This window comes from Calliphora vicina, chromosome 4 (genome assembly GCF_958450345.1).
Source record: "Calliphora vicina chromosome 4, idCalVici1.1, whole genome shotgun sequence".
Taxonomy (NCBI): domain Eukaryota; kingdom Metazoa; phylum Arthropoda; class Insecta; order Diptera; family Calliphoridae; genus Calliphora; species Calliphora vicina.
The window spans coordinates 31228252-31300340 of NC_088783.1; the positions used below are offsets into that span (position 1 = coordinate 31228252).

At 29.2% G+C, this 72089-nt stretch overlaps 1 protein-coding gene across 1 annotated transcript; it reads right to left on the reverse strand.

Annotated features, from left to right (window-relative positions):
• Positions 1–45898: 45898 nt before the first annotated feature.
• LOC135958326 (uncharacterized) lies at positions 45899–49010 on the reverse strand. The gene is made up of 2 exons (XM_065509230.1): positions 47144–49010; positions 45899–46020 (listed from the first exon to the last, which is right to left on the reverse strand). The coding sequence occupies exons 1-2, from the start codon at positions 49008–49010 to the stop codon at positions 45899–45901; spliced, it is 1989 nt and encodes a 662-aa protein (XP_065365302.1).
• Between the last annotated feature and the right edge of the window lie 23079 nt (positions 49011–72089).

The following is a 72089-nucleotide window of genomic DNA, read 5'->3' on the forward strand; positions in this document are numbered from 1 at the left end:
AACAGATAGATATACCGACAGACATACAGAGAGTAATTTGCTTAGAAAAGTCATAAAAACCAACAAATTTGTTGCCACATATTCATACTGTTATATGACATACATTTTTTTCTAGCAACATGTTATTATTATAACATTACAACAACAGAAAATGTCGCATACAATATACGATTTATACAAAATTACATTCATATATTATAAGCAGTATGTTAGTATGTACATACATATGTATGTATCTATGTATGTAGGTTGCATGTTCATATTGTAAATGTGTGACTGCAATGACAACAGGCTGTAACAATAGTTACATCCTTCTCATAATAGAGAATATAAAAGCAATAGTAAATGATTTATCACAAAAAAAACTAAAACGACAACTATAATAACAATAATAATAAAAGAACTACACACAATTGCAGCCAAAAAATATCTACATTAATTGTACCACAAGGTATAGAAATGTGTTGAATAAAAATACATATTTATGATGGAAAATTAAACACATATTAAGGCGTGGCAAGAAGATTGTAATATTTCAGCATTTATGCTTATTTAGTTACTTCATTAAAAATTATAAAATACGTGGAACAAAAGTTTTCTCTATGTTTTTGATTGAATGATTATTACCTCACCAAGCAACGTACGTGATAACCTTTATTTTTCTATGTTCACTCATTAAGAAAAATCAAAAAAGTACTATTTAATTGTGGGTTCCTACTGCACTCGAGAATATATTCCAGCTGATAAACAAGTGGTCAAAAGTCACTTGGCTCGCTTCAATTTATATATTTTGTGACATTTGTGGTACAGAGAGAAGTCAATTGGTTTCTTTATACATCCCATGTAATCTAGCGTGAAGACAATAGACACTTAAGTGTTTTCACGTAGTCTATAGTGTAGTCGCTTTAAACGTTTATTTGTACTTTGTTAGTGAAATGATATTGACAGTTTTATTTTATGAATTTTGCACGCATCTATTAAAAAATATTAAATTTGAACGACACTAAGTGGAATTTCGAAATCCTGGAGAACTTTCCATATTATAACCGATCAAGCAATTATTTATTTAAATCCCTATTTATAAGCATTTGTGCTAAGTACTTGACTCCAATGAGTTCAATTTCCAATATATAAGTAGAGAATATTAATTGTAAATAATGACTTAAATAAAACTTAAACCGTTCAATAAAAATTCTCAAAAATACTTGAATTTATTAAAATATTATACAAATTCATTAAACATTAAAATATTGGCAAATTATAAATTTATCCACTTTTTCAGAAATCCCTCCATTAAAGATTTTATAGTTGCTTACATTACCTCTTTGGACGAGGTTTTGCACTTAAAGTCGGCTATGTCCTGGGATACATGTGTTCTTTACTTTTTTCAACAGCCCAATACCTTTCCACAGGCCGAAGATCTGGGCAGTTGGGTTGATTTGCCTTCTGTGGTACTTAATTGATATTATTGTTCGAGTATCACTCAAGAGTCTTTTTCCATAGTAGCATGATGCCAAATTGGGCCAGAAATATGACGTACTCTGTGCCGTTTTAAAAAATTTAAAAGCCGTTTTTGTAGACACTCTGTAATATATACACAAGAAACTTCTTGGGAAATTTTGTTTGTTTTTTTTGTCAGATATTATTATTGAACAATACCTCATCCATCAGCCACATAAACATCTTAACCCGGAAGCTATGAAAAGTCAAGTGTGTTTTTTAATAAAATTTGACCTCAATTTTTTTCGCTCGTTCTTTTGCTTCTAAATTCTTTAATTCATGGCGATCTGTAATTTATACGACTTCAGCATTTAACTTTACGACGTGCTTTTCTCATAGAAGAATTCGATGTTCTTGGAGAGAGTTGTTTGACTTCTATTTCCTTACCATAATCTATTATTCCTTTTTTTCTTCCAGATCCAGGGGGGTTACTCTCTATTGCGATGCGAAGGAAAAATGGTACAATTGATACCCTTTATTGCGTTTTCGCATCGCACAAAAAATTAGTTTAAAATGTTTTTATTTACAAGTTTTGACATTTCATTTTGTCATTCTTCGCTATTGTTTATTTTGTGGTGCCAGTATTGCTTCTTTTTGCGAAAGCATTTGCGTAGGCGATACAGAGTACAAAATTGTATTCTTAATGCATTTACTTTTCGCATCGAAATTGCTTTCGCATCGCAATAGAGAGTAACCCCCCAGGTTTTCTTTCCTTGCTCAAATCTTCCTTATACTGTCTAATGGCTTTTGAAACAGTGCGACGATGAACCTACAAATCTTTTGCCATTTCTTTGAAAGTCCATATTGGATTTTTTTAAAAAACTGTGACCATTTTAACCGAAATAACACTCATGATTACGAAAATATAATATCTGAGATACTGGTACGTTTTTACCTTTTAAAAACGGTGGTTTATTTCCTTTAAATAAAACAAATTCTTTTGATTGCAAATAAAAGCAGTTTAAAATTGTAACAAATCTTTATTCATTCAAATTTACACAAACATTTAACTAGCCATTCTCTTTTACTCTTATGTTACGGACTATATAATGAGCAAGAATGCACTGATAATGTAGTTGATGTCAAGTCTAAAGATAGGGTCACACAGGGCAAATATTTACTCAAAAAATCGTAACCACTTTTTTTAGCACAAATTTGTTTGACGTGTTTACTCTTACAAGTGTTTTGTAAGATCAAACAGCATCAAATAAAATAAAGCCAAGTGTTTTGATTTGGATCATCTTAAGTAAAATACGTTTTTGAAATAAATAAATGAATTCAAATATATTTTACTTATTGGTTACGTCTTTTTCGTCAAATATTTACCATGTGTGACCCTACCTTATAATAAACTGACTGACTGCATTTTTCTGTTACTATGTATATACACAATGCCATCATCTAGAAGTATTTTTAGAGCATCAGCTTTAATGTTAAAGTTAGCTGCTTTAAAATTTAATGCTGTCATACTCACAAAAAATGTTAATAACAGCGTGTTATCAAAATTGTAGATCAGTAGAAGTATCGAGTACTGGAAATGTTGCAAGCAGCCGTTACTGACATTCAAATCGTTAATGAAGCAATATTTTTAAAAGCTAACGTGATTAAAAAAGTAATTACTTGTTGGACCAAGGATATGTTTTGGCTTTAATAGTGTATATAAGTATTATTTTACTAACTCTTTTTTGGCATTTGAACTCATTATATTTCAATGTAATTTTTTGCTCAAAAATAGAATTTTAGTAGCTGATAAGGGATTTATAGTCATTTCACTCCTGTAAATGCAGCAATTAACGATTAATAAAGCCATCAAAGTGAAAATATGTTTTATCACTTACGAGTCTTTGCTCGATACTGTGACCGTCAAACTTTCTTTATTTTTGAAATATTGTTCAACAATGAAATCTCATTATTCTATCATGGCAACACTTTAGTGCATAAATAGAGTCAAATTAAAATCATGCATAAATTTTGGTATTCCTGAATCCAGTGATTCAATGATATTAAAATACTTTGTAAAGAGATATATCAAGATCAAATCTATATTAAAAAATCAGATAAATCGCAATGAGCGATCTGCCTGCCAGCTAATTTTGTGATTAATATTGTAAAGTTTTATATTTTTGAAAGAAGTACCATGTACAAAAATCATAAATTTAAACCATTCAGAGTTTTATAAAATTAATTACTAGCACTGCTCGCACTAGCTCAGCTGTAGGACAGAGACTGAATTCCTTATACAAGCGTGTCTATGGCTTGAATAAATAAAACAAGAAGTATGTTAATTTTATTTATCAACAACAGAGATAATAATTATTTTCATTGTAATAATTGTTATTGATAACAAATGAAAAAAAAAAGAATGAAAACAAATTAAAATTGATGTTAAACATAGAGAACATATTCTGTAAATACAATTTAACCAAAACATATACAAACTCATATCAAAATATACAGAGACACACACAAAGACACATTTACACCAGCAGACACGTAATACCCAATAAACAATTTTTCCCGAATTCGGTCAGACCGTCTGCAAAAGTTGCCTATCACGTAGTCGATGTCGGTAATACTTATATTAGTGGTTTGTAACACGTGTCACGATCACCTTGTTTGGGGAAATTTGTAAATTTGTTCAGATTTGTCACACAGAAAATCGAACAGTTCTAGACATACCAAATTGATATCGAACAAAAGTCTTATCAGAAAATGGTCCGAATATTCAGTTTTTTAAATAAATAAAATAAATGTCTAACAAACCATTGGCCTGTGTCAAACATTGCATAGACAAGCAGGCTCATTTTCTGATACATTTTAATAATTAGTTCATAAAATTCTACCTCGATAAATAATGTTTACTGAGTACATTGACACAGGCCAGACTTTCAATCAATTCAATTGTATGTGTAATTTATATCAACGTTTTTTTTTGGCGAAATTGACAGAATAGTGTACAAAAAACTGTATGTGTAAGTATTTATAACAATATAATAATTTTAACATTTTATAAGTGTGTAGTACAACGACACACACACATGCTATTAAATTTATACTCAATTCCTATAATTTATTTTCATAAAATAAATAATATTGTTGGCGATGTCCATGCCATTGTCGATGACGACAACAGCAACAACTACAAAATCAACAAGAACGTTAATGATGACTACGTTGATAAAGATGATGATGATGCTGATGATGTTTATCATTTTAATTAAGTTATTGTATACGAATATAATAAACTATTTTATTTATTCACAGCTGTAAAATTCCTAACTAAATAATAAAATAAAATATTTTAAAAATGTTAACAACAAAAAAAGAATACAAGCAAATAGTTTTTGCGGCCATTCATAAAAGTTCAGTGATCTTTTTTTTTCGTTGGTTCCTGGCCTTTTGTTGTTTGACGGAAATAAACTGCACAAACATAAATATTTAACCGTACATCTGTGCTTTGAGGTTGAAAGAATGTAATCATTTTTTAAAAATTAAACAAAAAAAGAATTTCATAGGGCAATAGTAGTAAAAACCTTAAACAAAATTTGAAACAAATAAGAATGTACGGCTGTACCGAATCTCGAATACTACTATCAATATGTGAAAACAAAATATCGGTCAATTATGGACAGATCCTGACAAAAGGTGGTAGAAAGATTAAGATCCATATAAAACTTGTTTCATTACGATGTTAACAATTATAAGCTAACTAGCTTAACCCATTGTACTTCGCTACCGATATCGTAGTAAAATAGAAAAATGAGAAAGGATTTTTTTTGAAGAATCTTGCAATTATAGTTCTCAAGATATTTACAAATACATATATTCTTTGTATGGTAGGTGTTCCTCCAATTTTTGGTTAAATATCATTTCGTGATATGAAAGTGAAGACTTTCACATTTATAGCAACAACGAATATTTTTTTTATTATTTTTGTAATAGATAGCAGTGAAATTAAAAACATATTCGGAAAATTTTTCACTTTTGCTGCTACTTGAGCGCTACCTAAACGGTGTTAAGAACCATTCCTAGGAAGTTCATATGTTTCAGAAAGTTCTTTATTGAACTCTTAGGTTCATTTTTGTAGTTGATTGTTTCCTTGAATTTTTAACGGTTTGCTACTTATGTACCTGAATAGGGAAAAAAGGTAACAAAAAATCGAATTTTTATAAGTTTTTTGCGATTTTGATCTTGAAAATTAAGTTTCTTTGATTTTATATGTTCACAATTATTGTTCCTTATGGCAAGACCTACAGCTTTACCACAGAGAGTACTTGAAAATTTTTAACGGTTTGCAAGTTATGAGCCTGAGAAAACGATCACTTTTTTGCAAAAATTACACAGCGGCCCCCAATTTTTGGGGGATTCGGGTCTTCTTTTTGGTCTTTTATCACGTAGTGGTTCGTATATGGTTATATTTCCATGACATAAACAATTGTACACAGTGTAGGTGTCCAGATATTCGAAAATAAGTATTTACTTTGTATGGGAGGTAATCCAGTACCTCCCATTTTCATCCAAACTCCAAAAGTGATATGAATTTGATTTATACAAAGTTTAGATACGTCTCCAGATATTTATTTACTTTGTATGGGAGGTGCCACACCCACTGTTCCGATCCCCTATTTTGGTTGGCACTGATAATGATTCGTAGTAAGTTTGAACACAGTCACAATTATAGCTCTCAAGATATTCTAAAATAATTGTTTACTTTGTATGGGTGCTGCCACGCCCCTTTATGCAATTCCACCCATTTTCAGTCAGCTTACAATGGCACCGAAGTAAATTCTGCGAAATTTTGAAGGGGGACCATTAATTTCAAATAAAAGAATGCTTTATTTAACAACTCTGCTTTTACCAATATGTGTAACATGTGTCAGTGAGTATTTATTTATAAATGTGTGAGTAAGTGTACATGTATGTATGTTGGTCTGTCTGAGCCTGCCTGGCTGCCTGTCACTAACATTTTGTGTATAATTCAGTATCATTCTCTATGTTGTATTATATAGTGGTTTTAATCTTCCTATTGGTCTTTTTAAAGTTCACTGACTTCTTTGGCTCAACAAAAAAAAAAATAACAAAAAACTATATAAAAAAAACATCAGACCAAAAATATTTAAAAAAAAATTAAAAACTTTTAATGCCATAAATAGTGTATTGTGTATGTGTGACGGACGATGTTGATACTCATACGTATTAATGTCAACAAATTAACAAATTATGCTTTGACAAAAGTTTTTTTCTTTGCAGCTTTTGTATGTATTTTACATTTCAGTTCATATGTGTAGAGGAACAGAACAGGACAGGACAAAACTGAACATTCTACTTAATAAGTCCTTTTGTTGTAAAATATTTTTCTTTTTTTAGAAATACAAAACCACCAGCCAAGCCAGTCAACCAACTTTGTCACACAAATTTCACAAACTATTAAACTTTTCAGGGTGGTAGTTATATGTGTGTGTAAAAACATTCAGGAGTGGCTGGCATGTTACATACAATGTAAACTACATATTCCTTTGAAAAATCAAAAAATAGAATAATAAAATTCAAACATAAAAGACCAACATAATAGCCCCCAACAATACGACTTAATACTTGCCCAGACTCTACTACCATATCGTGTGTAGAATTTAGTTAATATTATTTAAAAGTTTTTAAATGTTTTTAAAAACTTATTTGTACTTAAAAATGTCTAGAATATTTGTTGGTTACACTAAAGAGGGACAAAAAAACCAAAGTTAAAGCTTCTTAAATACATTAAGTAATAACTTAAGAGCATTAAATGTCACATTTAAGATAGTTTTGATAGCTTGTTTTGTGAGTCTGTTGTTTTTTTTTAGAAACTTTTTAGGTGTGGAGTTGTTAAAACTACAGGACATAAGCAATAAATAATGGTTACTTAAGTTGGCTTTTAAAGGTACACATATGGGTTTTTATTTTAAAGTGAAGGTTGTTCCTTATAATAGTAACTTGTAGCAAATAAACCTATTCACATAGGTCCCAATAATTTTTTTTTTGTCAAAATCTCGATGTTCGAATTCTAATTTTCATTGATGCAGTAAAATAGAATATACTACTTCAGACTAACAGAATTTTCAATTTGTTTTTGTATAAATAAACACTCTCTGTTTTTTATTGAATGCGTGAAAGTCTCTTGAAAAAACTGATTTTTATAATAGAAAAGGTGGTTAGTAAAGTGACCACTAAACCGTAAAGAGTTAACAGATGTGAAACACGGTATTGACTCTTGTAATCATAAAATTACAGATTTAAATTTTTTGTATAAACATTACAAGAGAATATAAAAAAAATTCCAATTCCGCCACACAGAGGGATGGCTTCATACATTTTTTGGCAAAAATTATAAGGAGTGGTCGTAGAGCTCTGAAAAACTAAGACAAAAATAAAATTTTATCAAAATCGACCCACTGCCCATACAGTCCAAATCGATTTTTTCGCATAAAATTTTTCCTATCCAAATAGAAATTTGCTACATATATTTTCTGAAACAAAAGAAGAGTTTCAATAAAATCGGCCATGCCCACTGCAACCGGCCATGCAATCGAAATGCAATACATTTTTGTGTAAAAATTATAATGAATGGTCGTAGAGCATTGAAATTTGGCACCGAGAATTATATGGACTAAATTAATATATTTTCATAATCAAAAGAAGAACGCATGCCGAGTTTAAATAAAATCGGTCACGCCCCACCCCCCACGAAAACCATACATAGATAAGAATTTTTTTGAATTTTCGTTTATTATTCGAAAAAAAATTTTAAGTTTTCATCCTGTTCTGAAAACTTCCGAAAACTACTTTTTTTTAATCGAAACAAGACACTCCATACTTTAATTTTATTAAAAAAAACAGCTTGGGGAAAGTGGGGCTACATTTTCTTTTATCCATGGAAAATCAAAAATAAAATAATTTTTACAGACTTAGAGATTTGGGCATATCTTCTTACGGTTTATGATATCCCCATCATTTTTTTTTATTTATGGAGAAATGTTATATTTTTCAAATACGTTAAAGGTAAATGGTATTATTAGGAAAATTATACATATATAAACCACTGAATTGCGTGAAAATATAAGTAAATTTTTGCTTAACACCCTTGCATTGACTTTACTTCTATTTTTTAAAAATAAAATTAAATTTTTCTTAAAACTATAAGTGTACATTTCATCTTTAAACATTTCTCTACAAAACTGCATCATTTGATTTTTGAAATTGAGTGTTTGAAAAATTGACTTTTTGACACTAAAATCCCTCTGTGTGCCATTGAGACCTAGCGTTACCGCTAAGTTGCCGTTGCCGAAATAAATGCAATTACTGTTAACGCTAAAATACCGTTACCGTTATTCTATAAATACAGTGCACTCCCGATAATATGAACTAATTAAAACCAGGTCATTTTTGCAAGATTGTTAACATATGCCAATGGCATCTAATTCCCATCAATAGTTGAATTAGAATTTAGCCACTACCCTGTTGATTTTGATTTCCACTCTATGCAGATAGATAAAATACGTTAAAAAAAACAAAAATAAACTGTTCATATTTTAAAAAGTTTTAAAATATGAAAAAAATTTTTTTGTTTCAAAGTGCGGCTGACGCACATCTATTGCTCACCAACGCTTACGGTGAATGAGTTTCATCGGTTTTAACGTGCAGGAGATCGTGTGTGCGATTCAGAAGTGGTGATATTGACACGTAAGGCATAGATCACCCAGACCAGCCAAAAAAGTTTTAATGCCAACAATTGGAGGCACTACTCCATGAAGATTGTTGCAAATCTCAACAAGACCTTGCAAAGTCAGTGAGTTCTACTCAAGCAGCAATTTCAAGATGTTTGCGAGCAACAGGATTCATCCAAAAGCAGGGAAATTGAATATCATATGAATTGAAGCCGAGAGACCTTGAAAGACGATTTTGCATATCCAAAATGATGCCTGAACGCTATAAAAGATAATAATTTTTGCACCGAATCCTAACTTGCGATGAAAAATGGATATATCCCAAAGCTTAAGCGAACATGTGTGAAGTCCGGCCAACCAGCCGAATTGACACCACAGACAAATATCCTTGGGACTAAGGTAATTCTCTATATTTAGTATGCTATGAAGTTTGCAATACATACTAAACTTTTTCTTATGACATCGTTAAACATGTTCTTAATCATGCAATGGCTCATACTTAAATAAAATATTTGTAAAATGGAAGATACCTTTATTGAGATATCCTTTGTTCAAGGACGAGTTTCTATTTATTGGCTTCTACATGATTATAATTATCAGACTAACACGAAGTCTGATTAGGCCTTAACTAATAGTTATACAGTCGGTTAAAATTATTTTTGTATGAAAACTGTCAGTATAACTATTAGTTAAAACATAACCATACTTCGTAACATACTGGGGGTAACAGTTCTAAAGTTGTTAACAGTTTTATTTTAGGTATTTTGCACGCATCTATGAAATATATGAACTTTGAACCTATATAGAAACCAAACGAAAAAGTATATTCTTTTTCCAAATAATATCAGAAGAGTAAAGATTTAAAAATTAATTTTTTGGATCAACATTTTTCGTTTCGTCCCATTTTACCATATTTCTTTATTAAACAATGTAGAATTATTTCATTCATACATTCTTTTATTGTTATCATGAACAAAATAACACACAAATTCTTTGGTAAAATACTTAATTTAGATTAGTTATTGACATTTTAGCTTAATATTTAATAAAAAAAGAAATCAAATCAAAAAAAAAGTAATGAAAGTTATTTTTAATATTGACCATAAATTCCGTTAAAACCATGAAAAAAATCTACAAAAAAAAGCATGACATTTGTAAACACTTGAAACCACAAGTAGTTCGTTAAATAAAATTATAAAAAAGAGCAAAAACTAGATTTTATTCACACCAAAAAAAACAATATACAAACCAAAAAAAAATATTAATTTATTTTTAGCTATAACTATTTTAAAATAAATAAAATTGTTTTTATACAAATTTTAAAAGCATTTTTGTGTCTAAATGTCCAACATCATCTACTGCGACATCATCGAGCTTCTAACGAACTGACTGACTAACTGGCAGACTGAATGTATGGATGCAAATAACAACAACAACTTCAACAAGTGCAACAGCAACAATTTAATGCAGCTGCATTTACTATAGTTCAATTTGATACACGGATGAAAAGTGTGACAAGCACATAAATATACAAAAATACATAGAAGGTATATTTGTAAATATATTAGGTCGACTCTTGAATATACACACAGCCTCAAAAGTGAGTAAACACCTGCGAATTTTTTGATTTTTTTAGGATCACGAAAATCGTTTTTTTTTCACAACCGAATCTATTATTCAACTCAATCTCCAACAAACCGAAACATTAAAATTTTAATCGTTGAATAAATTTAAGGATTTTCATTATCTTAAAAAATCAAATATTTTTTGGTGTATACTCACTTTTGAGTATCACTGTATATACTTACTTTCTTAACTCACTGAGAATAAAGCTCGGTTTATGACAGTACACATTTTGAAAGTCTAAAACATAGACAACAACTAGATAGGTAACTGAGAACCAAAAACCTAAGTCTGTTGTCAAAAACCTAATTCATGATAATGTATTGCATGTATTTTGTTATTGCATCACCCGTATGTGTGAAAAGAGAGTAATTTTTCCATATATATTACTCTCTCCTTCCGCTCTATGTGTTTATTCTATGGTCTAAAAGTTGATAAGCTACAGTGAATCGATTTAGTACGAATCGAATATAGATTAAATCGTGTAAGTTTGTGTTCAAGATTTCAAGCATTTGTAACCTCTGATCTTCACAATACAACAAATTTTCTAAATAAACCAAACTACAATTCGAGGTGTGACTGAAATCGGAATTTTATTTTTCTATTTATACCCTACACCACCATAGTGGGGAGGGTATTATGCGTTTGTGCAAATATTTGTAACGCCCAAAAATATTAGTCTAACACCCACCTTAAAGTATACCGATCGACTTAGAATCACTTTCTGAGTCGAGTTGGCTGGCTGGCTGGCTGGCTGGCTGGCTCTCCAAAATAAAATTCCATGTAAACCTTGTGCGCAGAGTACAGGTCGCATTTTTGAAGATATTTCGATCAAATTTGGTACATATCACTTTTTCCGCCCAAGGACCAAGCCTATTGAAACTGGCTGAAATCGGTCCATTATTTCACCTAGCCCCCATACAAAGTCCCCTCGAAATTGGACTTTATCGGTCATAAATGTTTAATTTATATATATATCTACACAAATTTCGCTCCAAATAAGTTTCATATATACAAAATTCATGTCACCAAATTTTGTTACGATCGGTCCATAATTAGTCATAGCTCCCATATAGACCCGCTTCCGAAAATCACTTTAACGTGCATAAATCGCTTAAAAATGTTGGTATACACACAAAATTCAACATAGTTAAATTTAATATAGACATAAATCACACGACCTAATTTCAAGGTGATCGGTGTATAAATGGTCATAACTCCCATATAAGGCCCACTTCCGAAAATCACTCATGAATATAAATTATTGATATTTTAAAAGAAAAATATTTTTACTCATTTACTTGGTGTAGGGCATTATATGGTCGGGCTTGACCGACCATACTTTCTTACTTGTTTTTTATAAAATTTCTTAATTTTTATTACCAAATATTCCTTTTTTGTCATTTTATGTAACTAATAAATCACCAGCATAGTATGTAAACGTGCTAAGTCCACTTTTTATTAAAATTTGTATTTTCTACAAATTTGTGTGCAGATATTCTAGTATTTAAATATGCCCTGTTTATGTCAATATATAAGCGAAGCGTATAATTATCAAATGCTAAAATATTTATCATACATACAGTGGAAAATTTTGGTCATTTTCGAATCAAAAATTTGTAACTTTTGAATGGATGAATATTTTTGTAAGATTTTTCTTTTGTTGCATAATAAAAATCGAAGCATTCTACAAAATTTTATGAATGTTTAAAAATACATGTTTGAATTTTTTTGGAGTTTTTGTATAAATGTGTTAAGAAAATGGCAACCTTTACAAGGACCAAAGGCTGCATTTTTTTAAAAAAAAACATGTTCATCTGCAGTAGAGTTAAAATAAAATTTCATTGATTTCAAAGATTTTGAAACACCCTAATAATGTTTGATTACTTTCGAAAAAATTGTTTTAGGGTATGTCGTAGTACTTTATTAACTCTAACTCACACATTTTTAAACCGATTTAAAAATTTTAAATAATAATGGAGAGGCAACGAATTAATTTTTCATAAAATTCCAAAAAAAATTCTGTAAGTTTTTCTAAACATTTTACTAAAAATTGAATATATGTATATTACAATTTTCATTCGATTTGAGTAACTAAAACAATGTTTTGTTAAGAACTAAATTTCTTTTATACGTTGGAATAAATGTATATAAGCTTTCATATCAAAATATGCATTGAAAAGCGAATTAAACAAAAAATTTAGTTTTTCTTTTAGATCTTCTTAACAAAAAACAATACTCATACCCTACAAATGTATAAAATGTTTTCTTTCCAAACCCGGTTACAAATTTTAAGCCGGATAAAAACTGACTGAGTTACAGGTCGATAAGTTGACGAACATAACTGAAAACGGTTTTTTAGAATATGTTCTGAATATGGTATTTATGAAATTTTAGGACAAAACTTGTAATGAACTCAGCAAGACCTATATCCACTCCAGCTCGTTTTCAAGTTTTTTCAATTGTAGCACTGTGATATTATAATTGTATCAGACGCTGATCCAGCTCAGGAGGTGGAAGAAACTAAAATTTATATTTCCCTTTTTATATTAAACGTTTTCGGTTTTTTGGAGGGAAGGTGAATTTACTTTTTTCACGCCCATTGATCTTGACCTGTTAAGAATTTAAAGCTGCAGGAATAATAAGCCAAACAAATATAAACAAATTCGTTAAATTGTTTATTCTGGTTATGCCTTAACTAATAGTTATACTGTCGGTTAAAATTATTTTTGTATGAAAACTGTCAGTATAACTATTAGTAAAAACATAACCTGAATTCGTGTTACTGGGGGTCAGTGTATCATGATTTTTTTATAAATATCATAATAAAATCCTAAATTTTTAAACAAAAATATTTTTCAGATTTAGTACATTTTTTTTGTGAAAGTTTTTTTGTTAATTATAATGAAAGTTTTCAATTTGTAAATTTCATATGATTATCAAATTCTAAATTAATCACACGCCTATTTATACCCTACACCACCATAGTGTGGACGGTATTATGCGTTTGTGCAGATGTTTGTAACGCCCAAAAATATTAGTCTAACCTTAAAGTATACCGATCGACTTAGAATCACTTTCTGAGTCGATTAAACGATGTCCGTCCGTCCGTCTGGTCGGCTGGCTGTCCATGTAAACCTTGTGCGCAGAGTACAGGTCGCAATTTTGAAGAAATTTCGATCAAATTTGATACATATTGAAACTGGCTGAAATCGGTCCATTATTTCACCTAGCCCCCACACAAATGTCCTTCCGAAATTGGACTTTATCGGTCATAAATGTTTAATTTATAAATGTATCTCCACAAATTGCACTCCAAATAAGTTTTGTATATACAAAATTCATGTCACCAAATTTTGTTACGATCGGTCCATAATTAGTCCTAGCTCCCATATAGACCCGCTTCCGAAAATCACTTTAACGTGCATAAATCGCTTAAAAATGTTGGTAAACACACAAAAGTTAACATAGTTAACTTTAATATACACATAAATCACACGACCTAATTTCATGGTGATCGGTCCATAATTGGTCATAGCCCCCATATAAGGCCCACTTCAGAAAATCACTCAAAAATATAAATTATTGAAGTTTGAAAAGAAAAATGTGTTTACTCTTTTACTTAGTGTAGGGTATTATATGGTCGGGCTTGACCGACCATACTTTCTTACTTGTTTTTTTTAAGAAATGCGATTTTGTTTAAATAGATTGTTAAAATTTCGAAACATCAAGGTAGTAAATATCCTTTTTATAGGTGTTTAGAATAATTTGATTTGGTTCGTGTGCAAATTAAGCTCTCTAAAATTGTTATATATAAAGAAATGACGCATATGAAGAGTGGGTTGTACTAGTGATCGAACAAGGGCTTAACTTGAGCCAGGAACACTCGGACTTTTATGAGTTTGTGCCCAGTGAGTTTTTTCCCATTGAATTTGAATAGGAAAAATGAGAAAATCGAAAAAACTCCCGGGGAATTTTTATTCATAATTGGTCTGTATATAAAAACCAAAAAGAGAAAACTTTTTCAATAAAACCGGCATGGCCCATCTTTGGTTTAGAAAACTAACTACACATTCACAAAAAGTGCTCTGTGTTCTTTGTGACCACCACTGATTTAAACAATTTCACAAATGCATTTTATGTGTGAGTGTCACTCGGAGTGTAATAACTTTTTTTCCCCCCATTTTATAAACTAGTTGTTGTCAGTACTGGCTACCATTATTGCCGATGTTTGAATGCATTTTTCACATGTTTGCAACACACGACTATATTATTTTTCTTTTATGCAACACATGTCCACATTAATACACTGTACATATTTCAAAATAAATGCAATTTTTTCTGGTATTTTTATTCCATGCCAGCAGTGGCAGTTGTGTTGATGTTGCAATATGTTTTCATTGGTTGTGGCATCATTGCAGGCAATTGATGTGGTAGAAGCCGAAGTTTTCAGAATATTTGAGTGTTCAAATTGAAAACACTTCAATACATGTTGGCCCAAACCAAACCAATAACAAAAATAATGAAAATAAAAACGAGTAACAAAAAAAAAGTGCTCGTTAAGTAGCTGTGTGTTAATAGCCAATTTTAATTTCATACTTGTTTTCATTTTAATAAAGTTCTGTTTTTTGCCGGTTTTATTTACGAGACTTGTCTGCCTGTGTGTGTTTTAATATGCCAATGTTAATGGATTTTGTGTTTGGTCTAATGCATCTGTGTTTATTTAGAGAGTTTATTGATGAAATTAAGTTTTGTGTTGAACATACGTCATCATGTTTTGCAGTAAGTAAGTATTTTAGATTGTTGAAATTATTGTAATTTTTGTGTTAATTTGATTGCAAAGTCCCGCAGTAACAAAAACGCCTTTCAGTACAAGAGAAAAATTTAGTTTTTTGTTTTAAAAATACCCTGAGAAGAAACAAAAAATTTTGATGAGAAACAGATTTATTGAAAAAAAACCTTAAGATCCAAGATTCATTGGTTTTACTCTCTAACCGGCAAGACTGTAAAAATGAAGGTCCAGTAGCTTCTGCTGAAGGCAATGGATATCGGACTCTTTGGCATTTGAAGGATGCTCTTGTTATGTTTCGCAACGATTTCAAGCACAGCTACAATTGAATTATTCCATTGTGTCTCCAATGTGCTGAAATTCAGTGAAAATTTTATTGCCTCTACAAATGTATATTTCGAAAGTATTCTGCAATAGTCTGTTTCGTATCCTTTGGCAATGTTCCGTTCTCGATATTATCGAAGACATAAGTGGGATCAGCAACTCAATTATTTCATAATTAAATCAAGTATTCATTTGCTCAAAAACAAAATTTCTTGATATTTTCTATTGATAATAATTAAATTACACTTGCATTCAACTTGAATTCCAATAAAAATACTTATTGGGTAAATAAAATTTCAAAGTTTTCTGTATTATGGACAATTTCTTAACAAACATTTTTCGTTTTAGATTTGTTCGTTGATAGATTTACACAAATTCTAACGAAGATATTAGATAGATAGAGGAAACAATGCTAAGCGTTTTGCTTGTCTGCTGATACAGCCAGAGTCTCTGACAGGAATCGAACTCGCAACTCTCAGATTGATAGCCCAGCACACTATCTTCTAGTATATCGGGTCACCCATTTTGAGTCCCAATGATAATCGCCGCAGTCTTAAATAAAAAAGTCATTCAACAATTGTATGGCTTTTTGATAATTCTATTTAAATTTTTGAAGCCGAATTTATTTAGATGTTAACCTAAATACATGATGAATGCTCCAAAATCCATTTAGATTTTTTCACCAAAAAATTAAGCACCCTCTCAAACGAGTTTTTTTTATATATAATTCAAATGATAAAAAAGTGGTTTTTAAATCTACATGTAGAATAGTAACATCATAGTTGGGGGTAGTGCACTAAATGTTGATTGAAATCAGCATTGCACTATCACTCACTAAAAATGCAAACAATTTAGTTTGCACTATTTTTTATCAGCTTTAGTGATAATGCATATTTCTTAACTAGCACTAAAAAAAATTAGTGATAGTGATAATTTTTTAACTGTCACTAAACGAAGATTTAGTGCAAAAATCTGCACTACAATTAATTAGTGTGAAATTTTAACCTGCACTAAATTTTCAAAAATGAGTAGTCATGAAATTGTTGAATCCAAATTCGAAAAATAAAAATTTTAAATATTTTTTGTTATTTTTAATGAAATATTAGTGTTAAGTTTTAAATTAGTGTACAGAAATAAACTTAAACCATTTTGAACTTAAAAATTTAGTGCATAATTTGAAGTTGCACTCAAATTAGTGCATACAAAAAAGTTGCAAAAAACTGATGATTGCATTTTTTTAAATCAACTAATTTAATTTTGAGTGCAAAATTTTTTAACTCACTATCACTAATGTTTAGTGAGGCTGCTAATTTTTAACTCAGCACTAAAAAATGATTGAACTAATTTTGCACTATCACTAAGTATTAGTGCAACTGCAAATTAGTGCACTACCCCCATCTATGAGTAACATTTAGAGAAATTTATGCAGAACATCCTCTCCCTACTGATCCTACACATATTGGGGCACATGAATTCAGAAAGTCAAATATTATCCTAATAATTACTAAACAAATTTGAAGTATTAGACAGTTTAAAATTGAATTGATCAATTGATTAAGATTGTCTAAGAAACTCTACGGAAATTTAAAACAAAGAATTTGAAAACTTAAGTAAATAAACATAGCAATTTATTGCAATAATTACCAAATTTAATTTATGAGCTCAATATTTTTTTTTTCTTTCTACTTATTTGTTTAATAAAACTTTGAAATTCAACAAAAACCAACTATTTTTAAGTGCATATTTTTTATATTTTAAGAGCGTATTTTTCGTTTTTAAGTGCATATTTTATGCGCATAAAACACTTTTTTTAGAGCATATTTTTGGTTGCCCTGGTAATTATTTAATGTCAAAATTTTTACAAAAACTGAAAAATAGAATTTTTTCCCCTTGTAAATGCACCTCAAAACTTCAGCGTCTTTGCGGCACCAGTTAACGTTATCCTATCATTCTAATATTTTACACAACGTTAATACATAGAACAATTCAAGAGGGGGACGGTCAAAATTCGGTTTTCTATATTACTTTGATAACAATGTTTGTTTTTTATTCTGAGCAGTTTTTGATGATCTTTCAATTTCTGGGAAAGGCTTATTTAACTGCTGTTTATTTGACCCATATGCAAACAATTGTATTGCATTGTTCAAACTTATATCTGTAACAGTTACTTTTTATAGATAACACATTGTTTTTGGAGTAAGTATTCAACTAAATATATTTCGATATATCTTTATCATTATTTTTTTGGTAACAAAACCATTCAGCACTTGCGCTTCTTAATTTAACAATGCTACTAATAACAATTTTATTTGCAAGGCAAAATTGTTGATCTTCGGTTTTTTGTGAAGTAAAAAAAATGTACATAGATTTTCATTATTAAACAATTGTTGGCAACAGCTAGGAAAAAATTTAGTCGTCAACAATTTTTATCCCAAGATAACAGCAATAAATGAAACAAAAAGAAAATAAACTACACAGCACAATTTTTAACACATTGTTAAAGAAGCAACAAAAAATACACAAAAATAAAATCGTATACAAAATCACTACATTTGCAATATATTGGAATAAATAAAAAGAAAGTATTGAAAACCAAAAAAAAAAACACAAGATTCCCAACAAAAAAATGTTATGATGTGTGAAAAGAAAATGTTATTGTTAACAAAGAAATTGCTGCTATCGGTTAAAATAACAAAAAAAAAAAAAAGACACAACATCGGAACAAACAAATCCTACCACCACGACTACGAAAAAAAGGGAAATAACGGAGTAATAAAGATATAAAAAATATATACTTTCCTATACTCACACACATTAAAAAATAAATAAAAAAAATAAACTACACACATACATGCAGACAAACTCTTTTTCACACATTCTCATTCAAGAACATAAGAATATTTATGTGGTTATTGGCAGTGTATACGAGTTTTAAGGGTTAAACCAACAAACCATAAAGCACAGAGAACAAATAATGAAACTTATGTAGTATGTACTAAAATGGCCTAACGGCATTTGTAGGATAAACAAAACAAAAAAAAAAATAAAAAAGATGTCAATGCAAAGGCATGAACGCATCAAAATCGATTCTGAACTATAAACATTTTCGAAAACCATACACATTTATTTATGTATGTACTTGTACTTGTGCTCACACTCAGCACAGTTGGGGTGTTTCATATGAAACATCAGTGGCTGCATTTAAGTGGCTGTATCAAATCAAATATTTATTGAATTCGATTAATGCGGAAACATTAAGATCTTAACTGAGGATGTAACTATAGCTTTAGTACTAAAACTCATTTTATATGTTACTATTTGTATAATTTGTAAAGAACTTTATTCCTTTTTATTAGTGTCTTTATTAAAATTGTACAGCTTGACATACTTTCGAAATTTTAAGTCATATCTATTTGGAATTAGATATAAATTGAAAAATATTAGAGATTCACTATAACTTCTTTTTGTTCATCTTATACCAAAAATCGGTTTTTAGTATAAAAACTCAAATATCTTAAATAGTTAATAATTTTGTAAATAAAGCGATTTTAAGGAAAACAAGTTCTAGCTGTGATCACTCATATTTTATACAAAAAATTGATTTTTAGTATAAAAAACTAAAATATCTTAAATCGTTAAATACTTTGTAAATTCTGCGATTATAAGAAAAGAAATCTCAATCTGTGATCACTCATATTTTTTAACCAAATCAGTTTTTGATATAAAAAACTCAAATATCTTAAATTGTAAATAACTTTTTAAATACAGTGATTTAAAGGAAAGAAAGCTCAATCTGCGATCACTCATATTTTATATCAAAAGTCGATTTTTTAGTATAAAAAACTCTAATATCTTAAATCGTTAATAACTTTGAAAATACTGCGAATTTAAGGAAAACAAGCTCAATCTGTGATCACTCATATTTTCTAACTAAAATCGATTTTTATTATAAAAAATCAAATATCTTAAAACGCTAATAACTTTCTAAATACAGCGATTATAAGAAAAAAAAGCACAATCTGTGATCACTTATATTTTATAACAAAAATCCATTTTTAGTACAAAAAATTCAAATATCTTAAATCGTTAATAACTTTGTAAATACTGGGATTTTAAGGAAAGCAAGCTCAATCTGTGATTACTCATATTTTATACCCAAATTCGATTTTTAGTACAAAAAATTCAAATATCTTAAATCGTTAATAACTTTGTAAATACTGGGCTTTTAAGGAAAACAAGCTCAATCTGTGACTACTCATATTTTATACCCAAATTCGATTTTTAGTACAAAAAACTCAAATATCTTAAATCGTTAATAACTTTGTAAATACTGCGATTTTAAGAATAACAAGCTCAATCTGTGATCACTTATATTTTATAACAAAAATCCATTTTTGGTATAAAAAATTCAAATATCTTAAATCGTTAATAGCTTTTTAAATACAGCGATTTTAAGAAAAATAAGCACAATCTGTGATCATTCATATTTTATACCTAAAGCAAATTTTTCGTATAAAAAACTCAAATATCTTAAATCGTTAATAACTTTGTAAATACTGCGATTTTAAGAAAAACAATCTCAATCTGTGATTACTCATATTTTATACCCAAATTCGATTTTTAGTACAAAAAAGTCAAATATCTTAAATCGTTAATAACTTTGTAAATACTGGGCTTTTAAGGAAAACAAGCTCAATCTGTGACTACTCATATTTTATACCCAAATTCGATTTTTAGTACAAAAAACTCAAATATCTTAAATCGTTAATAACTTTGTAAATACTGCGATTTTAAGAATAACAAGCTCAATCTGTGATCACTTATATTTTATAACAAAAATCCATTTTTGGTATAAAAAATTCAAATATCTTAAATCGTTAATAGCTTTTTAAATACAGCGATTTTAAGAAAAATAAGCACAATCTGTGATCATTCATATTTTATACCTAAAGCAAATTTTTCGTATAAAAAACTCAAATATCTTAAATCGTTAATAACTTTGTAAATACTGCGATTTTAAGAAAAACAATCTCAATCTGTGATTACTCATATTTTATACCCAAATTCGATTTTTAGTACAAAAAACTCAAATATCTTAAATCGTTAATAACTTTGTAAATACTGCGATTTTAAGAATAACAAGCTCAATCTGTGATCACTTATATTTTATAACAAAAATCCATTTTTGGTATAAAAAATTCAAATATCTTAAATCGTTAATAGCTTTTTAAATACAGCGATTTTAAGAAAAACAAGCCCAATCTGTGATCACTTATATATTATATCGAAAATTGATTTTTAGTACAAAAAACTCAAATATCTTAAATCGTTAATAACTTTGTAAATACTGCGATTTTAGGAAAAACAAGCTCAATCTGTGATCACTTATATTTTATACCGAAAATTGATTTTTAGTACAAAAAACTCAAATATCTTAAATCGTTAATAACTTTGTAAATACTGCGATTTTAAGAAAAACAAGCTCAATCTGTGATCACTTACATTTTATACCCAAATACGATTTTTAGTACAAAAAACTCAAATATCTTAAATCGTTAATAACTTTGTAAATATTGCGATTTTAAGAAAAACAAGCTCAATCTGTGATCACTTATATTTTATACCTAAAGTAAGTTTTTCGTATAAAAAACTCAAATATATTAAATCGTTAATAACTTTGTAAATACTGCGATTTTAAGAAAAACAAGCTCAATCTGTGATTACTCATATTTTATACCCAAATTCGATTTTTAGTACAAGAAACTCAAATATCTTAAATCGTTAATAACTTTGTAAATACTGCGATTTTAAGAAAAACAAGCTCAATCTGTGATCACTTATATTTTATACCCAAATACGATTTTTAGTAAAAAAAACTCAAATATCTTAAATCGTTAATAACTTTGTAAATACTGCGATTTTAAGAAAAACAAGCTCAATCTGTGATCACTTATATTTAATACCGAAAATTTATTTTTAGTACAAAAAACTCAAATATCTCAAAACGTTAATAACTTTGTAAATACTGGGATTTTAAGGAAAACAAGCTCAATCTGTGATTACTCATATTTTATACCCAAATTCGAGTTTTAGTACAAGAAACTCAAATATCTTAAATCGTTAATAACTTTGTAAATACTGCGATTTTAAGAAAAACAAGCTCAATCTGTGATCACTCATATTGTATACCCAAATACGATTTTTAGTACAAAAAACTCAAATATCTTAAATCGTTAATAACTTTGTAAATACTGCGATTTTAAGAAAAACAAGCTCAAACTGTGATCACTTATATTTTATACCAAAAATCGATTTTTAGTATAAAAACTCAAATATCTTAAATCGCTAATAAGTTTGGAAATACTGCGATTTTAAGAAAAACAAGCTCAATCTGTGATCACTTATATTTTATATCGAAAATTGATTTTTAGTACAAAAAACTAAAATATCTTAAATTGTTAATAACTTTGGAAATACTGCGATTTTAAGAAAAACAAGCATACCATTTTTGGTATAAAAAATTCAAATATCTTAAATCGTTAATAACTTTTTAAATACAGCGATTTCAAGAAAAATAAGCCCAATCTGTGATCATTCATTTTTTATACCTAAAGTAAATTTTTCGTATAAAAAATTCAAATATCTTAAATCGTTAATAACTTTGGAAATACTGCTATTTTAAGAAAAACAAGCTCAATCTGTGATCACTCATATTTTATACCAAAAATCGATTTTTCGTATAAAAAACTCAAATATCTTAAATCGTTAACAACTTTGTAAATACTGGGATTTTAAGGAAAACAAGCTCAATCTGTGATTACTCATATTTTATACCCAAATTCGATTTTTAGTACAAAAAACTCAAATATCTTAAATTGTTAATAACTTTGTAAATACTGCGATTTTAAGAAAAACAAGCTTAATCTGTGATCACTTATATTTAATACCGAAAATTGATTTTTAGTACAAAAAACTCAAATATCTTAAATCGTTAATAACTTTGTAAATACTGCGATTTTAAGAAAAACAAGCTCAATCTGTGATCACTTATATTTTATAACAAAAATCGATTTTTAGTACAAAAAACTCAAATATCTTACATCGTTAATAACTTTGGAAATACTGCTATTTTAAGAAAAACAAATAACTTTGTAAATACTGGGATTTTAAGGAAAACAAGCTCAATCTGTTATTACTCATATTTTATACCCAAATTCGATTTTTAGTGCAAAAAACTCAAATATCTTAAATCGTTAATAACTTTGTAAATACTGCGATTTTAAGAAAAACAAGCTCAAACTGTGATCACTTATATTTTATACCAAAAATCGATTTTTAGTACAAAAAACTCAAATATCTTAAATCGTTAATAACTTTGTAAATACTTCGATTTTAAGGGAATCTGTGATCCCTGATATTTTATACCAAAAATCGGTTTTTTGTATAAAATACTCAAATATCTTAAACCGTTAATAACTTCGTAAATACTGCGATTTTAAGGGAAACAAGCTTAATCTGTGATCACTTATATTTTATACAAAAAATCGATTTTTTGTATAAAAAACTCAAATATCTTAAATCGTTAATAACTTTGTAAATACTGCGATTTTAATAAAAACAAGCTCAATCTGTGATCACTTATATTTTATACCGAAAATTGATTTTTAGTACAAACAACTCAAATATCTTAAATCGTTAATAACTTTGTAAATACTGCGATTTTAAGAGAAACAAGCTCAATCTGTGATCACTTATATTTTATACCGAAAATTGATTTTTAGTACAAAAAAACTCAATTATCTTAAATCGTTAATAACTTTGTAAATACTGCGATTTTAAGAAAAACAATATATTTTATACCGAAAATTGATTTTTAGTACAAAAAAACTCAATTATCTTAAATCGTTAATAACTTTGTAAGTACTGCGATTTTAATAAAAACAAGCTCAATCTGTGATCACTTATATTTTATACCGAAAATTGATTTTTAGTACAAACAACTCAAATATCTTAAATCGTTAATAACTTTGTAAATACTGCGATTTTAAGAGAAACAAGCTCAATCTGTGATCGCTTATATTTTATACCGAAAATTGATTTTTAGTACAAAGAAACTCAATTATCTTAAATCGTTAATAACTTTGTAAATACTGCGATTTTAAGAAAAACAATCTCAATCTGTGATCACTTATATTTTATACCAAAAATCGATTTTTTGTATAAAATACTCAAATATCTTAAATTGTTAATAACTTTGTAAATACTGCGATTTTAAGAAAAATAAGCTCAAGCCGTGATTACTCATATTTTATACCCAAATACGATTTTTAGTACAAAAAACTCAAGTATATTAAATCGTTAATAACTTTAGAAATACTGCGATTTTAAGAAAAACAAGCTCAATCTGTGATCACTAATATTTTATACCGAAAATTGATTTTTAGTACAAAAAACTCAAATATCTTAAATCGTTAATAACTTTGGAAATACTGCGATTTTAAAAAACAAAAACAAGTGCAATCTGTGATCATTCATATTTTACACCTAAAATAAATTTTTCAAATATCTTAAATCGTTAATAGCTTCGTAAATACTGTGATTTTAAGGAAAACAAGCCCAAAAAAGTTAACAAGTTCTTTACTTTACTACTAACATAATTACTCTTTACCACTTTTAGAATGAGGTTACTTTAAAACCCCTGTGATATGTCTTTATGAAACAGCCCTTCTATTTTCCAATATTCACATGCACATAATATTATAACATACCAGAAATTCTCCTAAACACATAACAAGGATATTTTTCCTATTTTTATAATTTTTTCTAAAAACTATGTAAAATTCCCCAAAAAGGGGTTCCTTTCCTCCTCATACACATAAGCATACAGTTTTCAATTTGAAAGGCTAATAATGATTTGTTCTTTAAAACAGTAACAGTAACATCAAGTGTCTACCAAAGGCATGTTTCAACAACATGATATATTGAATCAGTAAAGAGTTAAACTTGAATGTCCTGTATCGTATCAGTACATGCAGAAATGAGAGTGCGAATGTTGCATTAATTGCGTTTGCTTGATTATCTAGTGTGTTTGTGCCTATGTGCAAAATGAATTGTAATTGTTTATAAACATTTATGTGTTGTATTTACCAATTGCTTTAAGGTTTTCAAAATATTTACATTTTTTCTCCTTAAAATATCAAGCAATTGATAAATGTGCTCGAAACTAACAAATAAGTAGTATATTTACTACTACTGTGTCTGTGTTAAAGCAAGCATATCCTTGTAGCAAGGATATATAGGAATAAATTGTTGTTGTTATTTGGTATCAAGCAATAGCAAAAAAGTGTATTGATCCTTGGAAAAATAGCAAATAACAATTGTTGTTGTTTAAAAGCTAATGATAGAAGTTCAAGTGATACTGGATCGAATGGTATAATAAAAGCCGGGATATGGTAAAATTACAAAAATTTATAATTTGTTTGATTGCAAAAAACACATTTCTTAATATTTATTTAGTACTTTACCAGGGCTACAAATTTGTGTAAACTTTTTAACTTTTTGATTAATGATCTTAAAATTTAAAGTGCTTGCGTTTATTTTTCTTATCATATACATTAGATATTCACTAAATGCCACACAAATACAGCTTAAATAATGAGGCCTGCTAAATACTGTTAATAAAACTCTCCCAAAAAAAAATAAAACTTTGTCTTTATATATGCGGAAGACATTTTTGCAAGTACAATTTGATAAAACTTTTGTAAATTTTCAAAATATTTTAATTTTAGTTTAAATATTTTCACATGGTTTTTACAAAGAATTTTTACTTAAAGCATAACAATATAAATATTTAACCAAATAAAAAATTAAAAAAAAAAAAAAAAACTTTAACTTTATTTAACTTTCATGTACTACCGTGCCCGTGAGGTTAAAAGTTCAGTCACTCACTTACAAACAAGCTCACAGATACAAAATTGAAGCATACTGCATGCACAAAATACCAACATAATGAACTTAACAAATACCTACACACATACATAAAACTCAAACCAAAACAACTGCACACACATACTCACATACACATACATACACTAATTTAAAAAGCGAGGCATACATTTTGAAAACATTTTAAGTGACATAAACATTGTTCGTGTGATGCTTATCTTGACCGCACATCAAAATTGTTTGGTTTGTTGTTATTCGTGTTGTTGTCTGCTTTGGCAGCATTTATACTGACCATAAAAAACAACAACAGCAGCAACAACAATAAAACTTTTTATTTAAAAAGTGGCAAAAACCGTAGAGTAAAGGAACAAAAAAAAACCTGGAGAATTCATTCCTTTGTGTAAACGATTTTTTTTCTTTTGTTTTAAATAAAGTTTAACTAAAGAAGATGTGGATACCTGCAGCTGTAAGAAGTAGCAAAACTAGGATAATAATAAAAAATAACAAGAAAATTACACAATATTTACTGAAAAAACAATAGCATGAAGGCAACAAATGGTATAAAAATGAAGTTTCTGTCCAAAAAAAAAACACTTGATTGTCTTTAAAGTGCTTTAGGAAAAGTACACATTTGGAAGAGCCGAATAACTTTGATGTCAAATTATAATATTTTTGGGCCGAATATGTATCAAAATCTCTAGACGAACAGCGCGATCTCGTGCTACAGTTCTCACTAATTACTGAAGTTAAAATAATGTAATTCTAGCTCAATTCCTATTTTTTAAAGGATGGTTAAACATTCAATTATTTTTTTATGAAAATAAGAGAATTCACTTAATTGTGAATCGATTTTCACGCTCGATACCTTAATTGTTTCCTATTATATGTGGCTTTGCGACAAAGTAATAAATCTGAACAGTTTCAGCCGTTTTCTATTTTTCATGATTTTTTTTAAATAAAATTTTTTTTATTTTCACTTAAAAAATATATTTGTTGCTTAAATTTGTTATTATTACTCCGAAACTACTGAGACGATTGGATCGCAATGTATAAATGAAAATTTGTACGTAGCATGGGGAAAATGTTTTTAAAATTCAATCAATCGAAAGAAGAACATTAACTACTCAATTTTATGCATTTCAAACAAAAAAATAAAATTTTATAAAAATAAGAGTATTCACTTAATTTTGAATAAATTCCAAAAGAATCAATTGATTTTCACCTCCGATATCTCATTTTGTTCCCATTACATGTTGCTTTGCTACAAGATAATAAATTTGAACAATTTCAGGCCTTTCCTATTTTTCATTATTTTTTTAAAACATTTTTTTTTCACGTTGAAAATATATTTGATGCTTCAATTTGTTATTATAACTTCGGAACTACAGAGCCGATTGAAACGCAATATATAAACTGATTAAAGGCTATGTAAATCTCAACTTTTCTAAGTTTGTCAAAATAATATCGGACTAACCGCTTTAGAGTTATCTTTAATTATGTGGAGAAACGTCTAAAAAAATTTATAATTTACTTCAAAATTTTTTAAACAAAAAACTCTCCATAGAATTTAAAATTTGGACCATATTTTCACTAGTGGAACCACAATACACCAATATTGTATAGTGATTTAAAATGCCTTTAAAATATTCTCGATTTTGTTGCCTTGTGTTTCAGCACTTGTAGGAAAATTGTAAATGAAAATTCCATTCCTAAAAAAGCATAGGCTATCAACACTTAATGCTATAACAATTTATTCTGCACCTTTTACTGAGAGAGACTTCATTTCCTTCTTATCAGAAAGATAGTTTAGTTCCATTCATCATTTTGGCAAATGTGAAGTGGTAGATCAAAATATATTTAAGGCGTTTGATAGAGTACACTTTTATATAAACACTAGCTGATCCGGCAAACGTTGGTCTGCCATACAAATTATTTCTAGTGAATATTTTGGTTGTTAAATAAAAAATAGCGAATGTATTCTAAGTGAAGTTGGCATTATAGTTATTTATGATGCCAAGTGAAGAGAAATACAAACAACATTTTTTGGCGAAAAATATTTTAAAAAATGGGTGGATAGGGACATCCTAATGTCCTAGCGGTATGATATATATTATTCTCGTACCTACAAAATATATACAAAATTTCATAAAAATAGTTATATATTGATATTTGGATATTGCTCATACAAAATACTAAAATCTCGGTTAAAAAACGGGTGGGTGAGGGTCGGTTAATGAAAATTTGGGGTTATAGGTATTTTTTAATGCCAAATAAATAAAATGCAAAAAAAAAGCTTTTGGTCAAAAAATGGTAAAAATAAATTCTGGATAGGGTCACCCTAATGACCTAGCGGTATGAAATATACTTTACGACCTATTCTCATACCTACCAAACATACATACAAAATTTCATAAAAATCGGTTGAGCCGTTTCGGAGGAGTATATATTAGAAGATATTTCTATTGGTGTTAGTAATAATTTTTTCTAGATATATATCGAGTAGTAACTATAACACAATTGGCGGATATAAACTGTCTTGTTTTAAGTCATATTGTCATAATGTCCTATTATTGATTAAACTAAATTAATAGTTTAATCTATTTTTAGTTGTGTTTCAAACAAAAAAATTCTAAACTAATAAGACTTTTTGAAATATGTTGTTTTGTAATAAAATAACACAATTTGTTTGCACTAAATTAATATATTAGGAAATTATGACAATATGTCAATATGACTTAACAGCAGACTGTTTGAATACCCCAAATGTTTACTACAAAAAACTAAGAGGGTAACGAGTAACTGCTAAAAATATCTATCTCTTTTTTCAATAATTCCGACTAAACACTTATTGTTGTGTTTGTTGTTTACCAATGTTTTAGCTAAAAAACTTTTGCACGTTTTTGGCCAACATGAACTGGCTAATACAAAATAAAAAGAAATAAACGTGTTCTAAGCCTTTGCTTTAAGTTGGTGCTTTAACTCGTTTTCCTGTAACATCTTTTTTTTGTGTTAATCAGAGAGAAAACAAAAACATCTTTATTTAGTTTGCTTAAAGGGAATGGTGAAAAATAAACGAAAATTCATACTGGTATAACCATACTTTTGTTTGAACTTTGGGGGTCATTTAGAATTAGGGTCAAAACTGTGATTATATTTTGTTAGGAATAAACAAAAACCTCAAATAATGTAAAACGTGAAATTAAGATAATTATAACAAAACACACTTATATACAAAACAGCTAAACTCCTGAAAGAGTACAAAATGGTTTCTAAACTCGGCAAATATTGTTTTGTTTTTGGTATAATATGTATTTAGAGTTTTAAAAGTGCCATGACCTCATTTGTAATTATAAAGATTTCTTATTATTTTTAATTAAATTAACAAATATTTGAGCTTTAAATGCAAAGCAAGGAAAATACGTTAGCACGTTTTATTAAAGTTAGAAATTTTGTTTATTTAAGAGTTTTAATTAGAGACAGAATGAAATTTAAAGATCATGAATTTAAACCAAATTTTTCTGCAACATTAATATAATTTTAAGAACTTTTTATTCCCTATAGTGTTTTGCTAGTAACAAATCCGAACTTAAAATATAATTTTTTTGAAAATTACATTACATAATTTATAATTCTATGTGTCAATCAAATTTAAAGATAAAAGTCTCAATTAAACAAATTCCTATGAGTTTAGGTCATAGATAAATATACATAGAACGGAAACTCTACGGTCAAAGACCTAACTCAGTTGTCAAAACCCTAAATGGTGAGAATGTATTAGTAAAGAAAACTATACGAAAACAAAAGCAACACTCGTATGTGTGATTATTTTGAGTAACCTTTCTTGTTTGTTTTCTTTCTAGTTTCCGCTCTATGGATATTTCTCTATGATTTAGGCATTTGATAACATAGTTTATGTTTCAAAATACTCAAATGGTTTGAGCAAACCACTGATTCTTTGATTAAAACATAAAACACATTTTCAGTTGTTTTATATGTCAACAGCAGACTAATATTATTATCAAGCAATTATTAAAGAATTAAATTACATAATTCTATTTAATTTTAGGTTTTTACATAAAATTTTAAATTTGCAAAGAAAAGAAAATAATTTTGCTTCTAAATTCAAACTACAATAAATTATGCTGTCTCAATATTTTTTACACAAATAACAATAATATCAAATATATTTCTCATTCTAGGCTCCCCCTTTACAAACACTTTAAATTACATACTTTGGGTCACAGCTGTCTATGGTAATGTAAGTAAGAAGTAGAAAAAATCACATAAAAAACAAACAAAAAAAAAACCAAGATGTACATCATTTTCCCAAATACATTTTCAATATTTTATATTCAGTCATGCAAATACCTAAATAAATAACAAACAACTCATTCAAACATTTTTCCAATAAAACTCGAACAACTACGTAGACAAAACAATGATATTGAAAATTGTGAAAACGACACAAACAGCTAGAATAAAAAATAAAATAGGAAAATCGTAAACAAAATAATACTAAAGATTTTTGTAAATATAAAAGAAAATTTTTGTAGGCATTTGAAAATAAAACAACTAGTTAGCAAAAGAAAAGGAAAATCTCCTTCGTTATTGCTGGTTATAAGCAAACACTTCTAGTTATTTACGAAAAACTGCCAAACAATATCCCTTTTACCACTTTACAAATATAGATTTAGTTTTTAAATATTTTTCCTTTTTATCTTTTATTAGTATCCTATTGTTTTACTGAAGTCATCAGTAATTTGAAATTAGTTTTTTTTATTTTATTTTTTAATGAAAAATTAAAAAAAATAGAAGTAATGGTATTAAATCCCTAAATCAGTTCAACTACAGTTCATACTACTTACAATTTCGTACAAATTTGGAAGCATTCCCGCAAAGGCAGACCTTTATATTCTCTAGGAACCACGATAACGAAAATTTTGTAAGACTGTATTTTAGCCTTAACGCTATTTTGGGTAATTTCGCTGCTATTTGGCTAAAGTATTTAAATTTTAATTAAATTTAATAAAAAATTAAAACATTTGCACAAACTTTCCTCCTCCCGATTACACGTTTGTTTAGGGAGTTATCAACAATTTAAGAATTTTTTACTAAAAATTAAGAATTTTTGAACAAAACTTGACGATTACACTTACAGCTTCTTTTTCATATTAGGAACTGATTTGTTGTCTGTAATATGACAGATCAAAAATATTGATAGTTTTCCCAATCTCTGGTTATTTTTTATCGTGACGATAAACTGACAGTTTACGAAAAACGATAACCAGAAATTGAGAAAATGGGGGTAAACTACTTCCATTTTTCACTAATGAATCAATTTTTGGTTAGAAAAATAAATGGACATGTTGACTGATACATTTAGGCACTATAGTGCCTAATATTTACAACGTTCAGATTGTGTATTTAAAGGAACGACAGAGATATACTTTGACCATCACAAGTATTATTGTCAAGGCCAGATAATGCTTTTTGGTATTAACAATCTTTCAATTGAGGGTTATTTACTGGGTGCATAACTTAAAAATGCGGGATTTTTTTTAACTTTTTAGCTCTTATTTTGAAACTTTTGTACAATATAAATTTATTCAAAGTATTGCGCATTGTTAGATATGACCTCTCCCTACCTTCTGTCAACATATGGATTCCGAGCCAAAATAACTGTTCATTATTTGAGGCCAAGACCGAATCAAGGCAATATCGGATACTATGTTCTGAAGTGAAGCCTATCCTAAGAGGGCGTTCTACATTGTTCTAAACAAATAATAATCGGACGGGGCAAGATCTGTTCTTCTTTTTCAGTTTTTCAGGTATTGTCGCCGAGCGTTGTCATGATGGAATATTCTGGGCTTTTTTTGGCCAATGCTCGGTTCAGATAAATCAGTTATGTTCGGTACACGTTTCCTGTGATGGTCTATCATAATACGGATATTTTTTTTGTTCCCGCCAAATACATAGTATTACCTTAGAGATTTGGATATATGGCTTTGGTTGCTATTCGGCTGGTTGGTTTCGGGTTATAAATAAATTTTTCATTCACTAGGTCCTAAAATGATTTTCTTTTATAGCGTTCAAGCATGCAAACTCATCTCTTAAGGTCTCTCTGCTTTTGGATAAATGCTGCTGCTCGCAAACATTTTAAAATTGCTGCTTGAGTAGCTCCCAATGATGTTGCAAGTTCTTGCTGAGATTGACAACAATCTTCAAGGAGTAATGCCTCCATTTCTTGAAACTTTTATGGCTGACCTGGGCGATCCTTGTCTTTCATGTCAAACCTACTACTTCTTTTTAAAATTAAAGCAAAACTTGCCGCATATGACGCTTTGTTGGCAGAAAATTTATTAAAGACAAAAACCGCGTTGAAAGGATATGTAATCTGTTGTAAATTCCGCATTTTTAATTTATACATCAAATACATTTTTATGAATGATTTACAATATTGTCATTTTTCTCATAAAAATTTAATTTTTTTTAGAGTATTAGAGTTGTTATCTTAAATAATCAGATCAGAAGCTATTATTTCACTAAAAGATAAATTTTTCATCAGAAATATAAACAATCAGAGATCTCTTTTTCTTTATAATATTTACATATCTTTATGAAGTAATAGTCGATTTCTGATTTGCTTAAAATATGGTCTGAGATGTTAGTGAACACTAACAGTGATCACTAATCGTGGATCTTTTTCAGATGAGATGGTTATTTTCAAATGTATTGACGATTTAAGATCTTTTACTCAAAATTAATATATTGGCAGAAATAAATGTATTACTAATCGAACTCTTTTTCCCTATAACATGATTGATATCTATATTTGATCTAAAACATGAATGATTACAAACCAAACTCCAGTTAACAAATTATTAAAGTTTAGAATCTTTAGAATTTTCTGTGTATTAAAATAAACTTTTGGTCAGATTCATTGGCAATTTCAATTCGAAATTCACACTTAAACCGCCAATCTTCAATGTTATTGATGGCTTAACATTTGTTTTTCGCGCAGACCGACTTTTATTCTGAAATTGAGAGATCAGAAATTTAATCGAATTCAATTCGGTTTATTTAGAATAATAATTTTTACAATGCACTATGTGTCCAAAAGCCAAAATTGCGGCAAAAATTATTTCCAAGGGATCTAGCATCATAAAACTTTGTGTAGAGACCCCTGCTGCTAAAATAAGCATTCTCAAAAAATTGGAAATACCCCCTCCCCTTCTTTTCTGATTAACCCCCTCCCCCACCAACTCACCAAACATTTTCAAAAAAGATCTCAATCTATATTCTCATAGCACTTTCCACAAATACCATTTTAAAAAAGTTGCCATTAACCAACAATTCTCAAAAAAAATTCAATTTATATTTTCGTAGTACTATCTACAAATAAATGCTCCGCTATAAGTAAATTTTGGGTAAGCAATTGTATATGTCTTTAATATTCGCTATCGTTATAAAACTTGCTACATTAAGCTCTCATGCTTCGGTAAAAGTAGTTACAAAAAATTTTAATATGTTTCTAGAAAAAAGAAAATTATTTGCTTCGGTGCAAGTAGTTGCAAAAAAATTTAAATGTGGCATAAAGCCTGACCTTCCCGAAAATAACCACATATGTATCATTTATTGGGCAAATGCAGGCAACGTAAGTTCTATACTACAGAAGACAACTTTTTCGTAACTTCACAAAAAACATTACTAATAAAACCACGAAATTTTACACATAATATAAACATTTAGTAAAATATTTTCAGTTGTTTTTTAAGTACACACCTCCGGTATTGTAATCCATTTTGGTAAAATCTTAGTTATAACCAATTTTTTTTAAAAAAAATCACTATTTCCCTAATGCAATTTGTTTTACTTTTTTCAGCTTGAAAACTCTATTTAAAAAATTTTCATAGCTGTTTATATATAAACCGAGTGCCCAATTGGCACACATTTTTGGCATTTATATCGTTGAAGTGTTAGGAATTGAACCTTAAAATATTTTTTTCAAAAAGCGAATGTTGAACATTTGAATTTTTGCCGCAAAAATTGGAATGCTTATTTTCACAACATAAAAATTATTTGTAAATTATAAAATAAAAATAAATATATGTATATTAGAGTGCTCCAAGATTGTATGGACGAAAAAAACTTTCTAGGTACAGGCCGTCCCCCCCTCTAGAATTGTTCTATGTATTATAGAAACACGTTGTGTAAAATATTAGGATGATAGGATAACGTTAACTGGTGGCGCAACGACGCTGAAGTTTTGAGATGCATTTACAAGGGGAAAATATGCAATTTTTTCAGTTTTTGTAAAAATGTTGCCATTAAATAATGACTTTTACAATTTAATTTAAAAGAATCGAAATGTGTACGTAATTGTCGTTATAATAAGATATAAAAGACAAAAATTGGTGAAAAAATGTTAAAGTTATTAAAAAATCGCCAGGCCATTAACATGTCTCAGGCCACTAGAACAAGAAATTTATGAACAAAATTAACATATTTTGATAAATATTAAAATAAAAGCTTATTTTTACTTAAAATATATCCATATTTACTTGTATATGAGTTTTTGTCCTCGTAGGATACCGTTAACCTATTCGCAGGTATGACCAAAAAAATTTAATTTTTTTAACGGCAGTTTCAAAACTCCAATTTCAAATTTTTAAAAATTTTGTTAAACAAATTTCAGAATTTTTTGATCATCACATGGGGATTTATTGACAACATAATAGGGAATATAAATGTGAAAAAAGTATGTCAATACCTCCTATAGTTTTTCCGTACCTGCGATATAAATTTTGCGATTTTCGAGAAAAACTAATTTTTTGGCCATATTTTGGGGAATGACCAGAATTTCCTTACTGTAATGATTTTTAAGTAAAAGCTATTCAGAATAATATAGTCCAGGTAATTCTAAATATAGTCTGAGAGTTTTACTAAAATCGGAAAACTTTAACCCTTAAATCGTGAAGGTCAAAGGTCAATTTTTTCAATATTTGGAATTTCTCACGGAAAGATAGCGAAATATTATATATTTTTGGGCCGATTTTGATGAAACTTAAGAAAAATATAAAATGAAGTCTAGTATTCACAATAACAGTACAAAAATGGAAATTAACCCTTAAGAGTACTTGGGGTCAAAATTAATGTGTTTTTCGTGATTTTAAAAGTTGAGGGTCATTTGGACCCCAAGTGCTATTAAGGGTTAATTTCCATTTTTGTACTGTTATTGTGAATACTAGACTTCATTTTATATTTTTCTTAAGTTTCATCAAAATCGGCCAAAAAATATATAAATTTCGCTATCTTTCCATGAGAAATTCCAAATATTGAAAAAATTGACCTTTGACCTTCACGATTTAAGGGTTAAAGTTTTCCGATTTTAGTAAAACTTTCAGACTATATTTAAAATTACCTGGACTATATTATTCTGAATAGCTTTTACTTAAAAATCATTACAGTAAGGAAATTCTGGTCATTCCCCAAAATATGACCAAAAAATTAGTTTTTCTCGAAAATCGCAAAATTTATATCGCAGGTACGGAAAAACTATAGGAGGTATTGACATACTTTTTTCACATTTTTATTCCCTATTATGTTGTCAATAAATCCCCATATGATGATCAAAAAATTCTGAAATTTGTTTAACAAAATTTTTAAAAATTTGAAATTGGAGTTTTGAAACTGCCGTTAAAAAAATTAAATTTTTTTGGTCATACCTGCGAATAGGTTAACGGTATCCTACGAGGACAAAAACTCATATACAAGTAAATATGGATATATTTTAAGTAAAAATGAGCTTTCATTTTAATATTTCTCAAAATATGTATATTTTGTTCATAAATTTCTTGTTCTAGTGGCCTGAGACATGTTAATGGCCTGGCGATTTTTTAATAACTTTAAAATTTTTTCACCAATTTTTGTCTTTTATATCTTACTATAACGACAATTACGTACACATTTCGATTCTTTTAAATTAAATTGTAAAAGTCATTATTTAATGGCAAAATTTTTACAAAAACTGAAAAAATTGCATATTTTCCCCTTGTAAATGCACCTCAAAACTTCAGCGTCGTTGCGCCACCAGTTAACGTTATCCTATCATCCTAATATTTTACACAATGTGTTTCTACAATACATAGAACAATTCTAGAGGGGGGGACGGTCAAAATTCGCAATTTTATTTTTTTGGAGCACTCTAATGTATATACAAAGTATAGGAGGAAACAAAACCCTATATGAATTTAAACTTGAATTTATTTTTCCAATTACCTGTTTATTTACAAAATTGGGAAGACTTAATTTTTTGAATATTTTCACTAAAATTTTCGGTATCTGATCACAAATCGAGTGATAGCAGATCATGCTCCTTTGCTAAATTTCAAACAAATAATATTTTTTGTTAGACAAGAATTGATCGAAATGCATATTTACATGATTCAGGATTTATTAGTATTGAGTTCTTTCATATAACAAATTTAATTTTTATCACAATTTAATTATAATTGGTTTTCGTCAAGGATATTTTCGATTTAATACTAATTGTTCCGAAATGAGGGTGATCACAAGTCGTGCTTCTTTTCCTGATTAAATCTAATTTATGAATTTAAAATTTTTATTTTTAGAGGCTGACCGAAGTAAAATTTTTCATGAGCCCATCTTATATTTTATATTATACAATTATTATTACTATCTAATCAATTGCATAAATTTTAGTTTATTGTTAGTAAATTGTATGTATGTATTTATGTATGTGTTTATTTTCAGTTTAAGTTTTAAACATTGGCACATGTTTTGTTTTTTGCCAACTCACTTTAGAAACAATTTATGGTTTTCCATAAATTTTATTGTATTTTATTGATTTAATTAATTTTGCCTCTTTACAATTTCAAATACACTACAATAAAACAAACCATGAAATATGTTAATTAGACTAACGCCAAGAAAACTTTATAAAATTTTAGCAATTTTCTTAAAAAAAGTTGTTTAGTTTAGTAAAGAAAATATCTTAAAAATTGTCTTACTTTTGTAATTTATGCTTTCTGAGACACCTTATTGAATGTAGCAATTTAGAATAATAATTTATTAGGAAGCTAATATTATTTATTTCCTTTTTTTGTAGCAGTCTAATGCAGATTCATACATATACTCGTATAACAAATAGAAAACTTAGAGGAAGAAGACATAGTCTATAAATTTATAGTTTATAGAATTTCTGATACAGACATCAGAGTTAGTTTAGCATCTTATAAATATTCAAGGCTAAAATTAAACGACTATACAGTCTAAATGTTCCACACAGTGCTTTGCTGGTATTTTATTTATTTGTTGTATTTGTAATAAGTAATGAAAATTGATTGTTTTCGAATGATAGTAGTTAGAGGAGGAGAAGTAAAATAAATTATTTGGAAAAACTATTTTAAATTTATGATAAAAATATTTGACTGTAATGGTTTCAAAAATTTAAGGGAAAACTATTTTATTATTGACAATATTAAATGGTGAATATTTTAGTAAATTAATAACTTGGAAATTTCTAGTTTGGCTATTAAATTGTTCAGAAATCTTTGAATTAATGCAAATTTTTGCTGATAACAAATATATTGTATAAATCTTTATTAAATGAATTTGTTATTTAATGGTTTAAGAATGCAAGGATATGGAAAGATTTTTATTATATTTTAAAGTTTAATATTTTTGTTCTTCTTTAATTTTATCTAATATTTAAAAAGTTTTTTAATACATACCAAAAACATTTAAAATTCAAATCTCATGCAAGTTGATTTTTTTCAATTTACCTTTTTTATCAATATTTGCAATGCTTTTCATTTAGTTGACACTTTCAAATGATTGATTTTCCATTATTTGCAAAAAAACAAAATAACATGGAACATTTTCAGTGAAAAATCACACCACGTCCACTTGCAACGTTTTCTATTTTCTATTTGCCTCACAGAACATTTTTAGAATTTAATGTGAACAAATTTAGCGACAAATCAAAATCGTGATTACAAACAAAATGGAATATAATGCAGTGGGTCAAATAAACAATGGAATTTAAATTGAAATACAAAATTTATTTAATATTGGGTGTATGAATCACAATGCGGGATTTACATTAGTTGGCGTATCTCTTGAATGCGATTTTTGTTTTTAATAACTTATACGTCATTTTGAAGTGTAAATTTCTGCTGTTAATAACAAAATTTTCTTTCTGCTTCGAAAATGCCGAATTTTGTATCAACGACGATGATTTGCTTTATATCTCTAATTAGAAAAAAGTGCCGCTGAAGCACACCGATTGCTCACCAATGCTTATGGTGAATGTGTTCCACAGGTTTCAGTGTTCGAAAGATGCTTTGTCCCATGCCAGCGAAATGGTCATTCCATTTTCTTAAAGCCTATGTCATGCTCTACGATTATTCCATACATAATTTTTCAAGCGGACCAGGAGTTTAGAAGATTAAATTTTTTTTCCACAATCGACAATGTAGCGTGTTAACAGAGATGATCTCACCAACGTGGCCCAATAGACTAGACAATAGTGTGCTGTTATATCAATCTGAGGGTTGCGGGTTCGATTCTCGCCAGATACTCTGGGTATATTTGCGAGAAGCAAAACGCTTCGCAGTTTGTTTATGTTTAAAAAAAAATAAAAAACGTCTTGTTCAATGAAACACCGATCAAAGATGTCGTCAACCCAAAATCCGCTCAACCAATTAAAATTTGTTCTATTTAATCAAGAATTCTCATAAAAGGGAAAAAGAAAATTTGCTCAAATATGTTAAATCAAACAAATGTTGCAACAATATGCCCTGTTGTCATAACATTATTTCTGTGCCTTAAAAAAACTTTCCCCTAAATTAGCAAGAATATTACACAATAAGCTAATGAAACACCCCAGTGATTTCTTTGATTACTAAACTAAAAATACATATGTTGTACTTAGCAATAAATCTCATTTGAGAGCTGAAATCCTTAGATATTGTTGAACATGTTATTAACACTAAAAACATTATGATTAATCAAAACAGTGGAAACTCCTGCTTGCAACAGCGAAATGCAACAACATACACTCTGGAATATGAAAATGAAAAGTTGCATACTGCATTAAGCATGTTGAAACAAATGGAAAACCAGAACAAAAACAAAGACAGCAACAACAACAACAGAATTGCACATGTCACCAGATGGATAAAACAATACAATGAAAAGCATGACCCATTTAAAGACAGGCCGAGTTATTTTTTTTATTTTTATTTTTTTAGGGAATTTTATAAAACAAAAGATACATATTAAACAAAACATAAAAATGCAACAACGACAACAATTGCATGTTTCCAAAATAAGCAAAGGCATGTGTTGACAATGTGTAAATATGTTGCAAGTTGTATTGTGTTGGTTAGTGCAAGTAAGTATGTGTGTGTGTTTGTGTGCTGTTTTTAATTCTGTTTCAACTGGTAAAATAGCGAGAGTTAACTCCCTTTAGAGAGCAGCTGGTTGCTTAATGGTTACGAAAGAAATTTCCCTATAACATATGAGTAAATGTATGTAAATAAAAGTTCACATGTATCATCAGTAGACAACAAGGAAAAGTGACAATACCAAATTAACTTTTAGCTTTAAAAATAATGATGCGTCCCCATTATTTACATACAGTTGAAAGAAAAAGCAAAAAAGTACAACAAAAAAAAAAATAACGGAAAATAAAATAAAACACAGCCCTCAAGCTTTATAATGAAAATGCAACATGCTCTCATATACACGCTCACACACATAAATACTTGTATTATATAGTTATATACATTAGGGCAGCCCCAAACATATGTTGAGGATGTTCTCAACTCAAATAGAAGTTTAATTTATGTTTTAAATCACTTAATTCCTCCATACAAACTGCGCCAACCTAATATACATGCATGTATAATATGAAAATTAAAATCACCGTGCCTGGCAAAAACAAATTACACAGCGAAAAAAGTGTAAGCAGAAAATTCATTTACACACTCACACTTACAAAATCATCATTAATTAACGCACAAAAACCCATAGTACACGTTAAAAAAATGTAGGCAATCAGAACTAGGTGAATTGCCAGCATATGTAGAAGCATATACACATCCATACATATTTAAATACAAGTATGCGAGAGTTTGTGTGTGTGCATATTTAAATGCGTGTGAATTGATAAATATTGAAAGTTTTAAATACGCAAACATTCAACCATACAACAACGCATATAGACAGACAGACACACATTGATCGATACAACATTGATACGCTGAAAAGCTTTTATGCCAACATCATTAATGCAATGTACAATTTTAACAATTGTACGAGAAAATTGTCAAGTTAGCACAACGATGTGAAAAATAATAGTAATTATATGCCAATATTTTTAGGTGCAATCAATTTAAATTTTGTAGAAAAATTTATTTATTTTAAATTAATTTTGGAGTGCCAAGGCTTAGATTTTTGGCTTAAGCGATAAATTGAAAATTCAAACTAAATTTGCAAACAATTTTCGCTACTATTCTACTTATTTTTTATACCCTACACCACCATAGTGGGGAGGGTATTATGCGTTTGTGCAGATGTTTGTAACGTCCAAAAATATTAGTCTAGCACCCACCTTAAAGTATACCGATCGACTTAGAATCACTTTCTGAGTCGATTAAACGATGTCCGTCCGTCCGTCCGTCCGTCTGGTTGGCTGGCTGGCTGTCCATGTAAACCTTGTGCGCAAAGTACAGGTCGCAATTTTGAATATATTTCGATAAAATTTGGTACATATAATTTTTTCGGCCCAAGGACGAACACTATTGAAACTGGCTGAAATCGGTCCATTATTTCATATAGCCCCCATACAAATGTCCTCCCGAAATTGGACTTTATCGGTCATAAATGTTTATTTATATATGTATCTACACAAATTTCGCTCCAAATAACTTTTATACATACGAAATTCATGTCACCAAATTTTATTACGATCGGTCCATAATTAGTCATAGCTCCCATATAAGACCCGCTTCCGAAAATCACTTTAACGTGCATAAATCGCTTAAAAATGTTGGTATACACACAAAATTCAACATAGTTAACTTTAATATAGACATAAATCACACGACCTAATTTTATGGTGATCGGTCCATAATTGGTCATAGCTCCCATATAAGGCCCACTTCCAAAAATCACTCAAAAATATAAATTATTGATATTTTAAAAGAAAAATATTTTTACTCATTTACTTGGTGTAGGGTATTATATGGTCGGGCTTGACCGACCATACTTTCTTACTTGTTTTAAATTAAATTTCAAAAAACGTAAAAAATTTGTTTTTTTTTCTTTAGCATTGGGACAGCTTTAAAATTAGCATATTTTACTTATTTAAGATTTTAACACTGGATTTTTATTATTAGAATCGAAAAAAAAATTTTGAAATTTCGATTAAAAAATTTAATATTTTTTTTCAAATTAAATTTCAAAAACGTAAAAAAATTTTTTTTTGTATTAAAAATTGGGACAGCCTAAAATTAGCGGATTTCAAAGAAAGTTAATTTTTGTAATACATTCCAATACATTCTGTTACTTAATTTCAGATTTTACTTATTTAAGATTTTAACACTGCATTTTTATTATTAGAGTCAAAAAAAAATGTTAAAATTTTTTGAAATTCGGATATGTGATATGTCCATGCGGAAAGCAGTCGGATTTACCATCTCCGATTTTAATGAAATTTACCACATACATAATATATGTAATATGTTCCTCATATCAGTGACTTTTTCAATGGAAACTCACTCTGATGTAAAAATACCTTTAAATGTTTTTAATAAAATTGATTACTTCCAAAAGGTTAAAGGTAATTTTTTAGAGTATATATTTTAATTCAAAAAAATATCAAAGCCCGCGATGTTAAAAATTAATAAAGAACAAGGTATGGGGACATCTAAGCTCTCTACTATATATGTGCATAAAAAATTCCGATGGAGGCTCGATTAGTTCAGGAGTTATAAGGAAAAACGTATGAAAGCATATGAAATATTCACAAAATCGATGTTAGCAAATACAAATAATATTTTTAATAGAATTTTTATACATTATACCCTGTTATAGAGGATTTTGTCTACTTTTCAAAAATGTATATAACTTTTGACAATTACAAAATTCATGGAATACTTTTTTAAAAAATATGACAAAAAATGCTTTTTATTGAATTTTGCATAGATACAAATTTTTCAAACTGAAATAAAATTTTTATTTATGAATATTTTTTAATGAAATTTCAGTTATATAGATTTTTCTATTCAAAATGGAGAAATAAAAACAAATTTTGAAATTTATTATCAAGTATCCCGCAATTCTTGAAAAATCCCAAAAATGGGAGTTTTTCGTTTTTTGGCTATAATATCCATACCAGGGGCGGGGTTATCGGAACCCTTTACAAAATAATTAAGAACTTATTGGGCCATCTAAAATAGGTTACTTTATTTTGATATCGAGTATGCGATTTGAGAATTTTTGCCATAAATTTGAATTTTACATAAAAAATAGGCATTTTTGGAATGGACCTGATCCCGTCGGTATCAAAAATTATAAATGTTATTTTCATTTAAAATATTTCTTTTCAAAAAGTATAAACTCATTATACATCCTCTTAGAAATTTTTTAGATAACTTGAAAAGAATAAAAGTACTTTTTTTTGCGAAAAATCGCCTTTTTTAATTTTTTTTATATTCAAATGCATGTAACTTTGGAGTCAGTCATGATTTTTAAACACTTCTTTCTTTATTGGATATATAGATCTATTGTTAATCCTATAAAAGAAAAATGGTCACCAAAAAACTGGTGTAGGGTGGGTAAAAATGTTGAAAATTAAATTTTCAAATGCGAATATCTCCTAAGCTATACGAGATAATTGATAGCTACGACAAGGTTTTATGTAGTGCTCGACGAGGAGATTCTGTATGTGTAATTTTTTTTAAATCGGAACACAAACGAAGAGTTAGGATCATTTTAAAAATTGAACATACCCGAGGTGTCCTACTTTGGGAACCCCTGGTCCCGCTCCTGGTGGGGTCATGAGGTCCAAGTTCAAAACTTAAACTCGACTACACTTCCTCTTTGCGCATGTGAAATTTCATTCAAGTCGGCATAAGGGTTTAGAAGTTACAGATTTATTTCCCTCTTTTTTTATTCTCATACCACTGTGCGACCTAGCGTGGGTTATAGGTCTTGCTGAGTACATTACAAGTTGTGTCAAAAAATTTCAGAAACACCCTCAAATTCAGAAGTTATTCTGAAAAAACCGTTTTCAGTGATGTTCGTCAACTTATCGATCTGTCACTCAGTCGTTGTTTATCCGACTAAAATTTTTTTAAGAAAATTGATGTCGTTTTAAAATGACGTGTATTTTCTGATACATTTGTAAGTTATAATTATTGTTTTTGTTAAGAATATCTAAAAGAAAAACTAAATTTATTAACTTTTTTGATTTTAGTCGCTTTTCATTGCTTATTGTGATATGGAAGCTTATACAAATTTATATCAAGGTATAAAGGAAATTTAGTTCTTAACAAAAGTGGGATTAATTATTCAAATCGGATGAAAATTGTAAAAGTTATCCAACTTATCATTAAATCCTTTTTTAGTATTTTCTCCCCCAGCCCATACGAATAAAAAAAAAACAAAAAACTATACAAAAAAAATGTTTGTAAAATTTTTAATTTACAAAGTAAATTTTGTCGATCTTTTTAATAACTTTTGCAAGTATAAACCGCTTTTAACAACTAATGTCTCGTTTTTGTCTACATAAAATTGTCTTTAAAATTCTTTTCAAGAAGAGATAGGGTTTCACAGAAAAAAATTTAAATAACTATTGTTGAATTTGAAAAATTACGAAAAAAAAATAAAAAAGAATGCGAAACTTTTTATAAAAACTTACACAATTTCTTTGCATACATTTTATGAAAGCCTAATTCTTTACCTATCCATAGTTGTTTAAAATTTTTAAATCGGTCTAAAAATGTGTGATTTAGAGGAACACAGTCCTACGAGCTACCCTAAAACAGTTTTTTCAAAATAACTTAAAATTTTGAGGGTGTTTCAAAATCTTTGAAAACGGTTTCAGTATGTCCTCACCTAGGCCTACAACCTCCATTAGGTCGCTTTTCAAGTTCTGACAAAAAGTGTTATTTTGTAGCAGAGTGTTATTGAAATTTTAAAAGAAAAAGTTTTAGTTCATTTACTTAGCACATTCAGGTTTTTATATGGAAGGGCTTGACCGATTTTGCTCCAATTCTCATTGTCAATAACAATAACATGTTGTTTTGAGCTTTCACAATTCTTGATAGACTAACACAGTTTATATTTCAGCTTGTTAAAAGCAACTACAATACTACTTCAGTATTTGTGACCTTCATAGAATTCATTGCCAACAAAAAATTTAATTTCTCAATAACGATTTAAAATTCAAAAATAATGAAATTCACATCAATTGTCAGTTGAATACGACGGGGAAAACTAAAACTACACTAGTGCTTTTGGAAAATACATTACAACGTATAAATTCGGTTATTATTGGATTTTATTTCGATTTTAGTGACTTTACCCTTTGGGAAAGAGAGCGTGTGTCATTTTCTGATAAAATGTTGCTTCTGCGGCTTTCACCCTGTACGCATACTATGCTACATGGTTGTGCATTGCATAGCGTTTTTTGAGATATATGCCGTTAAATTATATACCTCAAGATTCGAACTTTAGACTTTTAAAATAAGTGTGATTTATTCATGACATTTAGAAAAACATTTTGTTGTCTTTCAAATAAAATAAAACTTAATTGTGTACATCAATTGTACACTAGAGCTTACCACCTTACAAGCATAAAAAGTGCGTCATACACCCTCTAGTATAAAGTATTTTTTCAAGGCGGTTACAAACATTTTTTTATTTACTTTTGGCGAACGTAGGGGTCGCCTTTTTATATTTTTCGTTATATCTTTGGCATTTACAGAGTCATCTTAAAGTATGATATATCAATGTCTCGAGATGACCAATGTTTTTCTCTAAGGGCCATGACGCGTTCTAGTACTTATCCACCAGATTTCTGTTCCTACCACCCAAATGTAGCGCCGTAATGTCAAAAAATTAAAGCTTGCAAGAAATCATTAAACTTTTGCTAGCATTGGTCTTCTCAAGACAAAAAAATTGATACATCGTACTTTAAGACTGTAAATGCCAAAGATGTAACGAAAAAATAAAAAGACGACTCCTACGTTCGGACCAAAAAGGGTCTCGAGCTAAAAATAGATGACTAATCCGAAAAGTGCGGTTTTTGTTCGATTTGGGTTGGATTCTCCGAACTCTAGCTTATTTTAAAGTTAAACAATTTCCGAACTGTAAGTTGGATTTGTTGTATCTATTTGGCGAGACCAAAGTAGATTACTAATAATTTGTTACACGAAATGTAAGAAATGTAGGGCACAATAGCGACGGTGTATATCAGCAAATATTGATGAGCAAAATTCAAGAAATTGAATATACTTACTTGATTTGGTGGAGAAGGGAGCCTTTTTCCAGAAATGAAAGAGAGTTTGTAGTTTTAATTTTAAAAGAGATTTAAAATTTATTTGTGTTTGTATTAATTGTTGTTTAATTTTAAAAGAACTTTAAAATTTGTTTTATTTTAATGTTTCTCTTTAGTTTATTGATGATAAACGTTTTGTTTTATAATGCAGTTGTTCACTTATGTTTTTGTATTTGTTTGTGCGTTGCACTTTTAAATGTTTGTATTGTTGTTAGTGTTTTTATCACTTATGTATTTTAAATGTTTCTTTATTTTTAACAATTGTAAATTGTTTTGATGGTTTTGTTGTGATTTTTTAATTATTGGTTTTGTTCACTGTTGTAGTTGATGTTGTTTTTATGGTTTGTCGATGACAAGTGTCTTCTTTTCTTCTTTTGCGTTGGCGCTTTGGAACGGGGCGTTCTTACACAGCATGAATTGTCAGTTTTAGTCGAAGTCGATCAGGTCGTTCATAATGCGAGCGATGGCGACTGATCGATCTTCGACATGGCGGCCCCCTTGCACTGGTGCAATGCTGAAACCGCCCAACGAATAGCTGTCTGCCAGGGCTGCAGTAGAATTGGGAATGAACATCCAGCTCTGGGTAGGCTAAACTGTAGATGAGAAATCGTGGGAAGCGTCCATCAGTATCTGAAAAGAAATAAGAAAAGAAAAAGAAACAGCAGTATCGTTTGGACAACAAACTGGAAATTTGACAGAAATGCACAAGAACTTGTATTATATTAGGATATTTTCGAAATTTTAAACTTGTAAAATTCTGCCTTACGATTTTCAATAGTAGATGTGGTCTACGTAGGTCAAGTTGAAAACTTGAATAATATTGTTGCATCAGCGCAACTGTATTTATTAAAATGTGTAAATTTAACAACATTAAAATCTTTCCATGGAAATCGTATATAACTGCACAATACGATTGATGCGATGGAATTTGACATATAACTTGAAAAGTTCGAATGAAGATGGTCGTGCGCCATTTTTTGAGGCCAAACAACATTTCGATTTCATGAGTGAAAATCACGGTTGGTTGTAAACGTATAAGATATATGTGATATACAAGAGCTTGTATTGGTTTGAATAAATCCGTACAGTTTTGTGAAACATTAAAATTGAACTTGACGTTAAATTTAAACTCATGGATATTATTCTGAATCTTTTTTGACAAAGGGAATGCCAATTGATTCATTTGTTGCAGCGGCGCAACATTGACAAAGAACTTCGGATACGGGATTCCGATTTCATTTGTTTTATATATATAAGATTGTAATCGTTCTTTCAGATGACTGGATATAGTATTGAGATATGTGTCTGTAACAGGAATGTTATTAGGTTTAATGGGCGTATGCCAACCTGCGGGGGGGAAAATATTGGGGAATATTGATAAAATGTGATGGTTCAATAAATAATGATAGCAATCAATATTGTTGTCAAGAGCCGAAAAAGAAATTTTCGTAATATCTGAATATTTTTTTTTCAAATAAATGTTTTTAATAACAAATGAATTGGCGTGTGTAGTATCTTTTCTTAATGGAATTAATTTATTGTAACAACTTGGTTCGGATGAACCATCTGAGGTCACTAGAGAAGTGCCGAGTGATTTTAGTGGGCCAAATATATACCAACCGTATATAGAATTCTGAGCGATCAGACTTCCTAATATATTCTTTTTCATACCATCTAGAACTATATACGGGATTACATCGCTACCTAAGAGCATGTCAATTTGAGCAGGAGCTAAGAAATTAGGATCTGCTAAATCTAATTTACTGACATCGGAAATATCAGGAATGGGTAATGATAGTGAAGGCATCAGATTCGTGATATGTGGGACAATGACAACTTTAGAGCTAAGCTGCATTTTATTCCTTTCAGAATATAATGTGATGTTACAAACTTCATTACAATTTGCAACTACTGAGTCACCCAGCCCACATATTTTCACATTAGAACCGTTACTTATCAATCCTAGCCTTTTGGATACTTCTTCAGTCAAAAGTGACGTTTTTGAACCTGAGTCAATTAGGGCACGAACAGTGTGCGTTTTTCCAGAATGCATAATTTGGACTAGAGCTGTCGGTAACAAAGTATCATCCTCATTTACAGACAAGAGAGTCTGTGTATTGGTCGTTGACTGGACAAGAGATGTCGGCAATAATGTATTTTGCTGATTTACGGGCAAGAAATTCTGTGTAGTAGCTGCTCGATGAGCAGCCTTAGAAAAGTGTGGTATTTCCACTTGATCAGAACGATCAACAATTTGGTTATTAGCTATTAATTCATCATGACAAGAGCTTGTCGCAGAATCTGAATTATAACTTCTTTGCATGTGAAGCATGCTATGGTGTTTATTACCACATTGATTGCATCTATATCGGCTAATGCAATCAGAAACTCTATGTGATAGAGATAAGCAGTTTTTACAAATGTCGTTTTGTAAAACAAAACAATTTCGTTGCTTTAGAGAAAAGCCTATAAATTTCGAACAAATCCGTAAATTGTGATTTCTTTCACATAAAATGCATTTAGAGTGCTGTGTATTGAGACTTTGAGAGTCTTGGGAGTTATCAGATTGAGTCTGTTTAATCTTATCTTTCGTAATTCCTACAATCCGTTCCACTACTCGATGTCTTTTAATAAGAAACTGTTCCATTTGAGACCAGGAAGGTAAAATCGAATTTGAAACAAGAGATTGTTCCCATAGAGCTAATGTTTCAGTTGGAATTTTTGTGGAGCACAAATATACGAGGATGGGATCCCAATCTTTTACATTTATTCCCTGAGAAGATAGCAGAGCGAGACAATCACTAATAGTTGTCTGTATATTGTTAATTGCTTCTGCTGATTCGTAATCCGCGCGAGGGATGTTGAATAGAGCTTTTAACTGAATATCTACTAAAATCCTCTTATTTTCGTAGCGAGCTCGTAAAGCCTCCCATGCTAACGAAAATCCATCGTTCGTTAATGGATATTTATTTACAATAGTACTCGCTTCCCCTTTTGCCTTTTTTCTTAGGTACAATAATTTTTGTACATCTGGCATTCTAATTTTGCTGATGTAAACAGCTGTAAACATGTCCCTGAATGAGGGCCATTCTTCATAAGTGCCATGAAAATCTGGGGCATCACACGGAGGAACACTAACTCCAAAATCTGAATTTCCGTAGGACATATTAAAGTAGGCTGATGGATCTCCTACAGAGGAATGTATCGGACCATTACCTCTTTGAGCATTTTCGGACGATGCTTTTGAAACTTTAATGAAATCCATCATTTCAGCTTTTGTTTGCTGATAATGTTCTCTACAATTCTCGAATTTACATTTTGCTTCTTTTTTGAAGTGTATATCAACGACTTCATCGAGAGCTAAATAAATACCTTCATAGGAACGGCGAAGAGATTGCCAATCTTCTTCAAGGGCTTGAAGTTTTGTCTCGAGTAGAGACTCAGTCAACTCATTAGTACTAAGACTTGAAAATTTCAGGCATACATCAATTAAATTTTGAGATTCATGGACGAATCTAGTACAAATTGGTGAGCTCATTGTATGTATTTTATAAATGAATTAGTCAATAAATATGTAAATAAATAAAAACTACTTATATAAAATTACTTTTGTACAAATCGAAAGTTGTACTAAATTGATCAACTTATTAAGTGTAGGGTACACACAAGTAAATATAACTACAATTACACTGCTGAGATTTTTTTTTTCAATTCTCTTTTATGCTTTATTCCCGCTATAGCTATGTACAAGCTAGTGTATTATTTATAATAATTTTTGCAATAATAAAGCAGTAAAAGAAAACCACCACCAAATTTATTATTGTAATATGTATGAATAACAATATTTTAAACAACTAAGAAATATGAGATCAATATTAGCTGATATTTACACTGTGTATTTTTGTTGTAAACAAAATTTATGAAACTTTAAAGAAATTAAAATAAATTGAAATACCGATTCTTTGACGGTTACAAAAGGACCATAAACAATTTCCGAACTGTAAGTTGGATTTGTTGTATCTATTTGGCGAGACCAAAGTAGATTACTAATAATTTGTTACACGAAATGTAAGAAATGTAGGGCACAATAGCGACGGTGTATATCAGCAAATATTGATGAGCAAAATTCAAGAAATTGAATATACTTACTTGATTTGGTGGAGAAGGGAGCCTTTTTCCAGAAATGAAAGAGAGTTTGTAGTTTTAATTTTAAAAGAGATTTAAAATTTATTTGTGTTTGTATTAATTGTTGTTTAATTTTAAAAGAACTTTAAAATTTGTTTTATTTTAATGTTTCTCTTTAGTTTATTGATGATAAACGTTTTGTTTTATAATGCAGTTGTTCACTTATGTTTTTGTATTTGTTTGTGCGTTGCACTTTTAAATGTTTGTATTGTTGTTAGTGTTTTTATCACTTATGTATTTTAAATGTTTCTTTATTTTTAACAATTGTAAATTGTTTTGATGGTTTTGTTGTGATTTTTTAATTATTGGTTTTGTTCACTGTTGTAGTTGATGTTGTTTTTATGGTTTGTCGATGACAAGTGTCTTCTTTTCTTCTTTTGCGTTGGCGCTTTGGAACGGGGCGTTCTTACACAGCATGAATTGTCAGTTTTAGTCGAAGTCGATCAGGTCGTTCATAATGCGAGCGATGGCGACTGGTCGATCTTCGACAAAAGTGTATGTATTAGCTTTTATTTTCATTTGCTACTATAATTTAAACCATAACTATAGATAAATACTGAAAGCGTAGAAAAATGAAATTGCATACCAATACATGGGAATGTTATATACCCAATATACAGCGTAAATATTCCTACATACATAGTATACCCGGCATTTTTAAAAGTAACAACAGCCAACTAGATACAATGCTACTTATGCAACAAACTTATGTTTACCTTTGTGTCCACTTGTATTTTATAAAGTAAATTATGAAGTTTTTGTAAAATATGACTAACACTGCCCAATGCAACTTTATTACAGTGCAGTCGCATAACATTTTTGTGTTGCATAATTTGCCCGTTGTTTGTAGTTATGGAGTTTGTGAGATACAAAATATGCATTTGTACTAAACATATATGTATGTGTGCATATTTTTAAATTATACAACAACAAGACTACCAAAACAACAACAAACAAAAAACATGTTTAACACTTAAACATACTCTCTCTGGCTTGTATCATCATGAAGAATTAAATGAATATACGAAAATTTGTTTAATAGTATAATATGAAAAAAGGAAAAAATCAAAAAAAAAATTTAAAACAAAAATAGGTATGAAATTGTATGTATGTATGAGTATTAATGAAATAGTATGTACTTTCGGCTGAGTGTTATAGTATGTGTTAAAATATAATGAAAAAATTCATTTGGTTTTAAAGTACAAACATAAATACACAGACACCCGTTAATAATTACGTATGTATAGTGCACATATACCTACATATCAATATGTTTATACACTAGGGTGGCCCTTACTTTGCACTTTTTGTATTTTCAATGCTCCTAAGGATCAAACACACAAATGGAGAAAAAGCTGTTAATGTTTAAAGGTTGCACAGTTTCCAGTTTTGGTGAAAATAGCATAATTAAATTTTTTTTTGTTGAATTTTTCGAATTTATGGCTTATCGAGTTACTGCAGCAAACAATTCGAATCTAAATATAAGAAGACTATAAATTTGCTATAATGATTTCCAGAATTAGTTACACATAATGCAACTACGAAAAATTATTAGTGCTCTGATGAATTGAAATACCTTATAATTCAAGAAGTTTAGGCTAAATCTTACTAATGATTCATTTCAAACTTACTGATAAATTATCAAACATTAAAATGTATTTAATAGATTATTATCATCTTTGCACAAATTTGATTTGATCATTGTGTATTGTTCTTTAAATTGTATCTTATTCGTTATTTATAAAATTTAGCATTTAGATTTGTTAAATTTGTTTAATTATTCCTGACTACTTAACCTTTAGTGTACTTTTTTCGGTATTTTGTGATTTTTGCATATACAATTGTATTGTTGGAACCTCTAAAATAATTCCGTTCAATGTTGGTTAACCAGCTAAACCGATTTTATCGTTTACAATTTGACCCGAACCCGAATATATCCATATGTATGAAAATAATATTAAAATAGAGATAAATTTGAAATCGGACAGTTTTTGTAATACTTTTTGTTGTTTTTCATGTTGTTACGGGTTTTCCTTTTAAAAACGGTGGTTTATATCTTTTAAATAAACAGGATAATTTCGATTTCAAATAAAAGCAGTTAATTAGTGTAACCTTTATGTCAACAGCAGAACTGCTTTACGCACGGCAACAGCAACATACCTAGGTATGTACATACGTTTTGTTAGAATAAAAAATATCTACCTCGTTTGTTGGAATTTCTGTATTACTTTCGTTATTCTGTTAAAAATAAACAAGAGGTTCAAAAATTTTATGATATCCAGTGTTCAAAAATCCCTAAAATGGGATTTTTCAGTTTTTTGGTTTTAATACCCATACAAGGAGTGGAGGTTATCGAAACCCTTTACAAAATAATTACGAATATATTTGGCCATCTAAAATGGGTTTCTCAATTTTGATATCGACTATAAGATTGGAGAATTTTTTACCTAAATTTGAATTTTACATAAAAAATAGGCGTTATTTGGATGGACCTCAATTTTTAAATTTCTTTTCATTTTAAATATTTATTGTAAAGTTATCTTTTTAAAAAGTTAAATTACTAATACAACATCTTAGAAATTTGTTAGATAACTTAAAATAAACAAAGCACTTTTTTCCCCAAAAACTAGCGAAATACCGCCTAAATGGGATTAATCTTCCATGTTGCCATTGACATAAAGGTTAAAATTGTAACAACTCTTTATTTATTCAAATGTGCAACAACAGTTTAAACAGTCTAAATGTGTTTTTAATACACACACACTTAAATTGCACTTTATAATGTACAAGAATGCTAATGATGTTAACTCTACAGTCACTTTTGTAGCATCAAAAATCGAAAAAGTTCAAAATATGGCCCACCCTATTATACAAATGTACATCTTTGTGTACATGTCTGTTTGAGTATTTTGTTATAACAATGATTAAAACCAGAGACGGCTTGAGATTATAAGCAATTGAAGCAAAAATGCATTATAAGGATTATAAATATATATAATAAGTTTTGACGAAATTTACTGAATATTTTTCTTCAATTACTAGGTAAGAAATAACTGAAATTATAAGAGAATTTATTATTTTAAAGTACAACAGAAGCCATTACTTAGGAATAGCAAAGAGAGTATTTCCAAATAAAAGGAAACTGGTTTCAATTTAACATTTCCCGCTACTTTTGTATTCCCATTTGCACCTGATTCATAGTAGATGATATGAACACATCTGATTTAAATCTGAAATTCCAAAAAAAGTATAATACACCTATCCCTCGATTTACACGATAAATGCGTTCTTGAAAAAATCGTGTAAATCGAAATGAAAAATTTGTGTATTAGAAATTGTGAAATCGAAAAAAGACCCAAATACGAATAAATTTAAAATTTTGTTTAGAAAATTCATTTATTTTAAAGTAAGTATACATTGTAGTTAAAGCATTTAATAAAACAATATAAAGGGAACTCATAAAAAACATGTCAGTTCATTAAAAAAAATAACTTCCAATCAATTCTTTAAAGCCGTGTGTCCACTAGCAAGTCACTTGCGGAAGAACTTCTGCAAGTACTTGCTAAAGTGTTTCCACTCAAACCGAAACTTGCGGAAGTCTGCTTCCAGAAGTAGTTTGCAGAAGTTATTTCGAAGAACTTGCTGCAAGAAATTGCAGATTTGTTTCCACACAATGTGAGTACAGCTTGCAGTAGAGGTTGATATAAACATGAATCTGAAGGTATATAAATATTAAAATAATTTATATAAAAAATATTTTACAAAAATAACTCGTATCTCAAGGCAGTATTATTATAAATAACACTAGTTTACAAATCAAACATTTTTGTTTGCTCATGGAATGAGACTTATATTTTTGAGAAGAGCTAGGGACGCTAGTTAATTGACCATTTTTTGTTTCCCACCTATACGTCAAAATATTGAGATATATGGGTTTTTATTTTTCATCTGCCCTGAGTACTACTAATGCTTACTGTAGTGTACGGAATTGTAGTAATTAAGTATTTATATCGTTTTTGGGTACTCAACACTCTTTGCGAAGCTACTAAATACTTTCAGAGCTGTATTCTTTTGACAAATTCCAAAAAAAAAATTAACGGGAAAAAAATAAATACTGTTTAAAAGTACATCTTTCCTGTAGATAAACGTTAATAAATCGCTATAAAATACAAATCTCTAAAGTAAAAACTATTTTAAAATGTCTTCTAGGAAGTGTAAAATAAACCCAGACCATTTTTGTTTTATTTGCGGAAAATTTATTCAGTCAAATCGAGGTTTTTCTATAACACAAACACTGCAAAATGCTTATTTACATTCAAAAAATTTCGTAAAAGCTTTAGATAAGACAAAACCAGCATTTCAATATTTATGCAGCGTGTTCCCGAGTCTTTCTGAGGCTAAACTAAAAGAAGGGATATTTGGGTCCTCAAATAAGAAAAATTTTGGTTGTCTATTAACCGATGTTGAAAATGCAGCATGGAATTCTTTTAAACTTGTTGTTCAAGAATTTTTGAGGAATAAGAAAGTCAAAATTACAGAGATATTGTTGCGAATTTATTACATAATTTTAAACTGATGGGTGTAAATATATCCCTCAAAATTCACTTTATAAATTCTCATGTGGATTTTTTCCCGGAAAACCTCGGACACATGAGTGACGAACATGGAGAGTGTTTCCATCAAGATTTGAAGTTTTTCGAGAGGAATTATCAAGGTTTTTGGGATCAGAATATGCTAGGAGACTACTGTTGAAGTGTCGTGAGGGAGACAAATGAAAATAATTATAAAAAGAGGACTAAACACTTCACTTTTAATTTGTTTGTCCTAATTTAATGTACATTTTTATATGTTTCGTTTTCAATAAATATCTCCAGGATTTTTTTTAATATTTTTTCCGAAGTTAGAAGACCTAAATACACAAATTCCCATATGTTTCAATTCATGAGCAAAAACATTGTAAACTAGTATAATTGAATGGAGCTTTCAAACCCAGTTGTATGTGAACTAAGTAGTTGCGTGACCGAGTTGGCCTCATCGTCTTCGTCCGTCGCTTTTAGAATAGCCTGATGAATTAATATTTTAAGTTTATGCTTGCTCCCAGCTTTTCTCAAACCTTGAAGTTCTGACGCGAAAGTCGCCAAATATTTGGTATTCCTTAGACGGTTTTTGCATTATCTGCAGAGCATTTTTAAGTACGAAGTCATGTTCGTCTTTTTTTTCCTAAAAAACACACAAAAGAAAACTGAAAAGAGAAGAGAATAGCACAAACAGTTTACCCGACTTCTTCTGGAATTCTTCAAAACACTTGCAGTTCACGGCAAGTCGTTCAAATTACTTCCAGCAAGCAACAAACTGGTGTTTCCACATAATTGCTGAAAGTAACTTCTGGAAGTCGACTTCTAATACGTGTTTACAAAAACTTCTGGAAGTCACTTCTGGAAGCAACTTACTCAAGAAAACTTGGTAGTGGACACACGACTTAACACTGTCTTCCACTACTGATCGTATCTTTGGAAGGCGACGTATAACTTTCCCTAAATAAATTGGAAATAACATTAGCTCGGATAACATCAGTAGAGTATAAATAGCCCTGTGAAATGTATCTTTGGAATGCAAGTGCTCTTTCAATATTTGGGTAATTTTTAAAAAAAAGATTTCCCAATTTTCAGCCTATTTCAAGCTCTTCACTAATATTTTTTGTTGTCAGTGCTACTGATTCCGTAACTCCTTCATCGGAATCGTTGTCATTATTTTCGGTCATCATATTTATTAAATCTTCAAAATTCTTCAATAACACCTGCACAAAAGTCTTCAAATTCTCCACGGATTGACAAGATAGTAAAACATTTTCTCCTACATCTGGCCACACATTTTTCCAACAGCCTTTGAACATTGATTGCCATTGAGTCAATGCAACATGCTTTACATAATCTAATATTGTAATTTCTTGCATCTGTGACAAATATATTATAGATAATTATTTTTGATAATTTACCGAAAAAAAATATTTTTTGCTAAAAATATTTTAAAAACAATCGTGTAAATTGAGCTAAATTCCACATCCATCGATGTATACGAAAACCAAAAAAAAACGTGTAAAAGTGAAAAAAAAAGTATCGCGTAAATCGAGGAATAGGTGTACGTACAGACGTGTCTATACAAAAACCTACATACTTTCGCAAATACATTACCAACATGTTGTAATCACATTTAATGAACAAATTATAAATTATCTTTAATATGTACGAGAGAGCAACATATTTTTTCGCCGTTTTTTTTTGTGAATACTATAGATGTTAACAATTTACATATGTATATGCATACATATACAAAGTACAACATGCGTTTGTCGTAGTTTGTTTGTGTGCATGTATTGTATGTGTATAGTAAATGTTGAAAAAAAAATCAGTGAAAATTTGTAAGCTTTTTTCGTTGCCGTTGTTGCTGTTATAGTTTTTCACACAATATGAAATAAACAACTACAAAATTGATAACACGTATATGTGTTAATCATACATATATACACACAAACATTTGTTTGTTTGCATGTGTGTTCATGAATATGTTGTATGCAGTTTGCAACACATGTGTATTATATTAAATACAAACATACACATCTATATTTAAAAAAAAAACACCAACATGTTCTACATACAATGTTAAGATATACTATCTGCCCTGCTAGAACTACCACTACATATAAACAAACTTGTTAGTACAACTACCAAAAGCGGCAGCATCAACAGTTCAACATATAATTTTAAAGCTCATTATAAATTTCCACAATATCATTATTTTGTTTTTTTTTTTGCATTTTTCTTTTTTATTTCATTGTGCTCAACATAATTCTTTTTTTTTTGGTTGTTTTCACTCTTTTTTTGTTTGTAGTTGTTGTTACTCATATATTGTGTGGCAGTATTTTATGCAAAATGGCAATTGTGCAACATCCGTTTGTGTATAAAAACCATGTGTATAAACGTACATGAAACTTGTAGCAGCCGTAGGTTTATTTTAGTTTATGTTTCTCCTGTGTGTTTTCCATTTATTACTAGAAGTAACAACAATATGTGATTTTCACAAATGATCTTATATGATTTTCACATTACTGACAAGTAGCTCTGGCGCTTCAGCACTAACAGTCGCAGTTAAAACTGAGAAGTAAATAATTTCAGAGTGAGAAAGCAAACACAATAATTTGTATAGCTCACAGTGGAGCGAAACAGACGTATAAATAACTTATTATAGAACACGAAATATTTTGAACATTTTATATACTACCACTAATTCAATGATTCTGCAAAGAATACATATTCGTTGCTGCAACCGAATTGCGTGCCAATAGAGTGATTCTCTAATATTTTATAGCCACAACTGCAAAAAGAATCTTAAGACTGAAACAAATTTTTAGCAATTTTTTAACCCACATATCGTTAGCTTATTTTCGGATATTTCGATAAATCCATCCACTCATATACAGAGAGCCTCAAAAGTGTGTAAACACCACAAATTATTTTATTTTTTTAAGATAATGAAATCCTAAAATCTATCCATCGATTACAATATAAGAGATTCAGTTTGTTGGAGATTTGGTTCTGAAAAAAAAAGATTTAAGTCGGACTATAATGATTTTCATTAAAAAAATCATAAAATTCACGATATAAACCTCATCTCACCCTCAAAAAGACATACGATGTTTACCCTCCTGTATCTTTTTCCACTCATTCGGAATATCTATGTATTTTAAAATAGCATCATATTTTATTTGTAGTCAAAGTCATGATTTTTATCTGTTTATCATCCAACTGGCTTATCTATAACTTATTTTACACAAACATTTGGGGTATTAGTATAAATATCCCCTTTTGGTAGACACAGCACAATTGCTGTTGCTAGTGCAAAATACATATATTTTACATATGTGTGGAAAACCACGCAAGAGGGTAAGCAACGTAACAATCTAAATATCGCGACATCAAAAAATATATATGAAACATTGTACCCACTTCTATTCCTCTTTCATCAACGAACTGAAAAGTTTTACAGCAAATGTTTCACAGTATGGATGGGGACTAAGTACTTACAACTTTAATGTTTATTTCATTTTGAAAATCGAAATATTGCTTTGAACAGGACTTGAATATTTATTATTTCTCTCAATAAGGTGCCCGTAAAAATTAAATTATTGGGTGTATGACCTAACAATTTTGGATATTTTGAACGCGATTTTTGTTTATAATAACTTATGTCATTTTAAAGGGTAGATATCTGTCATTTATTCAAACTTAGTTATTGAACATTACAGTGTAAACAACAACGTTTTATTTGTTCCGAAAATGTCGAATTTCGCACCAATGAATCATCATATATGGGAAGTTTTGCTTTACTTCTATAATTTGAAAAAAATATCCGCTCACTAAAGCTTATGGTGAATGTATTCCATCTTTTTCAACGTGCAAGGGATGTTTTGTTAAGTTCAGAAATGGTGATTTTGACATGGAATACTAAGATCGACCAGGTCAGTCAAAAAAGTTTGAAGACCAATAATTGCAGACATTACTCCATGAAGATTGTTGTACAATTCTTCAAAAGCAGCGAAATTGGGTACCATAAGAATTGAAGCCGAGAGACCTTGAAAGACGATTTTGCATATCTGAAATGCTGCTTGAATGCTAGAAAATAATTTTTGCAAGGAATTATTACTTTCGAGGAAAAATAGATCCATTACGATTACCCGAAGTGTAAGAAATCGTATATGAAGTCTGGCCAACCAGCCGAATCGACACCAAAGCCAAATGTCCATGGGGCTAATGTAATGCTCCTTATTTGGTTCGAACAAAAGGGTTCTATCTATTATGAGCTGCCGAAATCTGGCCAGACCATCATAGGGAACATTTACCGAACGCAACTGATTCGCCCATAATATGCGGCCATACATGAAACCGTAATATTCCATACTGACAACACTCGGCCACATGTTGCAATACTTGCTATTTAGAATGAAATGGTTGGGAAGTTTTGCCTCACCCACTTATAGTCTAGATCTAGCCGTGCCCGAATACTATTTATTTTGATCGTTTCAGAACGCTTTCTCTGGGTTCACTTTTGAATAGAGTATCCGATATTGGCTTGATTCGTTCGTGGCTTCAAAGTTTGAGCAGCTCTTTTGGCTCGGAATCCATATGTTGCCTGTACACCAATACTTTTCATTTTGTTAATTGAATACTACAACTGATTGATACAAAGTCTAAATAAAAACCAAATGCTGAAAAATTTAACAAAATAATAGTTTTAATAATAACAGTGGGCACGGCACCTTAAATAATAACGAAATAGTTATTTTTGAAGATCTGGAAAATCAGATATGGTTATTGTCTTTATTGTATTTTGACTGAAAATCGGGTAAAGCACGGTGTTATTATTACTTAAATTTACATATCTGCATACAAAACCAAATGTGCATGAAGCAAGTAAAATTAATAAAACTATAATTTTGATATACATCCATATATCTACAACCTGATTGCCAAGAGACCCCCTGCCAAGCGACCGAAATTTTGTTCACTATACATACTATTTTTTACCCATTTTCACAAAAATTTTATCCTGCTGTTTGTCGAATTTATTTTATTTTTCGTACATAAATACATACTTGTATACAAAAATGTGTTACAAAAAAAACAAAAGATGAACAAGAAAAGAGACTGCAGTTTTATGTTATTTATTTATTTTTATTTTTAATTTTTTTTTCTTTTACTCGTCTATTGAAAGAAAATTGATGAAAATTACAAATTGAGCATAATAAATGCATGTGGATAAATAAGTTTTGCATGGGAGAGTGAGTATGTATTCGATCACATTAGCCATTATACAGGCATACAAACATTGAGTTTTCATGCAACCTACATCCCTTTAAATAAAAAAGCTGTTGATATTGTTTTATATTTAATATTACTACTGATTTTTTTTTTTTGTTTACTTCATAATATTTTTTCATTTATTTATTTTCCATTGTTGCTTTAATAAACGTGTGTGTTTTTTCCATAAATGACAGTGCAACTGCCTTGTGTGGTGCAAAAAACAAATGAGAAAATTAATGAAAATGAAAATCTTATCATACAAGTGAATTAATCTGCCGATTTTTTTTGTCTGTATTGTCTGCACAGATTTCTTTTTGATTTTTTTTCAATATTTTACTGTTAAGCTTTTGCATTCAAAAGGGAAACAATAAATTAAGTTTTTTAATACTTTTCGTCTTATGATAATGTAATCAATTCGATCAAAGAATGTAGTTAACGAAATGAAAAGAAATGTTAATAAGTAAAACACTCAATAAATGCTTTCATTTTGGTGTTGTTGTACCATTTACTATATGGAGCATAATGTTTGTAGTAAATGTGGTTAAGAGATGATGATAATAATCGGATTGTAAGCAATTATACAAAGCAGACAATTTTTAATATAAAATCTTAATAATCTGAAAAAGAAGTTAATCGATATTTGATGGAATTGCGAAAAGGTACATAAAATTATGTGTGTTTTTATACCCTGCACCACCATAGTGGGGAGGGTATTATGCGTTTGTGCAGATGTTTGTAACGCCCAAAAATATTAGTCTAACAACCACCTTAAAGTATACCGATCGACTTGGAATCACTTTCTGAGTCGATTAAAAGTTGTCCGTCCGTCCGTCCGTCTGGTCGGCTGGCTGTCCATATAAACCTTTTGCGAAGAGTACAGGTCGCAGTTTTGAAGATATTTTGATCAAATTTGGCACGTATTACTTTTTCGGCCCAAGAACCAAGCCTATTGAAACTGGCTGAAATCGGTCCATTATTTCACCTAGCCCCCATACAAATGTCCTTCCGAAATTGGACTTTATCGGTCATAAATGTTTAATTTATAAATGTATCTCCACAAATTGAGCACCAAATAAGTTTTATATATACAAAATTCATGTCACCAAATTTTGTTACGATCGGTCCATAATTAGTCATAGCTCCCATATAGACCCGCTTCCGAAAATCACTTTAACGTGCATAAATCGCTTCAAAATGCTGGTATACTCACAAAATTCAACAAAGTAAACTCTCATATAGACACAAATCACACGACCTAATTTCATGGTGATCGGTCCATAATTGGTCATAGCCCCCATATAAGGCCCACTTCCGAAAATCACTCAACAATACAAATTATTGAAATTTTAAAAGAAAAATGTTTTTCCTCTTTTACTTAGTGTAGGGTATTATATGGTCGGGCTTGACCGACCATACTTTCTTGCTTGTTTAACATCACATTTGTTATTCTGAATTAAATCAGTCACCAAGTTAATGTATACATTTTCTTTCAAATTTGCTTTTTAGCAAATAAAAATAACACCAAATCTCCACTAAAACAACTAAAAATCACACAGAAAGTCAAACTATCCTGTAAATTCTTAAAGCAAAAATCACAGATACAACAATGAAACAAAAAACCAAAAATATAAGCATCCATAAAACAACATCAACCACCAGGAAGCAGACCCAGTAGCAGTTGATTAAAAACAAACCAAGTGAAAGTATTGTATTAATAATGAAAGTGATAAAAGGATAAAATTAAATCAGCTCAAGTTAATGATGTTTAGACGGCAGCCAACTCAACTCAAACACTTTGCGCTGACACAAACCGCACACACAGCCAAACAAAGGATATAATACTTTACTTCAACACTCTAAAAATACAACCACTCTAACGGACAACATCAATGACAAATGATGAAGGACTTGTAAGTATGAAAGTTGCTGGCGACAGAGAGGGCTAGAGCGAGAAATAGGAAGTAAGTCTACAGGTGAAATATATCGATGCTTTTGTAAATAACTGCCAGAAGAAGGGGAATGAAAAAAAACACAACGGGAAACTTTTAATTTAATCAAAAGACCAGGACAAAAAGTGTAGAAAATCTGCAATTAAAACACTAAACATTATGTTAGACAAACTTAAAGCAGTGATAATGTGAACATTTGTTTCATGCTTGATCTATGTTAGTAAAACTATAGTAAAGAGAGTGGGGATAATACTCAATAGACCTTATAACTGCAGATGGTTTCACATAAAGGGTGGTGCATCTTCTAAAATAATATTATTTTGATACTGATTTTTACTATCCGAAATATTGTACAACGCACGGAATTATTTGGAAACTTGTCTCCAAAATTATGTGCTGTGTTGTCCAAACCGGGCGTATCTTGAAAATAAGTTTTGGCAGAAATGAAGCACCCATCGCGAGTGCTGTAAGCGAGTTTGTGTAGGTTCAACGAATAGGACCATGTCTGTTATACACTACAAGACAGTATCACGAACTTTTTACATAAACTTGCGTACAGTATTTGCGATGGATGTAAACGACTTGAGGTTTCAACAATACGATGCCACAGCCCTTAAAACAATTCAATTATTGTCTGAGGCAATTCTTGCTTGGGCGATCAACATTTGCCACCTAGATCGTGAGATTTAACACCACTGGATTTATTTTTATGGTGATATTTAAAGTTAAAGTTCTATGCCAGCAAGCTCACAACAATCTGTACATTGAAGAAGGCAGCTGATCATTAAAATGTTCATCGAAAAAACAACATGTGCCAACAATGGACGTTGTCACAATCTGAAGCCAAAAACTATATTTTCTATGTCATTCAAATCTTGCGTAAATTTATGAAAAAAAATTCCATCCATTCTAGTAGCTAGCATTGTTGATCTTATAAAGTACTAAAGCAAAAGTGTTACAGTTTGTGTATCTCTGTTGCAGATATAGCAGCGATGCACAGTCATTTTAAATCCCTAACAATTATTGACATTACACAAAAGAAAAGTAAAACATTGTAGTTGGTATTTTAGATTAATGCTTTGATTTCCGTTCAGCATCCACATTCAACGTTGTTATCAGTCTGTTTTGTCTCTTCCTCTATTTTTTTTTTATCTCATTTTTGTAACTGTCACATACACACCTACATACGCGAAAGTGTATCTGTGTGTAAGTTTGCATTAAGTTCACTTTTACAAAACGAAAGTACAGAGAAAATAGAACGAGGTGGCAAGGTATAAGTTGCCATTAACACCGCCACAGGAAACTCAATCAAGCGTGTTTTTTGTATTTTAATGACTACAATGACAACCGCAAAACTTCAATTTGCCTCTGGCCACCACAGAATTTAATGTTCATTTAAATAAAGATTCAAAATCCACTACAACAAACGCAATATACAGGCGGCCAAACAAATATAAAAATTGTTGGCATTTAACCATTACAGAAAAAAAAGAATAAATAAATTGAAGCTGTATTTATTTAGTATGGAAGGAAAAATAAATACTCTACAACTGTGAAAATACTTGATTGCTGATTGTTTATAGAGTAAAAAATATTACCATTTTATTCAAATTAGTTGACACACTTTTTTTTATATTGATATATTAGTTGGATTATATAGATTTTATTAAGTATGCAGATATATAAAATCCATACAAGATTCAAAATTTCCCGATATTGGCATTAAGGAGTTGCCAACACAAACTGTTTTCTTATAAAATAAGTTCTAAAAGTAAACACCGAAAAACGAAGAATAATTTTCTGTTTTGAACTCTAGTTTCGTTTTGAAGACCACAGTTTGAGCAAAATCATCTTAAGCGATGTTGGACTTTTTAATCGTTGATAAACAAATGCATCCACAATATATCAATCTTTACTAGGTACTGTATGAATCATGTATATAAGTTATTTGGGGGCTACGGGAAGTTTATTTTATGATACAGACCGACAGACAGACGGACGGACGAACTATCCAGAATAAGTACACTTTGTGAGGTTTGTGAGGTCGCAAAAGAAAAGTGTAGAAATTACAAACGAAATGACCCTTGCCACCCATACAAAGTGGGCAGAATCAAATGTTTTTGCAAATAAATCTGTCATTTCCAAAACGCTGGTCCGATAGGGATAAAATTTGTAGCCAAGGAGCATTCGATTTTAAGTTATTACAATGAGCATCCGATTTTAAAGATTATTATATTGAAAAAAAAAACTATGATTGCATTTGCTATTTATCTCTTATTATTTCCGAGTTACAGGCATTTTAAAATTGAAATTTTAAGATTTTTCCATACCTTGGTCCGTTTGTGTTATATTTTTCTTAAGTTTCATCCAAATCGTTGGTTCATGTCAAGTGAACCATCTTTTAAAATCGATGTCTTCCGATCGGGATAGTTATTTCTTCAATTTTTCGAAAAAAAATATTTAAAAAAAAATAAAAAATTTTTAATATTTTTTTTCCGAAATCAAAAACTTTTTTAACTTTTTTTTCCATTTTGGATATCCCACTCACATCCCACTAAGCCACCAAATAGATCTGAAAGGAAAATATCCAAACTTTCTTTTGAGCAAAAAAAAAAAAAATTAAAAAGGGTCCATTTTGAAAAAGAAAAAAAAAAGTCAACAAAGTCAAAAATTGCATGTTTTGAGTTACAAAACATTTTTTTTGATAGATATCAAACTCACATCCCACTAAGCGACCAAATAGGTCTTCAAGGAAAATATCTAAGCTTTATTTTTAAAAAAAGGGCCCATTTTGAAAAAAAAGTTTTTGATTTCGGAAAAAAATATTAAAAATTTTTTATTTTTTTTTTTTAATATTTTTTTTCGAAAAATTAAAGAAATAGCTATCTAAACTATTTGGAACATATTTTGCTAAGAACAATAGGTAATAAGTTACATGGATGAGAAAAATCACATGTTTGGCCAAAATGTCAAATTTTGACCCCCTCTAACTCAGAGAGTTCTGGATCCCCATATGATCATCAAAAAATTCTAAAATTTGTTTAACAAAATTTTTAAAAATTTGAAACTTTTAAAATTTTAATTTTAAAAAATTTATTTTTTTTTGGTCATACCTGCGAATAGGTTAACGGTTTCCTAGTAAGACAAAAACTCACATACAAGTAAATATGGATACATTTTAAGTAAAAATGAGCTTTTATTTTAATATTTCTCAAAATATGTTAGTTTTGTTCCTTCATTTCTTGTTCTAGTGGCCTGAGACACATTAATGGCCTGGCGAATTTTTAATAACTTTAACATTTTTTAACCAATTTTTGACTTTTATATCTCATTAGAACGAAAATTGCGTACACATTTCGATTCTTTTAAATTAAAATGCAAAGTAATTTTTTAATAGCAAAATTTTTACAAAAACTTAAAAAATTGCATATTTTCTCCCTTGTAAATGCACCACAAAACTTCAGCGTCATATCATCCTAATATTTTACACAACGTGTTAATAAAATAAATAGAATAATTCTAGAGGGGGGACTGTCAAAATTCGCAATTCGAAATTTTACCCTTTTTTTAAAATTTAAATTTTGGGTTACTTGTTCTATAATCCCACAGCCGGGATCAGAAAACGGAAAGCAGCTTTGGAAACCTAGATATGTTCCCTAATTATCACCAGAGTATTTTCCTAGCCTCAAAGGAAATGTGGGCCCTAGGTGCAAAATTGTAAAAAAAAAACATTTTTTAATTTTTGCTCAAATTTTTAGAAATTTCGGGATTCACTTTGACCTTTGACCGTTGAAAATGAGTTTTTAAAACTAAAATTTTTATCAAAATTTTAAAAGAATTGCAAATATTAGGAACAATTTGATCCGCATTTATTCCAACTCATTTTTTTTTTGTTTAGATATGTTAATTTTTGATCTTAGTGAATATGTGCTAATAAAACCATGGAGGCCATTTGCCCGGTCTAGTGAAAAGACTGTGTTTTCTATTTCAATATAATATAGTGTAAATTTTGGCGCATCCCATATATGCACGAACTAACATATTGTGTAAAATTCTTCGTAATTAAAAAAATATTACCACAGTTTAAAATTAAAAAAAAAGCTTACTTTTCTAGAAGCAAATCATAAGTCATCATCTATATTCTTAGATTCTCTTACCCCTCCTTACTACTCAGGATTAAATTACAAAGAAACATTTTAATTTCAAAGACCCAAATAAAGTTAAGTTCTGCAAGAACATTAGTCAAAATTCCTGACATTTAATGAACTAAGTTCGTATCATATATTCTAAAGTAATAAGCTTTAAAATTTATTCAAAAAAAAACTAATGTCACTGACCCATAAACTGCAACGTTAATTGTGTTCATTAAATCACAATCAGATAAGAAAAAAACGAAATGGAAATAAACCTTCATACCCATTTGCCTCCACAACAACAGGAATTTTGTCACTGTCAGCAGCATCGTTATTGTCAATATCAACAAACAACATTATCGTCATCATCGTCATTATGAAATTTACCATTCAACTCTTTAATGGGGCAAAAAAGAAGAAAACAGTGCTCATACCAACAATAAGTTTGAAGGTATTTGTAATTTTTAACGTTATAATGGTATTGCTTACAGTGGAAAAGGGGTGAGTATAGCTGTGTTGCTTCAGCAAATGTATTTGTTTTCCTTACTCTGTCCATGGCTGTATGTCTGTCGTTTGGTTTGTTTGCACTTGATGCATAATCATTTCAAAATGTTTGCTTGGCAAATTAAATTAAATGTTGTATGAATGCTTCACCCCTGCATTTGATTTTATTTTTTTTTTTGGTTTTCCTTTTCAATATAAATGTTCTTCTTTTTTTTTAAATATTTTTCACCTCCCTTTAACGGTTTATGGGTAACTTGTGTTGGCATGTTTATTTGTCTGTCTGTCAGTTACAACTATAACTGTTAATTTGCATAATTGAATTAAAAACAGCTGCCGGTAGTTGTAGCATTTGACATTCTTGCCCTGGTAGTGGCTGGTTTGATTTTTCATCTCCTTTACTTTTTTGCTAACTCCATCAGTGAAATTTTTAATATTGCGCAAAGATTTTTAAATTATGCTTTTAATAAAAATATGCAAAGAAAGGGCCAAATTATAATGAGCAATTTTTTCTGTTAAGAAAAATTTAATTAGACAATGTTATTGCAAATAGTGGATTTTTAGGAATTAAGAATAATTAAGTTAAATAGTATGTAGTGCACTTTTTAAAGGTCAAGTTTTGGAAGTATGAGTTTTAATTAAAGTAGAGTATGGTGTAATTATATGCTTATGTATGTACAATGAATACAAAGAATATAAGTTTACATGATTACTTTTTGATGATGGATAACATAATTTAATGTCACAAACAGTGTTTGAACTATATTCACTCTTAGTTTGGTAGAATGGGGTATATTTTGAAAAACTAACGAAACGCAGATATTTAAATGTTACGAGAAGCAAAGTAACAACTAAATTTTAAAATATATTTTATGAAAATTTGACCATTGAATTATTTAATATACATAGATAATTTGAAATAAAATTTTCATTGTTTTTTTAATTTAATAAAAAGTAAGTTAAGGAAAATACACACAAAATAATTGTAGTAACCATAATACGGAAAAGTTACCATGTGGATGGTTATTGCAATCAAATATATGACTGTAGTAAATAAAAATATATTTATGGCAAGCATGCTCATGATTAATCATTATATCAGATTGATATGATATTCCGAGAACAACAATATTGCTAATAAACTTTTAAAAATTATGAAATGGTTACAATAAATATATACAACTATATTATTTCTCAGCGTTCAGTTTTAATCACATTTTAGTTATTTTTTGTATTTTCAATTACGGAAAATATAATTTTAATAACTTTTTCATTTAAGTAACGAAAATTGTGTGATCAGTTATCAAAAATAATGTAAATAAAACAGTGCAACAATGAAAAAAAACACACGATCATGACTATATAGGTTCGACTCTACTACCAAAGGGTAGTAAAACCCTATACTCAGTTTGTCCATTTTGGTGACCGATATTTTTTATGGGCCCCCAAAGTTTCTGAAAATCAGTGGGGCCTCTAAAAAAGGTGTCATCAGTTTATGGTTTACAGCTAATTCAGACTTTGTGATATGGCTTAACTTTATATGGCAATAATATAGATAAGAGTCCGCCAAATAAATTTTGTTAAAAATAAAAAATAGAAAATAGCTTTTTCGTGCACTTTTTTTTACTTTTTTTAGAATAACTTCCAGGGTCTCCTAATTTTTCAATAACAATATTTAGCAAAGTTGTAGCTACGGTAAAGTTGAACAACTCTTGAGAACATATCAATGCATTCTGAACATAGTTGGGGGTAGTGCACTAAATGTTGATTGAAATCAGCATTGCACTATAACTCACTAAAATTGCAAAAAAATTAGTTTGCACTATTTTTTATCAGCTTTAGTGATAATGCTTATTTCTTAACTAGCACTAAAAAAAAATGATAGTGATAATTTTTTAACTATCACTAAACGAAGATTTAGTGCAAAAATCTGCACTACAATTAATTAGTGCAAAATTTTAACCTGAAATTAAAAAAAGGCTGCATTAAACATACTATCACTAAATTTTCAAAAATGAGTCATGAAATTCACAGAAAAAATTATATTTCAATTCAAACTTTTATCCCATATTGAACTGGTTTCAATTATTTCATAATTAAATCAAGTATTCATTTGCTCAAAAACAAAATTTCTTGATATTTTCTATTGAATTTGATTATTTTGACAATTTTCGTTATTGGTTGAATTTCAAATACAAAAATTATTGAATAGAAAATTTTCGTAATTGAAACACAAAAAATAACAAAAATGTGTTTTCAATTACGAAAATTATCTATTCAATAATTTTTGTATTTGAAATTCAACCAATAACGAAAATTTTATATTCAATTGTCAAAATAATCAAATTCAATAGAAAATATCATGAAATTTTGTTTTTGAGCAAATGAATACTTGATTTAATTATGAAATAATTGAAACCAGTTCAATATGTGACAAATATTTGAATTGAAACGGTTTAAGAAACAGTTTTTTCTGTGAACACAGAAAAAACTATTTCATAATTGAATCCAGTATTCATGTGCTCAAAAACAAAATTTTCTGATATTTTCTATTGAATTTTGAGTTTTGAATTTGATAATTTTGACAATTGAATATACAATTTTCGTTATTGGTTGAATTTTAAATACAAAAATTATTGAATAGATAATTTTCGTAATTGAAACACAAAAAATAACAAAAATGTGTTTTCAATTACGAAAATTATCTATTCAATAAATTTTGTATATAAAATTCAACCAATAACGATAATTGTATATTCAATTGTCAAAATTGTCAAATTCAAAACTCAAAATTCAATAGAAAATATCAGAAAATTTTGTTTTTGAGCACATGAATACTTGATTCAATTACATATGAAATAATTGAAACCAGTTCAATATGTGATAAATGTTTGAATTGAAATATAGATTTTTTCTGTGTTGTTGAATCCAAATTCGAAAAATAAAAATTTTAAATATGTGTTATTTTTAATGAAATATTAGTCTTAAGTTTTAAATTAGTGTACCGGAATAAACTTAAACCATTTTGAACTTAAAAATTTAGTGCACTATTTGAAGTTACACTCAAATTAGTGCATACAAAAAAGTTGCAATATGCTGATGATTGCATTTTTTTAAATCAACTAATTGAATTTTGAGTGCAAAATTTTTTAACTCACTATCACTAATGTTTAGTGAGGCTGCTAATTTTCAACTCAGCACTAAATATGAACAAAATGATTGCACTAATTTTGCACTATCACTAAATATTAGTGCAAACTGCAAAATTAGTGCACTAACCCCATCTACGATTCTGAACGTGTCAATTAATGCTATTTATTTTGCTTGGTAAAATAGTCATTCAATGTTTTTTGTCGAGAATTGTTCAAACTTTTTTCCAAAGTTTGTATGAAATCCGGATTATAAAGTTAAGTTATTGATGAATTGCGACAATTAGAAAATAGTTTTTAATACAATTTTATGAAAATCTATGTTTTTTCGAGAAAGCTATTCACTGATATTTTAGTGAAATTGTATCAGTGAAAAGCATGGCAAATTACCTCTAATACTGTCTTAAATTTTATATATTTTCTAACATTAAAAAAGGAAATGTAGGAAAAGATAAAATCACTGTTTATTGTTGGTGTTTTGTTTAAGCTTTGATATTTTTACAAATAAAGATTGAGTGTCTGTAATTCTCATTCACTCTAGTGTTTTATTTGTATAATATCTTTAGTTTTTCTAACGATTTTTGGGAATAGGTATCCTGATGCTTTGGCCTAATCAACCAGTCAACAATAAATTTCAGTGAATTTATCAATGAAATTGGAAATTTAACATAAAAAAATTTTACTCAAAGGTTTCTTGCTATTAGCGAATTCCTGCAAGAGATAAAATTAAAAAATTTCTTGCTATTAGCGAATTCCTGCAAGAGATAAAATTAAAAAATTTTCTTTTCAGTGTTTATTGAAAGCTTTTAAATATGTAATAGATAATTTAACACAAGCTGATAATTTCAATAGAATTCTATGAATTGGTATCATTTTAATTTCAGTTAAAGTTTTTTACATTTTCGATTTAAAACCAACATAACTTTTGTGAGCATTGAGAAATATTATTAAAGTGAACAGTTGGAGTATATAGTGTTTATAAAAGACCGGTTTGTCGTTTAACCGAAAATTGGCCTTTTTAAAAAACCGATTTTTCGGTTAACGGACTTCGAAAAAACCGGTTAACCGACATTGACTGGAATTATTTTAAGAGCTCAAACAATACATAGCTTTAACATAAGTTTTTATTAGTTTGGAGTGCTTAATATAAATATAATAACTGTAAATATGCAAGTATACTTAATATCAGGAAAATGTTTATTCAATATTAATCATACGTACTGTTTTCGTAATTTATATTTAATACAAAAATATTGCTATAACTATCAGTGTTGCCAGTTTAGCCTTTTTGAGGCTAAATTTAGCCTTTTTATTTACTCTTTAGCCTCGAAATTTTGGTTTTAGCTTCGTGGCTTTTTTCTAGCCTTTTCTTAATTTCAAAATAGCCTTTTTTGAAATTAAAAAATGCCAAAAATTTCGAGACTAAAGAGTAAATAAAAAGGCTAAATTTATATTTGTGAACCATTTTCATTTTAATTCATTACTGATTTTCATTTAGCTTTTCAACATACTCAAGAATTGTGCAGTATTAAAAGAACAAATAACAATTGCCAATATCAAGTGGTTCAAAATTAAATAGAGTATTTTATATCTGAAAGCTTAAATGTCTAGCAAATTCTCTTTCAAAACAAAATTGTTATTACACATTATATTCATCATTATATAATGGACAAGAGCCCAACAAACTCTTGAAGGCTTGTGATACTCGATGGCGATCAATAGCCGTTAAACGTCTTGTGGATCTATGCTTCGAGTTAAAACCCATTTTGTTTTAATTTCGTCAAACCAGCAATTCTAAAAAGCCAAACTTTTAAGTAATTAATACACTGATAATAATTTGGCGTACCAAGTTTTTTTAAAACCAGAATTGCACAAAGTACAAAATATAAATAAATCATTTGCTGTTTTCTGATTTAAAATTCAAGGAATTTGATCCATTATCGTCGCCAATTGAAAATACGACAAATTAAACTAATTGAGCAATTGCGACAAAGATTACCATATGAAAACTCTACGCAAAATCAATTTTTTTCCCGTTGATAATAAAGTAGTAAAACCAAAAAAAATATATTATGTCATATTGATAGTGAAAAATTAAAGTGCTAATAAAATTACGAAGCTTAAGGCTCAGGGGCAGAATATATTATGTCCATTTCCTGACATGGTTAATCTAGTATTTAACATTTTAGTACTTCCTTTAAGTAAAGCAGATGAATTTTATGAACATATTTTCTAATTTTTTATTTAAAAATAAATATAAACCAAAATTCTTAATTTATAATATTTTAGCTTTTTTTGGCTTTTTTTCTAAAGCGGTTTAGCTTTTTCTTGCCTTTTTTTGAAGCCAATATAGCTTCTTTTTTCTCCAGCTCCTGGCAACACTGATAACTATAATAAATGTTCGCTTCTGCGAATACTTCAAATATAAATAATGAATATAGGTATTTCCTTCAAACAATCAAAATTTGAGTTACTACTTACGTATGAATTAACATACGAGCAAAAGTACAATGTTATTTAACAAAAACTTGGCAAATGATATACAAACATAAAAATTTGTTGAAACACTTATTTTTTAATAACTGATTCTTCAGCGGATTCAGAAAAGATTTTCAATTGTACAGAGAACGTGAGTCTGGAAAACGAAACAATTTATTTTTAAAAATTTAATTCAGGCGGGAATTATAATATATTATTATTGAGCATTTCTTACTCGCTGAACATCCCTGAGATCATTAAAGAACAATCCAAACCAGATTAGTAATTTTTTTTTTTAATAATTATTTTGCCCACTTTATATACATACCACACAAAATGAAAGCGTTAGGTAGCACAAAAAGGCA

Excerpts from the sequence above, each read along its gene's own strand:
- LOC135958326 (XM_065509230.1), bottom strand. The coding sequence starts at position 49,010 with ATGAGCTCACCAATTTGTACTAGATTCGTCCATGAATCTCAAAATTTA. Across the intron at positions 46,021-47,143 it reads CCCGTATATAGTTCTAGATG|CCCTGGCAGACAGCTATTCG; the intron begins GTATGAAAAAGA and ends ATTCTACTGCAG.